This window comes from Arachis stenosperma, chromosome 6, assembly GCF_014773155.1.
Source record: "Arachis stenosperma cultivar V10309 chromosome 6, arast.V10309.gnm1.PFL2, whole genome shotgun sequence".
Lineage (NCBI taxonomy): Eukaryota > Viridiplantae > Streptophyta > Magnoliopsida > Fabales > Fabaceae > Arachis > Arachis stenosperma.
Window position 1 is genome coordinate 74,775,437 of NC_080382.1, and position 72,089 is coordinate 74,847,525.

A 72,089-nucleotide genomic window follows, 5' to 3' on the forward strand; every position below is an offset into this window, starting at 1 on the left:
TCATTTTCATTTCCTTTACTTGCTTTCTTTTAATTCCTTGCATGCCTATTTACATCCCTTGCATTTTAATCTCTTGTTTCTCTCTTGCATTCACAATTCCCCATGCTCTCTCTCATAGCCAATAATTGTACACTTAATTGCAACTCCTAGGGAAGACGACCTACCGAGGTTTAAGTACTCTCGGTTAAGTTGAAATTGTAAACATTTGATGTAGGAATTAATTGTGGGTCTAGACTATACTTTCAACGATGGAATTCTATTTTGTGAAAATCTAGATCGACAATAAATTTCACACATCAAATTTGGCGTCGTTGCTGGAGAGTTACAATGGTGTATATTTTTGGCTATTGTAAATATGTTAATATGTAAATAGCTTATTTTTGGTTGATTGTACATATGTTGCCTGCTTGTTTTTAACTATTGTGAATATGTTAGTATGTGAGTATCCTTTTTTTTTGTTTGATATTGTGAATATGTTTTTCTTGTTTGCTTTTTGTTCTTCTTGTTGGAAGCTCATGGCTTGTGGGACACTCCATCAAAGCTTGGGACAATCAACGGAGAGTTTGGAAACCCAAGCATTGTTAGAGCTTCTCAATAAAGTCCAATTTAAGGACTCTAAATAAAAGTGTTAGGTGGGAGACACCCCACCATGGTAACACCTTTCTAACCCTATCTTTGTACATAGTTTCAATTTATTGCATTTTATTTCTTGTAGATAGCTAAGGTTTAGTTTAATTTCAAGCTTAATTTGATTAGATTTTAGTTTAGATCATGTGTTTTTGATGAATAATATGTTTTGGAGTTGAAAAGCTATTTTGGATTTCAAGTTTGGTGTCTTAGAGCACTAAAAATTTTTATGGGAAAAACAGAGCATGTGCGTGTGCACACACCTGTGCGTACACACACAACCCCATTTTTCACGTTTTGTGCGCGCGCACCCATCTGTGCGCGTGAACACCAGCTTGCACCCCTTCTGGTGGAAGCATTCGCACGCCTTGTGCGTCCGCATCCCCTTTTTTTTGCCTCTTGTGCGTGCGTACGGACCTGTTTGCGTACGCATAGACGGCGATATAGCTGGAAATTTTGACGCTTCATTTATCAAAAAAAAAGTATTCTGTGTGTGCGCACATGCTTGTGTGCACGCACACTTCTTGATCCCCTCTTTGTTCAGAGCACCCGCACACACTTGTGCGTCCGCTCACCCTCCATTTCTTTACCCTCTGTGCGTGCGCACACTTCTTGATTCCTCTTCTGCCCGGAGCGCTCGCACATAGTGTGCGCTCGTACACCTTTCGCTTTTCCACCTAGTGTGCGTATGCACACATACTTGTGTGTACGCACGCCCCTGTTTTCTCACCTTTACACCTCCTTTCTTCTCTTCTCTCTACTTCTTCTCTTCTCCTTTCTTTCACCTCTCTTTTCTCTTGCTTTTGCCCTCTTTTCTACTTGTTTTACTCTGTTTTGTTTGCATTTCATTTTTATTTTGGTAATTATATTAGTTTTAGTTTAGTTGTTTGTTAATTAAATAAATTGCAAGTGTTTACTTGATGATTGTTGGGTTGCTTCTTACTTGAATTTTGATTTGATGAATATATGCACTATGTATCAAGTTTTTGTTGATTGCCTAGATGAATTGCAAGTTTAATGCATGTGTTGTAGCTACCATATGTATTAAACTATATCCTTGTTTGGCATCTTAATCGTGAATTGTGCACCTTTACCTTAGTGAATTGAGTTGAACAATTTAGTCATCATGGGTTTTAAGTGATTATAATCACATAACAAGGTATTTGTTCCTTGTTAATGCTTTGCATTTTTTTAGTCGACTTGACTTGCTTCTTATCAAGACTTGTCACTTTTTGTAACAAGCACCTTATACATGTGATTATTTCATTACACCTAAGGATGAATAAGTAGTTTATTTTTCATCATTGCATTGGTTACTGTTAATTGTGCCATTTTCTCTTAATTTTGCGCTTTCACTTGCACAATTTTAATATCCAATATCTCAAACACTCAATTCACTTTTAAGAATTCCTAGGGTTGCTTATGCCTAAAGTTTTGCTTATTCTTTACTTGCACCCTAGGCTTTTTAATTGAGGAACATGCTATCTCTTTTGATTATGTGGTTGTCATTTTCACCCGGCCAATGCGCACACTTAGGATACACACATTGTCATCTATCATACCACAATGCTTTGACTTCTTCCTCAATTATTATTTCTGTGTTTATACAACAACCCGGAGCCCCGATGCCAACCAGCTGAAGGTGGAGCCTCTTAGAGCATCTCTTCACCCCCGGCTTGAGTGCATGCACAGAGGACCGTACAACGTTTAAGTTTGGGGGAGGATCCGTAATTTTGGGGCGTAAATCTCTCTTTCTCAACACTTTGCATTATTCTTTAGTTTTTAGTAGCTATGTTTTTGTGAATATTTGCTTTTATTTCATTACATTATGCTTTGCTTAGTTTGTTTGTATATATCTTTGCTTGATTATAGTTTTGTGATAGTATATTTGCGTGTTGCTTAGTATAGTGAATAAGTTTGGTAAAACAACAAAGAATTTTCAAGAAATTCCTTTTTGGGCATTCCATTGATTGGATTTGAAAAATTATTTTTGAACTTGCTTGAAGTATCTTTTATATGGAACATAGAAAAGAGCTTGAACAAATACCAAGTGAGATTTGAGCTTTGATTGTGTGGTTGCACATTTTCAACCACAAAATTTTGTTCTTGTGTGTTATACTCTTTTTATGAGTGCGATCTTTGATTTGCTTTAGTCTATATGTCCTATGTTTGATGTTTTGAATTGCATTTAGTATGATTGAGGCTGTTTTTGAATTGAACTCACTTAACCCTTATGGCCAGCCCTTACATTTACCATTGTAAACTACTTTTTGAGCCTTTAATTCCCCTTTGTTCTAATTTTAAGCACATCATTCCCCTAAGTGAAAAACCATTATGTCCATGATTTGTATCTTTGATTAGCTTGGGTTTGAGTGTGTGTGTGTGTTAATCAAGTGTGGGAGAATTTGTGGAAAAACTTTGGTAGTTAGTACCTTGGGTTCCATTGAGAAGATTTTGGAAAAATGGGTAAACACTCATGCATTCATTACTTGGAACATATGCATCTCTCTTGTATGATAAAAAAAGAAAAAGAAAAAAAAAAGAAAAAGAAAAAAAAGCAAAAGAAAAAAATTAATAATGATAATGTAAATAAGGGATGCGTATGAAGTTAAATTGAAAAGAAGCATGCAAGAGTGAATGTGAGAAAGGGATAAATGGGTAGTCAGGTTGCTTTGTTATGTATATAGGATGATATAGTATTAGGTGGGATACTTGAGCTAATCAAAGATCCAATCTATTAGCCCACTTAACCATATTAATCCTACCCTTACCTAAGTCCCATTACAACCCCCAAAAGTCCACATGATATTTGCATTCATGCATCAAATACTAGTTGATTGTTAAATGACTTGCAAATCTTTGAGAAACATGATTAAAGGAGAATTGAGTGATTAAGCCCTACACACTGAGTAATTAGAGTGTAAACACATCCGGTGAGGGGTTCAATTGCTCAATTCTATGCTTTCATCCCTTATCTTGTATTTTCTTGCAAGTTGTTGAAATGAATTTGAAAATTTCAAATCGAATCTTTGGACATTGATCATATTGCTATATTTCCTTCGTCCTGGCCCTAAGTTTCTACTTTGCATTGATTGAGATTCTTTTGTTTGTTTTTGCCAAACTCAATAGGAATCATATTGTAAATATAGGTAAATAGCATTTGATATAGTTGCATGCATATAAGTAATTGCATTAAATAAATTATTTTCCCTTCATTCATCTCCTTTGGTTGTGTTTAGCATGAGGACAAGCTATTGTTTAAGTGTGGGGAAATTGATGAATCCATATTTTACGATATATTTTGGTTTGATTTGAGTGGATTCCATCACATAAACCCACATTTATTCACCTAAATAGCATGCTTTTGAGATTTCTTCCTAAATTGTGCTTAAAAGTGAAAACATGCTCTTTTGAGCTTAATTTAGTCAATTTTATTCACTTTAATCCCATTTGGTGCTTTGATGTATTTGTTAAGTGATTTTTAGGTTTTCAAGGCAAGTATGGGTTGAAGAAGTGAGGAAAAGAGCATGCAAAAGGGAAGAATTCAAGAAATGAAGGAATTGGAAAGCTACCAGCCCTGACCTCTCTATACTAAATTGGTCATAACTTGAGCTACAAAAGTCCAAATGAGGCGGTTCTAGTGGCATTGGAAAGCTAACGTCCGGGGCTTCAAAATGATATGCAATTTACTATAGTGGACATAAGTCTAAGTGTGCGTACGCACAGGTCAACTTTCAGTCAAGTATCCGGACGCACACATCTGTGTGTCCGCACAGGTCCCTAAACGTGACCTCATTAATTGCAACTCGCTGGCAGCGATTTTTGGGCCCCCAAAACTCAATCCAAATCATTTTTGAAGCTATTTAAGGCCAAATTGAAGAAGGATGAAAGGGGGGCAATTATGTTTAGCTTTTATCATGTTTTAGTGTAGCTTTCTACATAGAGAAGCTCCCCCCTCTCTCTAGAATTAGGGTTCTTTAGTTTAATTTCTTGTAATTTCTACTTTTAATTCTTGCTTTCTTTACTTTTCCTTGTCATTTATTGTTATTGCATCTTTCTTCTTCTTCATTTCTCTTGTTATTTCCTTTATTTTGCCATTTTTATGTTATGAACACTCTTTGTTAATTTTACTTTCAATTAATGCAATTTATGTTTTATGTTCATTTATTACTTTCTTTAGTTGTTATTATGATTTTCATGCTTTTGGTGGTTAGAATTTATTTTTATTGTAATTTAATATTATTTTATTCTCATGCACACGAAGTGTTTGATAAAATGCTTGGCTTAGTTTTCACTTAGGTTTTTCTCCACTCTTGGCTTGAAATTGATGACTTTGGTGATCCTTGAGCCTTTGATGTCCATTCTTGTTTGATATATTAGGGTAGTTAGTTGATTTGGTCTCCCTTGACTGTATGTGACCCCTTAGTGTTGACATAGGACTTAGGGTTTGAAATCAACTATGCCTATTTGACTTATCTTCGATGTAAGGTTGACTAAGAAGGATTAACTCTTCATAATCATCATATATTTGTGGTTAATGTCTAGGATAGGTAACCTTAGCTCTCAATTACTTGCCAAGAGGTTTTCTTGCTTTGAAGTTTCCTTTCGTTGCATTTTATTGCTTTCGACTTTTATTGCTTTGATGTCTAAATTCTTGCATGTTTAGTTTCCACACTCTTGGTTGAGAAATTGGGTGTTTGGTTGGAATTGAGTTGTGGATGTCCATTCCGCAAGGTGTGAGAATGGCTAATTAGTTTGGTTTCCATTGACGCTAGTCTTTCACTAAGTAATTAGTGAGTTGATTAGGACTTATGGATTGAGATCAATTATGCCCTTTTGACTAATTCTCAAGGAGGATTGACTAATTTGGATTGATTCCACACAATTGCCATGTTTGTGGTCCAAAACTAGGATAGGAATCCTAAATTCCCCAATTTTCACCAAGAGCCCCTTTTAGCACTTAATTTTCATTTTCATTTCCTTTACTTGCTTTCTTTTAATTCCTTGCATGCTTATTTACATCCCTTGCATTTTAATCTCTTGCTTCTCTCTTGCATTCACAATTCCTCATGCTCTCTCTCATAGCCAATAATTGTACACTTAATTGTAACTCCTAGGGAAGACGACCAGAGGTTTAAGTACTCTCGGTTAAGTAGAAAATGTAAACATATGATGTAGGAATTAATTGTGGGTCTTGACTATACTTTCAACGATAGAATTCTATTTTGTAAAAATCTAGATTGACGATAAATTCAATACATCAGCGCTACCGTACAACATGATGGCGAAGATAGCTCCGTCGTTCGATGACCTAACCTTGAAGATTGCGTTGGTGGTGTGCCGATCGTGGTGGGAGGTGTTGTGTGTAACACCATAATACTTTTAAACTGGGTTAAGCTTTATTTGAATTATATTTAGTAGCTGATATTCAAAACCTTGCAAAATTTTTCTTTTAAAAAAATTCAAAATATTTATATAAAATAATTTATAGATAAAAATATTGAATAATTAGTTTTTATTAGAATATTTACTAGTTGAAAAATATAAGTGAATTTGAAAATACTAACACGAAAAATGGGCGTGCTAAACTATGAAGGCACAACAATGACAAGCTTTACTCATACCAAATAATCATAAAAAGAAATATCATAGTTACAATTGCAATCAGTCAATAAGGATAAAACAAGACACATAGAAAATCCTAATTCTCTTAATTTATTTAAATATGACTGAAACAATCGCCTATTCTTCCTTCTTAAGATAAACGCTTAATATTTTGTATCTAGGTTCTTGATAGCTCGCTCCTAATAGTGCACTCGTCTTTTCACCTCAACTGAGCAGTGTATTGCTTTGTGCCGCATCCTTCCTGAAGATGGTATGGAGAGAGGGGTGATAAACAAAAGTTTCTCAGTAGTTTATCTATATGGTGTCATCGTATCCATCTCCAGCCACTCCGAGTTTTAAAATAAAAACAGTGATAATGCAATGTTGTTCAATTATTATTTTCAAAAGTCTTTGTTAGTCGGAGTGGTGTGACTTTTAGATGCTTCTCATTTACTTATGTTATGACATGTGTGATGCATACAAAATGCCTATAGCGTTAAAACATATAAAGGTAAACTCATAAACCTTGGTATGATGTTCTCATAGGCCATAAAGCAAGGCAAAATAAATAATAAATAAGAGAAAAATAGTAACATTGCCATAGATAATTCAAACAGAATAGATCTGAATAAAATAAAGATCTTAAACAATATCATACATCATAAAAAAGGAACTTTGGATAAAGGAAGGATCTTTAAATGCAATAATAAACATAATTAAAAAAAGATAAAAGAAGAACAATCATGATCACACTTTTCATTGTACTTTTCATTACTTTTTCTCATAGCTTTTATGGAACGTATTAAGCTCAAACCGGTATAAAAGGTGGGAGTCCCCTTCCCTTACAGAAGGTTCTTATCCCATACGTTTTGGCGATCACCTTCCCTTACCGAAGGATCATCTCGATCGATCATCTTCCCTTACCGAATGATCATATCGATACCTTGTATTTGGGGGTCACCTTCTCTTACCGAAGGATCATTCCCTCAGTTCAATTTACAATCAAGGTTATTTAGACATACACAATAAGGGAGTCATATAAACAAAGATATGTTATTATATAAAATTGATGTGATAGTCCCCTTCCCTTACCGAAGGTTCTTATCCCAAAGGTTTGTCGATCACTTTCCCTTACCGAAGGATCATCTCGATTATCTTGTCTTTTGGGGTCACCTTCCCTTACCGAATGATCATTCCCTCAGTTCTTTAATGCACATAAGATTGTTATTATAATGCATAATGCTTATGAAGAAAAGAGACATTATATCATGATATATAATGCTAACATCTGTATCCAAAAATATTTAACATATGACATATAAAAATTAGCATAAAATCTCCTACCTCGAGTAAAGTTTCGATAGGTATTCCGATGCAAATAGATGTGGTTTGTTAGTGAAGAGAGACTTGTTCCATACCTAGACTTTGTATATACTAGAATGTTTTGTATAGAAAAAGGGAATAGAATAAGAAAGGAAGGATCAAATAGCTCTCAGGTATGTGCAGATTATGTTATGAGGCATTTAGGTGAAATCTTCAAATCTGAATTGTCACTTTGTGATCCCTATAATATTTTCTACGTTTGGAATTTAGAAATAGTTATTAGATACAAATTTATAGAGAATTGAATTAGCTTTAAAACGAATCTTAAACCAAGTCAATCGGATAACCACAGCTTGAGATAATTTTGAAATACTGTTAGTTTATCAGACTAGCTGATAAGAGCGTGATTTTCTACTATGAACTTGTAACTGATTTGTCTACCTAATTTAATTTGAATTTGAATTTATATTGAACTTAAGAAATAGAGCTAGCATTCTTATCTTATTATATAATTAAATATCATTCAAATCTAATAAATGTAGAATTAATTTTGACTATATTTTCAAAGGTTTTTTATTGTCGGTTAGAGATTTACTACCACTAGTATTTTCATATGTTTAAATTTTAAATTCAAATCTTAAATCATTACCATTTTAATTAATTAATTAGTTACTATGAAATGACTTGATTCAAAAGTTGGGATGTTACATTGTGGGCGCTGAGGGAGGCAATGATGCTTCTCCGATGGGGGAAAAAGTTCAAGCACGGAAGCCCATGGGTGAAGTAGAATGTAGAAAAGGCACGGAGTCGTTCCAGAAGGCGGCGGCGCGTGGGTCTGCACTCACCATGGTGGACGCTGGGCTCATCTATTGGGAGAGAAGGGAGAAGCAAAGAGCCCTCGATTTGTTCCTGAAATCTGCGTTCTCTCTCTTGAGTTTGAAAGATTAGATTTTTGAATTTTTTGTCTTGAATTTGAATATGGTGTTGTTGTTGATGAATTTTTTAATCTGAATTATTATTGTTGTTGATTTTGTGTTAGCTTTATTTGATTTTTTTTAAACTAAAAAAAATAGTTGGTGTTGTTGTTGTTGAAGATTTGGGTGGAGAGAGTGGAGCAGGAAGACTGAGGAAAAGTAGAGTGAGGAAGGTGAAGCGTAGAGATGATGATGAAGGGTATTTTTGTCTAAAAATAAAAAAAGGATAATTTTAAAACATGTTTAAACGTTAAGGATGATTTTAATAAAAAAAGAAACTTGGAGACGATTTTGATTTTCACCTCATACTTTAAGGATGAAAAGAGTACTTAACCCTAATTATTATTACTCAGTTTAAACAACACATAATATACTGTTCAGTAACCGAGTTTAAAAAAAAAAAGTAACCATCCTTTATGAGTCATTTCTCAAGTGTTAATTTGAGTTATAATAGATAGATCAAGTGTCATTAGTGAGTAAATGCAAAGTGCTCCAGAAGAATGACTAAATTAAAATACGACAATTTTATAATTAAAAGACATAAAAGACACGGTGTCAAAAAAATATTTAAGTTTAATTATTCTATTGGTTTTTATAGTTTCGTAAAATTTTTAATTAGGTCTTTGTATATTTTTTGTTTTAATTGAGTCCTTGCACTAAATTCTTTTTTAATTGGGTTCCTAAACTGTTTTTTTCTTTTATTTGGGTCTCTGTACCAATTTTTTTTTAGTTAGGTCCTTATAAAATTAAGCTAATTATTGTTAAGAGGGACTTAATTAAAAAAAAAATTAGTGCAAATACCCAATTAAAAAGAAAAAAAGTATAAGAACCTAACTAAAAATTTTGCGAAACTATAGAGACCAACAGAATAATTAAACAAAATATTTATATTGTAATTAGACATTTTAGGAATAATAACTTGTAAAGAAAGAAAATAAAATTATTTTGTAAATTATAAGATTAAAAAAGATAACAATTAAAATGGTCCATCAGGTTTATAACTAATCAAAATGGTTCCTCGATTTTAAACCGTAAATCGATATGCAAGAAAGCCAAACACTTCATTTCTAGGATTTGGAAATAAAACTCTTACCATGATTCTAGATGAAAATAGAGCTCATAAACCTTAAATAAATAAATAATAATTCATAAAACGTAATCCAACATATATATATATATATATATATATATATATATATATATATATATATTAATAAAGTATAAATTAAGCAAAAGCAATATTAACAACAGAGTAATATCTATTGAACCAATGATGATAAATATTATCTAATAATATTCATAATCTGAACAAAATACAGATTTGTATTATAATACAGAAAGTTAAAGAAAATATAAAGATGATTGTTGAAAATATAAAGACTACAACAAAAGCTTTAGATATTACAAAATATAAAAAAATGTGTGTGTAAAAACGGATGTCTTAATACCCTGTCCCCCTTCCTTATTTATAGGAGACTATCAGCTTGATTATAATAGCAATATTAAAATTTTATTCCTGGTTTTTGCAAATCTGCTTACTCTTTTCGTGGGTTGATTTAGGGATTGTGGATTGTTGTGGGCTGATTCAGGGATTCTGTCCTAATTTTGATAGCTTTTATTTTTAAATTCTGTTATAGTTTTGGAAATTTGGTAGTTGATCCTATAATTTCGTAAATAGAGATTGTTGTCTTCTGCATGTGATGTCTCCTTGATTTTGGAGCTTCTTTGACACCTCTTCTCTTTATAATTGAACATGTGTCTTATATTCTGATTTGATACTCTTCTTTTTTTTTTTAACGTTCAAATGGGTCTTGGATATTTAACATGTATAGTCGTAGAATGGTGGTGCACGAAATTGTGATATCAATGGCGCCAACAACTTGGTACGCACAATTGTAATCTCAACTCTTTGTCGACTTGAAGCAAGTTATTGTCATCTTGTAAATCTCAGTCAAGCGGATTCAAATGGTTATAAAGTTTTGATAATTAAAAGATAAATAAAATATAAAATAAAGATAGAGATACTTATGTAATTCATTGGTGGGAATTTCAGATAAGCGTATGGAGATGTGTTGTTCCTTCTGCATCTCTGCTTTCCTACTGGCTTCATCCAATCCTTCACACTCCTTTCTATGGCAAGATGTATGTTGGGTGTCACTGTTGTCAATGGCTACTTCCCGTCCTCTCAGTGAAAATGGTCCTCTACGGTTTCGGTACGGTAATCAACTGTCGGATTTCTCGTCTCGGATGAAAAATACCATGCACAGATATCGTATGGCTAATCAGCTGTTGGTTCTCGATCGTCCCTCATCCCTTCCCAGATCCTACTCAGAATACCATAGACAAGGTTTAGACTTTCCGGATCTCAAGAATGCTGCCAATTGATTCTAGCTTATACCATGAAGACTCTAATCTCGAATTCAGATGCCCTATTGTCAGAGGGGAGTTGATGTGAATCGTTGATTAGAAACCCAAGAGATATACATTCAAGCTTGTTTTCATGTAGAACAGAAGTGGCTGTCAATCACGCGTTCATAAGTGAGAATGGTGATGAGTGTCACATAATCATCACATTCATCATGTTCTTGTGTGCGAATGAATATCTTAGAATAAGAATAAGCATGAATTGAATAGAAGAACAATAGTACTTTGCATTAATACTCGAGGAACAACAGAGCTCCACACCTCAATCTATAGTGTGCAGAAATTCCACCGTTGAAAATACATAAGTGATGATGGTCCAGGCATGGCCGAATGGCCAGCCCCCAAAACATGATCAAGAGATCAAAAGATGATCAAAGGATATTCCAAAAGATCCCTAGTACAATAGTAAAAAGTTTTATTTATACTAAACTAGTTACTAGGGTTTACAGAAATAAGTAAATAATGCAGAAATCCACTTCCGAGCCCACTTGGTGTGTGCTTGGGCTGAGCATTGAAGCTTTCATGTGTAGAGGCCTTCTTTGGAGTTAAACGCCAGTTTGTAACTTGTTTCTGGTGTTTGACTCTAGCTTGCAACTTGTTTCTGGCATTTAACGCCAGAATAGGGCAGAAAGCTGGCGTTGAATGCCAGTTTGCATCGTCTAAACTCGGACAAAGTATGGACTATTAAATATTACTGGAAAGCCCTGGATGTCTACTTCCAACAAAATTGAGAGCGCGCCATTTAGGTTTCTGTAGCTCCAAAAATTTCATTTCGAGTGCAGGGATGTCAGAATCCAACAGCATCAGCAGTCCTTTTTCAGCCTTTGAATTAGGTTTTTGCTCAGGTCCCTCAATTTCAGCCAGAAAATACTTGATATCACAAAAAAACACACAAACTCATAGTAAAGTCCAGAAATGTGAATTTTGCTTAAAAAATAATAAAAATATACTAAAAAGTGAATAAAACATACTAAAAACTATATAAAAATAATGCCAAAAAGCGTATAAATTATCTGCTCATCACAACACCAAACTTAAACTGTTGCTTGTCCCCAAGCAACTAAAAACAAAATAGGATAAAAAGAAGAGAATATACAATGAATCTCACAATATCAATAAAACTTATTCCCAATTAAATGAGCGGGGCTAGTAGCTTTTTGCTTCTGAATAGTTTTGGCATCTCATTTTATCCTTTGAAATTCAGAATGATTGGCATCTATAGGAACTGAGAATTTTGGATAGTGTTACTGATTCTCCAAGTTCAGTATGTTGATTCTTGAACACAGCTACTTTATGAGTCTTGGCCGTGGCCCTAAGCACTTTGTTTTCCAGTATTACCACCGGATACATAAATGCCACAGACATATAACTGGGTGAACCTTTTCAGATTGTGACTCAGCTTTGCTAGAGTCCCCAATTAGAGGTGTCCAGAGTTCCTAAGCACACTCTTTTGCTTTGGATCACGACTTTAACCACTCAGTCTCAAGCTTTTCACTTGGACCTTCATGCCACAAGCACATGGTTAGGGACAGCTTGATTTAGCCGCTTAGGCCTGGATTTTATTTTCTTGGGCCTTCTTATCCATTAATGCTCAAAGCCTTGGATCCTTTTTACCCTTGCCTTTTAGTTTAAAGGGCTATTGGCTTTTTCTGCTTGCTTTTTCTTTTTATTTCTTTTAATTTTCGCCATTTTTTTTCGTAATCTCTCTTATTCACTGCTTTTTCTTGCTTCAAGAATCAATTTCATGATTTTTCATATTATCAATAACATTTCTCTTTGTTCATCATTCTTTCAAGAGCCAACAATTTTAACATTCATAAACTTCTCTATAAAAAATATGCATTGTTCAAGCATTCATTCAGAGAACAAAAAGTATTGCCACCACATCAAAATAATTAAACTAATTTCAAGATAAAATTTGAAATCCAAGTACTTCTTGTTCTTTTGTAATTAAGCACATTTTTCATTTAAGAGAGGTGAAGGATTCATGGAATTATTCATAGCTTTAAGACATAGACACTAGACACTAATGATCATGTAGTAAAGACACAAATATAGATGCACATAAAGCATCAAATTCAAAAAACAGAAAAAATAAGAACAAGGAAATCAAAGAACGGGTCCACCTTAGTGATGGCAGCTAGTTCTTCCTCTTGAAGATCCTATGGAGTGCTTGAGCTCCTCAATGTCTCTTCCTTGCCTTTGTTGCTCCATCCTTAGTGCTTTTGGTGCTCCTATCCTTAGTTGCTCCCAATAATTGTGTGGAGGAAAATATATCTCTTGAGGCATCTCAGGGATTTCTTGATGAGGGAATTCCTCATGCTCTTGTTGAGGTCCATGAGTGGGCTCTCTTATTTGCTCCATTCTTTTCTTAGTGATGGGCTTGTCCTCCTCAATGAGGATGTCTTCCTCTATGACAATTCCAGCTGAATTGCATAGGGATCACCTTTTACTTGGCCACAACTTCATAGAAGTGGTCTTAATGGACCTTTGAGATGAATCTTTCCATCTTCCATGACTCGGAGGTGGAAGCTTTTGCCTTCTATTTCCTCTTTCTAGAGGTTTCTCCGGCCTTAGGTGCCATAAATGGTTATGGAAAAATAAAAAGTAATGCTTTTACCACACCAAACTTAAAAGGTTTGCTCGTCCTTGAGCAAAAGAAGAAAGAAAGAAGGGGAAGAAGAAGAAAATAGAGGAGATGGAGGGAGATAGAGAGAGAGGTGGGATAGGTGGGGATTCTGTGGGGTCCACAGATCCTGAGGGGTCAAGGATTTCTCATCCCTACTCCTTTTAGGCGTGCAAAACGCCCATATTGTGCATTCCTGGCGTTTAACGCCAGACTACTGCTTGTTTCTGGCGTTAAACGCTAGCTTTTATTCCTTTCCTGGCGTTAAACGCCAAGCTGCAACCTGTTTCTGGCGTTTAACGCCAGCTTGATGCTTCTTTCCGGCGTTCAACGCTAGTTTTGTGCTTCTTTCTGGCGTTTAACACCCAGAATGATGCCAGACTGGGCGTTAAACGCCCATTCTGCTACCCTTACTGGCGTTTAAATTCCAGTAAGTTTCTCCTCAAGGGTGTGCTGTTTTTAATGCTATTTTTTATTTTTCTTTAATTTTTTGCAGTTGTTTTTGTGACTCCACATGATCATCAACCTAAAAAAAGAAAATAACATAGATAAATAAAATTGGGTTGCCTCCCAATAAGCACTTTTTTAATGTCAAGAGCCTGACAGTGAGCTCTCATGGAGCTTCACAGATGTTCAGAGCATTGTTCGGGCCTCCCAACACCAATCTTAGAGTTTGGATGTGGGGGTTCAATACCAAACTTAGAGTTTGGTTGTGGCCTCCCAACACCAAACTTAGAGTTTGACTGTGCGGGCTTTGTTTGACTCTGCATTGAGAGAAGCTTTTCTTGCTTCCTCTCCATGGTTACAGAGGGAGATCCTTGAGTTTCAAACACAAGGTAGTCCACTTTCAATTGAAGGATCAACTCTCCTCTATCCACATCAATCACAGCTTTTGCTGTGGCTAGGAAGGGTCTTCCAAGGATGATGGATACATCCTCATCCTTCCCAGTGTCTAAGATTATGAAATCAACAAGGATGTAAAGGCCTTTGACCTTTACTAGCACGTCCTCTACCTGTCCATAAGCCTTTTTCATGGATTTGTTTGGCATCTCTAATGAGAATTTGGCAGCATGCACCTCAAAGATTTCCAATTTCTCCATTACAGAGAGTGGCATTAAGTTTATGCCTGACCCCAGGTCATACAGAGCCTTCTCAAAGGTCATGGTGCCTATGGTATAGGGAATTAAGAATTTACCAGGATCCTGTTTCTTTTGAGGTAATGTCTGCCTAACCAAGTCATTCAGTTCACTGGTGAGCAAGGGGGGTTCATCCACCCAAGTCTCATCACCAAATAACTTGGCTTTCAGCTTCATGATTGTTCCAAGGTACTTAGCAACTTGCTCTTCAGTAATATCTTCATCCTCTTCAGAGGAGGAATAGTCATCAGAGCTTATAAATGGCAGAAGTAGGTTCAATGGAATCTCTATGGTCTCTAGATGAGCCTCAGATTCCTTAGGTTCCTCAAATGGGAACTCCTTTTTGTCCAGAGGACGTCCCATGAGGTCTTCCTCGTTGGGATTCACGTCCTCCTCCTCCTCTCTAGGTTTGGCCATACCAAGTAAGGTTATGGCCTTGCACTCTCTTTTTGGATTCTCTTCTGTATTGCTTGGGAGAGTACTAGGAGGAGCTTCAGTGACTTTTTTACTCAGCTGGCCCACTTGTGCCTCCAAATTTCTAATGGAGGACTATGTTTCATTCATGAAACTTAAAGTGGCCTTAGATAGATCAGAGACTCTGTTTGCTAAGCTAGAGGGGCTCTGCTCATAATTCTTTGTCTATTACTGAGAGGATGATGGAAAAGGCTTGCTATTGCTAAACCTGTTTCTTCCACCAGTATTAAAGCCTTGTTGAGGCTTTTGTTGATCCTTCCATGAGAAATTTGGATGATTTCTCCATTATGGATTATAGGTGTTTCCATAGGCTTCACCTATGTACTTCCCTCTGCCATTGCAGGGTTCTCAGGATCATAAGCTTCTTCTTCAGAAGATGCTTCTTTAGTACTGTTGGATGCATTTTGCAAACCATTCAGACTCTGAGAAATCATATTGACTTGCTGAGTCAACATTTTGTTCTGAGCCAATATGGCATTCAGAGCATCAATTTTAAGAACTCCTTTCCTCTGAGGCATCCCATTACTCACAGGATTTCTTTCAGAGGTGTACATGAACTGGTTATTTGTAACTAGGTCAATGAGTTCCTGAGCTTCTGCAGGCATTTTCTTCAGGTGAATAGATCCACCTGCAGAATGGTCCAATGACATCTTAGACAATTCAGACAGACCATCATAAAATATATCCAGGATGGTCCATTCTGAAAGCATGTCAGAAGGAAACTTTTTGGTCAGTTGCTTGTATCTTTCCCAAGCTTCATAGAGGGATTCACCTTCTTTCTGCCTGAAGGTTTGAACATCCACTCTAAGCTTGCTCAGCTTTTGAGGAGGAAAGAACTTGGCTAAGAAAGCCGTGACCAACTTATCCCAAGAGTTCAGGCTATCTTTAGGTTGAGAGTCTAACCATATTCTAGCTCTGTCTCTTACAGCAAAAGGGAAAAGCATAAGCTTATAGACCTCAGGATCAACTCCATTGGTCTTAACAGTATCATAGATCTGCAAGAATTTGGTTAAGAACTGAAAAGGATCTTCTGATGGAAGTCCATGAAATTTGCAATTCTGTTGCATTAGAGAAACTAATTGAGGCTTTAGCTCAAAATTATTTGCTCCAATGGCAGGGATTGAGATGCTTCTTCCATGGAAGTTAGAATTTGGTATAGTGAAGTCCCCAAGCATCTTCCTTGCATTGTTGTTGGGTTCGGCCATGTCTCCTTCATTTTCGAGATTCTCTGTAAGGTTTTCTCTGGATTGTTGTGCATTAGCTTCTCTTAGCTTCTTCTTCAGAGTCCTTTCAGGTTCAGGATCTACTTCAACAAGAATGTCCTTGTCCTTGCTCCTGCTCATATAAAAATGAAGAGAACAGAAAAGGAAGAGGAATCCTCTATGTCACAGTATAGGGATTTCTTTATGTTAGTAGAAGAAGAAAAGAAGGATAGAAGAAGGAGAAGAGAAAAATTCGAACACAGAGGGGAAGAGAGGGTTCAAATTTTAAGATGAAGAGAAGTGTAAAATAAATAAAATAGAAAAAAAATGTGAGGGAGAGAATTTCGAAAATTAAGAGAAAAAATAGAATAAAATTAAAATTTAAAACAATTAGTTAATTAAGAAGAATTTTGAAAAAGAAATTAATAATTTTCAAAAATTAGAGAGAGAAAAGTAGTTAGGTGGTTTTGAAAAAAGATAAGAAATAGTAAAACAAACAAAAAGTCAATTAGTTAGTTGAAAAAGATTTGAAAATCAATTTTGAAAAGATAAGAAGTTAGAAAAGATTTTGAAATTGATTTTGAAAAAGATATGATCTGAAAAAGATATGTTTGAAAAGATATGATTAGAATTTATTTTTGAAAAAGATTTGATTTTTAAAATCAGAATTAATGACTTGACTCACAAGAAATCAAAAGATATGATTTTAAAATTTAAAGTTTGAATCTTTCTTAACAAGAAAGTAGCAAACTTGAAATTTTTGAATCAAAACATTAATTGCTAGTATGAATTTCGAAAATAAATAATAAAATTAAGAAAAAGATTTTTGAAAATTTATTTTAAAGAATTTTCGACAATAATAAAAAGAAAAAGAAAAGATTTGATTTTGAAAAAGATCTTGAACAGATAAATTTTAGAAATTGAAATCTTGACTTGACTAACAAGAAACAACTTATTTTAAAATTTTTTGACTAAGTCAACCCAAAGATTCGAAAATTATGAGTAAAATAAGAAAAAGATATTTTTTGATTTTTTTTAATTTTTAATGAGGAAAGAGAAAAAGAAAAGATATCATTTTTGTGTTTTTCTCTTTTTTTTTCCAATAAACAGCAAGATTGACATAAGACATAAAAAATTAAGATCAAAACACATAATGCATGCAAGAACACTTTGAATGTCAAGATGAACACCAAGAACACTTTGAAGATCATGATAAACACCAATAACTTATTTTTGAATAATTTTCAAGAAAAGAAAACATGCAAGACACCAAACTTAGAAATTTTTCATGTTTGGACACTAAGAATTCAAGAATGCATATGAAAAAAGAGAAAAGACTCAAAACATGAAAATGCAAAGATCAAACAAAGAAAATTATCAAGAACAACTTGAAGATCATGAAGAATGCATGCATGAATTTTTCAAAAATTTTTGAGAAAATAAAAATATGCAATTGACATCAAACTTAAAAATTGACTCAAGACTCAAACAAGAAACACAAAATTTTTTTTGTTTTTATGATTTTATTAATTTTTTTGGATTTTTTGAAATATATTTTTTTGAAAAAAGAAAAAGAAGAAAAATTTTGAAAGATTTTTAAAAACTTTTTGAAAAGAAAATAAAGGTTGAAACAAGAAGAAAATTACCTAATCTGAGCAACAAGATGAACCGTCAGTTGTTCAAACTCGAACAATCCCCGGCAACGGCGCCAAAAACTTGGTGCACGAAATTGTGATCTCAATGGTGCCAACAACTTGGTACGCACAATTGTAATCTTAACTCTTTGTCACAACTTCGCACAACTAACCAGCAAGTGCACTGGGTCGTCCAAGTAATAAACCTTACGTGAGTAAGGGTCGATCCCACGGAGATTGTCAGCTTGAAGCAAGCTATGGTCATCTTATAAATCTCAATCAGGCAGATTCAAATGGTTTTAGAGTTTTGATAATTAAAATATAAATAAAACATAAAATAAAGATAAAGATACTTATGTAATTCATTGGTGGGAATTTCAGATAAGCATATGGAGATGCGTTGTTCCTTCTGCATCTCTGCTTTCCTACTGCCTTCATCCAATCCTTCATACTCCTTTCTATGGCAAGCTGTATGTTGGGTGTCACCGTTGTCAATGGCTACTTCCCGTCCTCTCAGTGAAAATGGTCCTCTACGGTTTTGGTACGGTAATCAACTGTCGGATTTCTCGTCTCGGATGAAAAATACCATGCACAGATATCGTATGGCTAATCAGTTGTTGGTTCTCGATCGTGTTGGAATAGGATTTACTATCCTTTTGCGTCTGTCACCACGCCCTCATCCCTTCCCAGATCCTACTCGGAATACCACAGACAAGGTTTAGACTTTCCAGATCTCAAGAATGCTGCCAATTGATTCTAGCTTATACAACGAAGACTCTAATCTCGAATTCAGATGCCCCATTGTCAGATGGGAGTTGATGTGAATCATTGATTAGAAACCCAAGAGATATACATTCAAGCTTGTTTTCATGTAGAACGGAAGTGGTTGTCAATCACGCGTTCATAAGTGAGAATGGTGATGAGTGTCACATAATCGTCACATTCATCATGTTCATGTGTGCAAATGAATATCTTAGAATAAGAATAAGCATGAATTGAATAGAAGAACAATAGTACTTTTTATTAATACTCAAGGAACAGCAGAGCTCCACACCTCAATCTATGGTGTGTAGAAACTCCACCGTTGAAAATACATAAGTGATGATGGTCCAGGCATGGCCGAATGGCCAGCCCCAAAAACGTGATCAAGAGATCAAAATATGATCAAAAGATATTCCAAAAGATCCCTAGTACAATAGTAAAAAGTTCTATTTATACTAAACTAGTTACTAGGGTTTACAGAAATAAGTAAATGATGCAGAAATCCACTTCCAGGACCACTTGGTGTGTGCTTGGGCTGAGCATTGAAGCTTTCACCTGTAGAGGCCTTCTTTGGAGTTAAACGCCAATTTGTAACTTGTTTCTGGTGTTTGATTCTAGCTTGCAACTTGTTTCTGGCGTTTAACGCCAGAATAGGGTAGAAAGCTAGCGTTGAACGCCAGTTTGCGTCATCTAAACTCAGACAAAGTATGAACTTTTATATATTGCAGGAAATTCCTGGATGTCTACTTTCCAACGCTATTGAGAGCGCTCCATTTAGGTTTCTGTAGCTCCAAAAATTCTATTTCGAGTGCAGGGAGGTCAGAATCCAACAGCATCAGCAGTACTTTTTTAGCTTCTAAATCAGGTTTTTGCTCAGGTCCCTCAATTTCAGCCAGAAAATACCTGAAATCACAAAGAAATACACAAACTCATAGTAAAGTCCAGAAATGTGAATTTTGCTTAAAAACTAATAAAAATATACTAAAAAGTGAATAACATATACTAAGAACTATATAAAAATAATGCCAAAAAGCGTATAAATTATCCGCTCATCAACTGGATTGAACTTCTTTATCTTTTTTTGATGGGACTGATTTTATTTCTTTTAAAGAATTTTAAATTTCTCTTCCGAGGTGGCCGCTGCAAGAGCAGCCATCATCTATTTTTTATATGCTAGGAAATGAGTCTCTTTTTCGTATGATATTTTATCAAACCCTGAACTATGGCTCGGGGGGTTTGATGTAACAAACCAACTTCTAGCACGTCATAATCGTACTAAAAGTAAGGTGTTAGTGACTTGTTTTACTTTAATATGTATTTAATATTGAGCCTTTACAACGTTAACACGCTTTCGATTTTAGGTAAAAGCTAGTAAATTTTTGTTTTTATTTATTAAAAATCGAAGACTTCCAGTCAATAATAATCACATAATTATTAGTAATACATTATAGTTAATCAATGAACATCAAATACAAGCCTATCCCTGTGAATAAAACTTTAGCTAACAAGGCGAGGGGAAAGAAATAAATTCTAACAATAACTTAACTCGAAAACAAACTCTTTTATGCTTCATAGCTTTACAATAAGCCTTTATACCTATAGCTGAAAGGGTTGAAAATGTTGGTGTGAGAAAAAATCTACATGTTCTCGGTAGAGGAAAAGAATACCGTAAAAGTAACGAATAGCATGCACATAATTAACTTATAACCAAGAAATAAGTACCTTTATTAAACCCTTAAAAATTCCTTAGGTATTACTTTAAACTATTTAGTCATGTTTACATTAGTTTTGGGAGGATCTAAAGAGTTTGGTCCAAGACATACCTTCGGGAGATAAGTTTTTCTTAGGATGAGATCTAAATGGCCATGTTGGAAGAGAAGTGACTGGGTATGGAAGTATTCACAGAGGCCATGGTTACAGGATGATCAATGCCGAGGGTAAAACTATTTTGGACTTCTCCTCAACCTTTGACCTTCTCATCGCAAATACATGTTTTAAAAAGAGAGACGAACATCTTATAACCTATAAAAGTGGCATGACAAGCTCTCAAATTAACTTCTTCTTGTTGAGGAGAGTCGACCAGAAATTTTGTATTAATTGTAAAATTATCCCGAGAGAGAGTTTGACAATACAACATAGGATGCTCGTCATGGATTTTTGCGTTGAGCAAAAGTTGAGGAAAAGACATCATACAAAGAACCCAAGGACGAGGTGGTAGTGAATGAAAGAGGGGGAATAAGGAAGCTTCTTAAGATGGGTAGGAGAAGAGGCAAAGTGGGATGGGAATGGAAGCGTGGAAGAGATGTGGAGGGAGATGGCAGAAGTTATTAGAAGAACATCAAAAGAAAGCTTTGGTGAATCTAAAGGAATAGGACTAAAAGACAAGGAGTCTTGGTGGTGGAATGCGAGTGTACAAGAAAAGATAAAAATAAAAAGGGAGTGCTTTAAAGAGTGGTCTTTATGCCGCAATGCAGATAATTGGGAAAAATATAAGGCGGCTAAGAAAGAGACCAAAGTGGCTATAAGTGAAGTAAGAACAAGAGCATATGAGGGCTTCTACCAGTCTTTGGGCACGAAAGAAGGGGAAAAAGGTATATATAGAATCACAAAGAGCCGTGAAAGAAGAACGAGAGATTTGGATTAGGTTAAGTGCATAAGGGATAAGGATGGAGAGGTGTTGGCTCAAGAGGAGAAAATTAATGAAAGGTGGAAGAGCTACTTCTACGAGTTATTTAATGAAGGACAGAAGATTCTTCCGAGCTTTGGTCAGTTATGCATAAGAAAATAAGATAAAAACTTTGACTACTATCGAATGATTCGAGACTTCGAGGTAAAAGAGGCTCTAAAGCAGATGAAAAATGGCAGGGAAGTAGGACCTGATAATATCCCGATTGAGGTTTGGAAGGGCCTTAGAGGAAAATACATCAACTCATTAACCAAGCTTTTTAATGAAATTTTAAGGTCAAAGAAGATGCATGATGAGTGGAGAAAGAGCACCTTGGTGCTTATCTACAAGAATAAGGGGGATATACAAAGTTGCGGAAACTATAGAGGAATCAAGCTCATGAGCCATACCATGAAGTTATGGGAAAGGGTGATAGAACGGAGGTTTAGAAAAGAGATACAAGTAACAGAGAACCAATTTGGATTTATGCCATGCATATTAACTATCGAAGCGATATACCTGTTAAGAAGGATGATGGAGAGGTATCGTAGTAATAAAATGGATCTACATATGGTTGATGAATCCATATTTGATGAGATATTTTGACTTGATTTGAGTGGATTTCATATACATAAACCTACACTTAATCACCAAAATAGCATACTTTTGTGATTTCTCCCTATATTGAACCTAAATGTGAAAATATGCATTTTTGTGCTTAAATTAATAATTTTAATTCCACTTTTATGCCATTCGATGCCATGACATGTTTGTTGAGTGATTTCAGGCCCTAGAGGCAATATTGGCTAGGCAAAAGTGGAAGAAAGCATGCAAGAAGGGAGAAAACATGAAGAAAACAAGGAAAAGCACACACAGTCAAGTGTGCATGCGCACAAGTAAGGGTGCGTACGCACAAGAAGGAAATTGGCTGGTGTGCGTGTGCACAACCCTCTATGCGTAAGCACAAGTGAAAATTCCGCAAAGTGTGCGTACGCACACATCTGTGCATACGCACAGGTCCTTGCACGTGGATTCATTAATAAAACACATGATCCGTGATTTTTGGGGAGCTTTTGGCCCAATTTTGGAAGGCTTGATGCTGAATGGAGGTGATATACAAAAGGGGAATGAAGATATATGAAGACATTAGCTTACATTAGGTTTTTCATTAAGTTTTCATTAGGTAGGAAGCTTCCATAGGAGTACGACTAGTGTAGAGTAGAAAATGCTCTCTTAGGGTTTTACTCAATTTCCATTGTAGCATTTTATAGCAAGCTTTAATTTTGGATTTTCACTCATCTCTATTATAAGTACTCTCAATTTCCTCTTTAATTACATCACTTTTACTTTCATTTTCTCTTGGTTCAAGTTACTTGTCAATATTTGCAATTTTGAGTTTCGTGAAGTTTTGATTGGTGAATTTACTGTTTTATGGTTTATATTTGCTTGTTTAAATGTTTATAGTTGATTTTTTGAATATTTGGTTATAGTTTTCTATTTTTTTTGCAATTTCTCATGTTTTGGTTATATGCCCACCAAGTGTTGGTGAAAATGCCACTTGGTAATTTTGAGTAGATTTTCACACCTAGGCTTGGGGTTTGAGTTCCTAGGATACTAGAGTCATGATGTCCGACATTTATTGGTAATTCTTAGATAGTTAGTTGACTCTTGTTTCCGTTGACGCTAGCTTCTTACTAAGAAATTAGTAAGTTAGTTAGGACTTATGGATTAAGGTCAATTATGCTTGCTTGACCTACTCCTCGATGTTAGGGGTTAACTAGGCGAGATTGACTCATTATAATTATCATAGTTGTGGTTATGACAATGATAGGATTCCTTGGATTCTCATTCCCTAGTCAAGGCTCTTTCATGCATTTATAGCATTTTCACTAGTTTTGACCTTGTTTCATTATTTATTGCATTAATTACCTTTTTTTTACCATTTCTTAATTCTTTGATTTCTTAAGTTCTTTTAATCTTAGTTCTTTGATTTCAAAACCCCTTTTTCTCACAACCGAAAGCGTGACATTTCAATTGCATTTCGAGGGAGAACAACCCGAGGTTTCATTACTCTCGGTTATATATTTGGATTTTGAAAATTAAACTTTGATTGATGGTCGATTGTTGGGTTTGGACTATACTTGCAACTCCAATTCTATTTTGAGAAAAATTTCTAACCCACTTTAGGCCATCATCAAGTTTTTGGCGCCATTTCCAGTGATGCAATTGGTGTTATATCTTTGGTTGTTGTGAATATGTTAATAATGTAAATAGCTTACTTTTTGGTTGTTTGGTTGTTTTTACTTAGGTATTTGTTTTTCTTGTTTATTGATGTCTTTTGATTTTATTTTCTACTTCCTTTATCAGTTATCACCCTTTTTGCTTGGAGCTAGGTTGTGAGTATTTTGTAGGGTATGATGAATTCAAGTTGGGATTGCATCATGGAGTAGGAGAATCAATTGAGGAAGGAGTAACCTCCTCCATACTAACGAGCCAAACCCTCCCCTATGTGAATATCAAACCCAAAGATATGAAAGATATCCCATACACAACCTTCAACCACCAAACGTTCAAGCACCACTAATAAACCACTATTTTATGGTTTATCTTGTGCTCATTTGAGTGGATTTTATCAATTCTTCACACACTTATTCATGTAAATTGCATGTTTTTCACTTCCTTCCTAATTTTTATGTTATGATTGAAAACTTGCTTCCTGAGCCTTAAAATTGTGAATTTGTAATTCTCCTTTGTTACCATTCGATGCCGTGACGTGTTTGTGAAGTGTTTTCAGGTTTACAGGGCATGAACGGCTTAAAGGATAAAGAGGAAGCATGTCAAAGTGGAAGGAACACAAGAAACTAAAGAGATTGCAAGCGAGCAGTGACGCGCACGCATTGCTGACGCGTGCACGCACATTGGTGCATTTCACAACGATGCGTATACGTGACTGGCGCGTACGCGTGACCTGTGCAAAAGTCCATCGATGTGTACGCGTGACTGAGCGTCACGTGCTACATTTATCAGACTCGCTGGGGGCGATTTCTGGGCCAATTTGGATCCAGTTTCAAGCCCAAAAACATAGACTAGAGGCAGGGGTGTAGTTGAGACAAGACACATTCATTCTCATTTAGTTTTTTAGTTTTAGTTTTGAATTCTAGAGAGAAAATACTACTTCTCCTAGGGTTCCAGCATTTTTCTTATCTTGCTTTTGGATTGGATTTGGAGAGAGTTGCTACTACCTTTGATTGAAGTCATCATCTCTTTAGTTTGCTTTTCTATCACTCTACTCCTTTGTTTCCGTTTAGTTGTTCAGTTCATGTGCGGATTTTGTTAAGTTTAATTTATTAAAACAGTAAACTATTTTATATTTAATTTTATTGCTTGTTAATTTCTTTTAATTCATTATCAATCCCAATTTTGCTTTTGTTAATTTAATTTTAATTACCATGTTTCCTATCTACTCCCTTTACATGTTTGTGAAAATGGCATTTATGTTAATGGGGTAGAGCTCCCAACTTGGCTTTGGAGTTGATTAATTGGAAACCCTTGAGTTGGAGAACTCAAGTATTAATCTGTAATTGGAAATTGCTGGCTAACTCACTTTTCACTAACTCTAACCCTTCCCTGTGAAGTGATTAGGACTTGTGAATCAGAGTTAGTACTATTCACTTAACCTTCCTTTGCAATGGTAAGAGGATAACTAAGTGGAAGCAACAACCTTTACTATTATACTTGGGAAAACCAACAAGGATAGAAATTTCAATTGATCTTTTCCTAGCCAAGGCCTTTTATTTCAAAATACACAATATCTCTTGTTAATTGTTCATTGCATTAATTTCCAGTTATTTATTTTTTCCATTTTCAAACTTTAAAAATTTCTCAAAAATTCCTGACCAATAAATTACACCCTTTTTTCAACTCTTTGGAAAACGACCTAGGAATTCTACTCCCAGTTATTTGATTATAAATTGTGACATCTTTTTAAATTGACAGTGGAATTTTTGTCGGTTGAGAACTGTACTTGCAACGCTATTTTTTATTAAAATTTATTAACCAGCATTTTTTCACTCGTCAATTTTTGGCACCATTGCCGGGGAGTTACAACAGTGTGCTAAATTATTGGTTGGTGTAAATATATTTTTTATTTACATAATTGTATTTTTCTTGATATATTTTATTACCATGAGCTATATGTTTCTTTCATTGAATGACACGATCATTATCGGATCCTAGCTTAGCCGCATTTGATCCTGAGATCGAAAGAACTATTTCACGTATTAGTCGAGCTCGGCGTCGGTTAGCCTCTGAGGGTGGTGAAGGGGTTTTTACCAATTCACCAGTCTTATCTGTGGTTGAGTCTGAAGTGTCTTTTGAGGAAGAAACTAATTCCTCTCCTGTTAATTCTATTGACGACTCTTCTATTTCTTTGAGCACAGATACTATGGCAGCTCCTTGGAGAATTACTCTTAAGGAAGCAGGAGCTCCATATTTTACACTGCAGCCATATGAAGCGCGTTATCTAAATCTGACTGCAGATTTTGAACTGAAGACTGCTCTGATCAATCTACTACCTAAGTTTCATGGCTTACCTGCTCATTACCTGCTCAAAAGCCTATCAAACACCTTAGGAATTTTTAGACAGCTTACTCAACTACTAGGCGGCACGGAGCTAATGAGACTGTTGTCTGGCTATATGCCTTCCCATTTTTTCTGGAGGAAAAGGCCAAGGAGTGGTTCTACACTCAACTAGAAGCTATTGTTACTAATTAGGACTCGCTTAGAAGGGAGTTCCTGGACAAGTTCTTTCCAGCAGAAGTTACAAATAGATTGAGGAAGGAGATTTTCTGTGTCATTCAAGGTGAATCAGAGACCCTCTACGAGTATTAGGAACGCTTCAGGAATCTCCTAGACTTATGTCCTCACTACAAAATTGACCAGTTGGCGTTGATTATCTATTTCTGCCAATGATGACCCTAACAAAGTATAAGACGGTGACAGAAGCGTGGCAACTGATCACCGATGTAGCTGAGTCTACCCGCAATACAGGGCAAAGGACTAATCATCCCAAGGCTGTTGCAGAAGTTTCTGCTAGTAGTGAGACCGCTACTCTTACCAAGACTCTGAGAGAGATGACTAGTATACTAAGGCAACTCTAGCTGAATCAACAACAACCTCTGCCTTCTCCACAGCAGTAGTGTCAATAATTAGTCCCTCAGAGAGTGTGGGGAATATGCGCTTGCTACTCCCACTACACTGATGAATGTCCACAACTTTAGGAGGACAACACCTTGGCAGCTACTAATGCTTACTACAATCATCCGAATCAAGGATACTATCAACAAGGCAGTAATTATAACCAAGGTGGTAACTACAATCAAGGTTGGCAAGATAATTTCAACCAAGGTTGGAGAGACAATTCCAACCAAGGATGGAGGGACAACTACAACTAGAGAGGTAGAGACAACGGTAGAAATCAAAAGTGGAATAACAACAACTATCAACAGAACCAGAATCAACAGAATCCTCAATACCGAGCACCTCACCAAAGGCAAGCCCAAGCACCTCAATTCAACCAACCATAAGCCCCTCAAATCACCTACCCTCCCTTCTTCCAACCAAGATGAAACACTCCGTTCAATCTTTCAAGGACAAAAAGAGCTTCAAAATTTACTTACCTCTAGCCTTACCGGTCTTAGCTCCACTCTACAAGCTCACATATCCCGAATGGAATCACTATCTAACTCCAACAATTAACCTTCAAGCTCTAGCATACTCCCCTCTCAACCTTTACCTAACCCCATGGGTGGAATCAATGCCATCACTTTGAGGTCTAGAACTACATTGCAAGAAAGGAGTCCCGAGGAGCCAAGCTCAAGAGAAGATATTCAAGTTGAAGATGTTGTTGAGGTAGAAGATGTAGAAGAAGAGGATGAGGTACAAGATGCAGTTGAAGAAGAAGTTGCTCAACCAAGAAATGGAGTGCCTAATGGAGATGATGCTGTGAGAGAAGTGATGTGTGGAAAACGATCCAACACAAAACTCACCGGCAAGTGTACCGGGTCGCATCAAGTAATAATAACTCACATGAGTGAGGTCGATCCCACAGGGATTGAAGGATTGAGCAATTTTAGTTTAGTGGTTGATTTAGTCAAGCGAATCAAGTATTGGTTGAGTGATTTTGTATCCAACAGTAAGTAAATAACAGAAAATGTAAAGGGGAAGGGAAGAATTGCAGAAATTAAAGAAAACTGAAAGTAAAAGAGCTGAATCTTAAAGAGCAAGAAATTAAATGACTGAAGCTTAAAGTGCAAGAAATGTAAATTGCAGTAACTTAAAGTGCAAGAAATATAAATTGCAGTAATGAAAAGGGATTTGAGGATTGGGATTTCAGAATTCAAGCAAGGGAAATTAAATTGCAACAATTAATAAAGCAGAAGTTGAATTAGAAGTAACTAGAATTCAAGCAGAAAATGGAATTGAATTGCAGCAGGGGTTCACAGAAGAACCAAAAAGGAAAATGTGATCTCAGGACTCCAGAGACTAGATAGCAAAGTCTAGATCTCAATTGCCTTCCCAGATCCAAATTCTCAAAGCAATTAACAAGAAATTAAAGAAGAAGCAGTAAAGAGAATGTAATTGAACTCAATTATGCAGAAGAGGAATTCAAGAGATCTTGAATGGAGATTGAGACAGAAATTCCTCAATTCTTCACACCCAAGACTCAAACAAGAAAAGTAAAAATGCTCCAGCAAGAACGAGGAAGAAGAGAGATCAATTCTCCTCCCCAATTCCCTGAAATCTCAGTTCCTAGCTCTCAAAATTCAAAATCAAAAGAAGCTCTCAATTCTCAAGTGAAAAGAAAGCTCAAAGTAAAGGTCCAAAGTAAAAGTTTTTAATTACATCAAACTAACTCCTATTTATACACTTTCTATTCTTGGATTTTGGAATTTGGATGGGCTTTTGATTTGGTGAAGAAATGAATTTAATTGGATTTTTAATCCAATTTCAGCCCATGAAGAAAGTAGCTCCCAGGAGGCTGCCCTGCCCTTGTGGAGGGCAGGGCAGGAAATGATGCGTGCGGCCTTGTGCGTGCGTACGTGGTGCGTTGATGCTTGCAGGATGCTGCCCTGCCCTTGTGGAGGGCAGGGCAGAGTTTTTTTGGTGCGCCAGATTCTGCCCGTGCGTGCGTGCTGTTGCTGCCGAGACTCCCTTGGTGCTCCAACTCTTGTGCGCTGGCCGTGCATTACACAATGCTGCCCTGCCCTTGCGGAGGGCAAGGCAATGTTTCCAAAATTGAAGCTCCGCATTTGAAACTCGGTTGACGCGCACGCTACTTTTTTTCTTGATTTTCATGGCACCAAAGTAGGGCCTAGTTCCTTGCTTCCTCATGGTGCCGTGTTCGATCCTTGTGACAAGCATTGGTGAGCTTCTTTCTTGAATTTATTTCCTTGATGAGCCCGATATTGCTCTTGAGGAGGGTAGGGCAGAGTTTTTGTTCTTCTTGATCCTTAGCATCAAATTGTGCTCCGCCCTTGAGGAGGGCAGGGCAGTGTTGCTTCTCAAGCTTGTTTCATTATGTTGCCCTCCTGGAGGGCAGTGTGCCCTTGTGGAGGGCAATGTTTGCTTCCTCCCTTCCATGCGGCACACTTCTCCTTCCCTTGGGCCACGCTTTCTTTAAGCCACGCTTTCCTCTTTTCTTCCTTTCTTCATCTACAAGAAACCAAAACAACCACTCAAAGTATCTCTAAACTCATAAGGTTTATAATTCATTAAAAATCACTTAATTCTTGCTTAAACCTCATGATTTAGCATCAATTTAATGGTGGTTGCTTGATTTAAAGAAGCTATGCATTTTCATTCCAAATCACTTACTTAGGATGCAAGAAAGTGCATAAAGACTAGTAAAACAAGTGAAATTAGCTTGAAAAATGGGTATATGATGACCCGTCATCACAACACCAAACTTAATTCTTGCTTGTCCCCAAGCAAGCATCAAAACTAAGAGAAAATGAAATGAACAAGAAAAGAAACATATCCTTATTAGGCATATAGCAGAACTTGACTTATGGAGTTTTTATGCAGACAATGATAACTCAATTATTGTTGCTGTTGCATGATATACATTTTTCCTCAAAGGCTTACTAAACTTGCTGTTATAAGGATTATTCTTTCTTTGCTCCCTTGCTAACTTTTCTTTTCTCATGTTGCTTATCAAGCTTATTATTCTTTGAAGGCTTGGTGTCTAATGTTGTAGTAGTAGCCTTTGGCTTTTTATTTTTTTTTCAACATCTTTCCACCACAGACACATGGCTCACTATTTCTTCCTAGGATCATTGATGCCCAGCATCTCTTTGGATAACTAAATGTTCTGTATCTAGGTTGCTCTTTATTGTGGACTTTCAATTGGTCATCCCTAATCAGTTGATCTAAGTGACCGGGTTTTGAAATACCCCTCAGAATTTACTTATCCAAGCATATCCTAGTACAAGAACACCACAAGCATGTGTCCTAGGGCCCAAGCTATTGGTGTCCAGCCTTTATTCTTTTGTTTTTCTTGCCACATTGGCTTTTTCTTCTTCCTTTTCTTTCTTTTTTAATTTTTTTGTTCTCAAGGGCTTTTTCTTTACTGATAAGAACCTTTATAACAGCAAGCTAGATCACACTTCAATGAAAATGACATCATGCAGCAATTATTTTATGAGTTATACATTTAATCAAACACATACACCACCATTAACTTCCATTCTAACTTATGCAACATTGGATATTTACTTTCTAATTCAAACAATTCTCTTTTATTCAAGCATATGGGAAACAAAACAAAATTCAAGCTAAGTGATGAATGACAAGCATTATGCAGATTATCATACTTAATCAAACAACTTCACTTGCAGCTAGATAAACACTTTAGCAGGATATATAATGGTTCTCATGTTCAAAAAATTCACAGCAGCAAGGATTGAGTTCAGATACAACCTTTGAAGTTGCAGCCTTGTGATTCTTCCTTCTATTGTGTTTTCTTTGAGTTAAGATGCACAATATCTTCAATTGTTGACTCATGTCCTGCATAATTCTCAAAGTTGCTTGCTTCTCAAGCCCTTAAGTGCATGGTTAGTATGCATAAATTGAGTGTGGCTCTTGGATTTATCTTGGTGTGTGATGAGCGGATATTTTATACGCTTTTTGGGGGTAATTTCATGTAGATTTTAGCATGTTTTAATTAGTTTTTAGTTAAATATTATTAGTTTTTAGGCAAAAATCATATTTCTGGACTTTACTATGAGTTTGTGTATTTTTCTGTGATTTCAGGTATTTTCTGGCTGAAATTGAGGGAGCTGAGCAAAAATCTGAGTTAGGCTGAAAAAGGACTGCTGATGCTGTTGGATTCTGACCTCCCTGCACTCGAAATGGATTTTCTGGAGCTACAAGAGTCCAATTGGCGCGCTCTCAACGGTGTTGGAAAGTAGACATCCAGCGCTTTCTAGTAATATATAATAGTCCATACTTTGCACGAAGAAAGATGACGTAACTTGGCGTTGAACGCCAAGTACATGCTGCTGTCTGGAGTTAAACGCCAGAAACACGTCATGATCCGGAGTTGAACGCCCAAAACACGTTATAACTTGGAGTTCAACTCCAAGAAAAGCCTCAGTTCGTGGATAGCTTTAGTCTCAGCCCCAGCACACACCAAGTGGGCCCCAGAAGTGGATTTCTGCACCAATTATCTTAGTTTACTCATTTTCTGTAAACCTAGGTTACTAGTTTACTATTTAAACAACTTTTAGAGACTTATTTTGTACCTCATGACATTTTCAGATCTGAATTACATAATTTTTGACGGCATGAGTCTCTAAAATCCATTGTTGGGGGTGAGGAGCTCTGCAGCGTCTCGATGAATTAATACAATTACTTTGTTTTCCATTCAAACACGCTTGTTCTTATCTAAGATGTTCATTCACGCTTAATTATGGAGAAGGTGATGATCCGTGACACTCATCACCTTCCTCAATCCATGAATGTGTGCCTGACAACCACCTCCGTTCTACATCAGATTGAATGAGTATCTCTTAGATTCCTTAATCAGAATCTTCGTGGTATAAGCTGGATTGATGGCGGCATTCATGAGAATCCGGAAAGTCTAAACCTTGTCTGTGGTATTCCGAGTAGGATTCTGGGATTGAATGACTGTGACGAGCTTCAAACTCCTGAAGGCTGGGCGTTAGTGACAGACGCAAAAGAATCAATGGATTCTATTCCAACCTGATTGAGAACCGACAGATGATTAGCCGTGCTGTGACAGAGCATAGGAACGTTTTCACTGAGAGGATGGGAAGTAGCCATTGACAACGGTGACACCCTACATAGAGCTTGCCATGGAAGGGACTTTGCGTGTGGAAAAGGATTTCAAGGAAGAGTTGAAGTTCAGAGGACAAAGCATCTCCAAACTCCAACATATTTCTCATTACTGCACAACAAGTAACGCTTTTATTCTCCTTTATTTTTCCAATCTAATAATTCCAACTGATAATTTTAATTAATATCCTGACTAAGAATAATAAGATAAACATAGCTTGCTTCAAACCAATAATCTCCGTGGGATCGACCTTTACTCACGTAAGGTATTACTTGGACGACCCAGTGCACTTGCTGGTTAGTTGTGCGGATCACAAATTCGTGCACCAAGTTTTTGGCGCCGTTGCCGGGGATTATTCGAGTTTGAACAACTAAAGGTTTATTTTATTTCTTAGATTAGGAATAATTTATTTTTATTGTTATAGAGTCATTAAATCTTGGTAGGATAGTTTCTTTTCAAAAAATTTTTCTTCAAAAATATTATTTTTCTTTATTAATTGTTAATTTTTCGTGAGTCTAGTGTCTTGTTCTAAGTTTGGTGTCAATTGCATCTTCTATATTTTTCTTTAAATTTTTGAACTTGTGTTCTTTATTCTTCATTGATCTTCAAGTTGTTCTTGTTTATTTTTCTTGTTTGATCTTGAGTTTTTCTTGTTTTGTGTCTTTTCTTGTTTTTCTTGTGCTTTTTCAAAACATCAACTTTCAAAAATTATACTTTTATCCATAAAAATAATACATCTTTAAAACACGTTATATTTTTAGCTCAGTTAGTTATAGCGTGGGTTTATGTTCTTAGCAATTGGGCACTTTCTTTTTTAAAATCCTTTTCAAAAATAATTTTTCTTGATTTAATCTTGTGCCAAACTTTAAGTTTGGTGTTTTCTTGTTAATCTTTTCATAATTTTCGAAAATTTTATTAAAGTTCTCTAAAAATTTTAAGTTTGGTGTTCCTTGGTGTTCTTGTGAAATCTTCAAAGTGTTCTTGAGTTTTTCTTGTGTCTTGATCTTAAAATTTTTAAGTTTGGTGTTCCTTGGTGTTTTTCCTCCAAAAATTTTCGAAAATAAGGAGCATTAGATCTAAAAATTTTAAGTCTTGTGTCTTTTGTGTGTTTTTCTCTTTCATCATAAAATTCAAAATTCAAAAAAAAATATATTTTCTAACTAATTTTGAACTACATTTTTCGAAAATTTTATATAAAAATTCAAATTTCAATTTCAAAATATTTCCAATTTCTTTTATTTATTTCGTTTTTTTATTTTATTTAAAAAAAATTTAAAAATAATAATAAATAATATCAACATACATATCATCTCTTTTATTCCATCATGGAATCAAGTGGGAATGAACAGTCCAGGAGGACTCTGGGGTCATATGCTAACCCCACTACTGCTACATATGGGAGTAGTATCTGTATACCCTCCATTGGAGTCAGTAGCTTTGAGTTGAATCCTCAGCTCATTATCATGGTGCAGCAAAACTGCCAGTATTCTGGTCTTCCACAAGAAGAACCTACAGAGTTTCTGAAACAATTTTTACAAATTGCTGACACAGTACATGATAAGGAAGTAGATCAGGATGTCTACAGATTATTACTGTTTCCTTTTGCTGTAAAAGATCAAGCTAAGAGATGGTTAAATAACCAGCCTAAGAACAGCATAAAAACATGGAAACAGCTGTCAGAAAAATTCCTGAATCACTATTTCCCTCCAAAACGGATGACACAGCTAAGGCTAAGCATCCAAGGCTTCAAACAAGGAGATAATGAATCCCTTTATGATGCCTGGGAGAGATACAGAGAGATGCTAAGAAAATGTCCCTCTGAAATGTTTTCAGAGTGGGTGCAATTAGACATCTTCTACTATGGGCTTACAGAAAAAGCTCAGATTTCTCTAGACCACTCAGCTGGTGGATCTATACATATGAGAAAAACAATTGAAGAAGCTCAAGAGCTTATTGATACAGTTGCCAGAAATCAGCATCTGTACCTAAGCAGTGAACCTTCCATGAAAGAAGAAGCTAAAACAGTAACTGCTGAACTCAGTCCTGTAGATCAGGCTAATGAATTCAATCAGCAATTAGACTTTCTAACTCAGCAGCTAGCCGAATTCAAGGAAATACTACAGGAAACAAGAATGGCTAACAGGAATATGGAAGTACAGCTAAAGCAAACAGAAAAGCAACTGTCAAAACAAATAGCAGAAGAATGCCAAGCAGTTCAATTAAGAAGTGGGAAAACATTAAATACCTCACTTCAAAGCAGCAGGAAGCCAAGAAATGAACAAATGGCTACTAAAAATCCCTCTGAGGACAATCAGAGCCCAGAGAGGAATAAAGCTGGTGCTGAACGCCCAGCTCATGCTCATTCCTGGCGTTCAACGCCAGAAACAAGCATGAATTCGGCGTTGAACGCCCAAAGGGAGCATAGTTCTGGCGTTCAGACGCCAGTAACAAATAAAGAGGTGGCGTCTAACGCCACTCCAGCTTCCACCCCTGGCATTCAATTGCCAGTGGGGGATCAGTCACATACAAGTGCTGATAACAACCCTTCTAAAAAGGCTTCCCAACCCACTTCTGTAGGTAATAAACCTGCAGCAACTAAGGTTGAGGAATACAAGGCCAAAATGCCTTATCCTCAAAAACTTCGCCAAGCGGAACAGGATAAGCAATTTGCCCGCTTTGCAGACTATCTAAGGACTCTTGAAATAAAGATTCCGTTTGCAGAAGCACTTGAGCAAATACCCTCTTATGCTAAGTTCATGAAAGAGATCTTAAGTCATAAGAAGGATTGGAGGGAGACTGAAAAAGTTTACCTCACTGAAGAATGCAGTGCAGTCATTCTGAAAAGCTTACCTGAGAAGCTTAAAGATCCTGGGAGCTTTATGATACCATGCACATTAGAGGGTACTTGCACCAAGCAAGCTTTATGTGATCTTGGGGCAAGTATCAATCTAATACCTGCATCTACTATCAGAAAGCTTGGTTTAACTGAAGAAATCAAACCAACCAGGATATGTCTTCAACTTGCTGATGGCTCCATTAAATACCCATCAGGCGTGATTGAGGACATGATTGTCAACGTTGGGCCATTTGCCTTTCCTACTGACTTTGTGGTGCTGGAAATGGAGGAGCACAAGAGTGCAACTCTCATTCTAGGAAGACCTTTCCTAGCAACTGGCCAAACCTTCATAGACGTCCAAAAAGGGGAAGTAACATTGAGAGTCAATGAGGAGGAGTTCAAGTTGAATGTTGTCAAAGCCATGCAACATCCAGACACCCAAAATGACTGCATGAGTGTTGATATTATTGACTCTCTGGTAAGAGAGGTCAATATGGCTGAGAGTCTCGAATCAGAGCTAGAGGACATCTTTAAAGATGTTCAGCCTGATCTGAAGGAATCAGAGAGAATAGTAGAACCTTTGAAAATCCCTCAGGAAGAGGAGAAACCTCCTAAACCCGAGCTCAAACCATTACCACCATCCCTAAAATATGCATTCTTGGGAGAAGGTGATACTTTTCCTGTGATCATAAGCTCTACCTTAGAGCCACAGGAAGAGAAAGCACTAATTCAAGTGCTAAGGACACACAAGACAACTCTTGGGTGGTCCATCAGTGATCTCAAGGGCATTAGCCCAGCCAGATGCATGCACAAGATCCTACTGGAGGGTGACGCCAAGCCAGTGGTCCAACCACAAAGGCAGCTGAATCCAGCCATGAAGGAGGTGGTGCAGAAAGAGGTCACTAAGTTACTAGAGGCTGGGATAATTTATCCTATTTCTGATAGCCCCTGGGTAAGCCCTGTCCAAGTCGTCCCTAAGAAAGGTGGCATGACAGTGGTTCTTAATGAAAAAAATGAACTGGTTCCTACAAGAACAGTTACTGGGTGGCGTATGTGTATTGATTACAGAAGGCTCAATACAGCTACTAGAAAGGATCATTTTCCTTTACCATTCATAGACCAGATGCTGGAAAGACTGGCAGGTCATGAATACTACTGCTTCCTGGATGGATATTCAGGTTATAATCAAATTGCAATAGATCCAAAAGATCAAGAGAAAACGGCATTCACATGTCCATCTGGAGTATTTGCATACAGAAGGATGCCATTTGGCCTGTGCAATGCACCTGCAACCTTTCAGAGGTGCATGCTCTCAATTTTCTCTGATATGGTGGAAAAATTTCTGGAAGTCTTCATGGATGACTTTTCAGTATTTGGAGACTCATTCAGCTCCTGTCTTGACCATCTAGCACTTGTTCTAAAGAGATGCCAAGAGACTAACCTGGTTTTAAACTGGGAAAAATGCCACTTTATGGTGACTGAAGGAATTGTCCTTGGGCACAAAATCTCAAACAAGGGAATAGAGGTGGATCAAGCTAAGGTAAAGGTAATTGAAAAATTACCACCACCTGCCAATGTTAAGGCAATCAGAAGCTTTCTGGGGCATGCAGGATTTTATAGGAGGTTTATAAAGGATTTTTCAAAAATTGCCAAACCTCTGAGCAACCTGCTAGCTGTTGACACGCCATTTATCTTTGATAAAGAGTGTCTGCAGGCATTTGAGACTCTAAAAGCTAAATTGGTCACTGATGACAAGTCATCATATACCCATTTTCTATGCTTTTTCATACAAGAAATTGATGATTTGTGCTTAAATATTGAATGCTTTTGTACTTAAAAGATATATTTTCTTGATATTTTAATTTTATAAATCTTGTAGGAAATAAGAAGAAAAAGAAGCAAAGAAGCACAAAAAAAAGAGAAAAAAAGAGCTTTGGGATACACTTTGAAGTTGGGGTACACTTTGGAGCCTTAGGCCACGCTTTTAAAAGCGTGGCCCATGACCAAATCAAGGAAGGAAGCAGCCAGCACGATTCTGCCCTGCCCTTGCCAAGGGCAGGATCGTGATGCACATTAAGGATTGGAAGCAAAATTTTCGCTAAGTTAAAATCTGGGCGCTTACAGCATGACCATGCCTCCTTCAAATGGCTATAACTTGAGCTACAGACGTCCAATTGATGTGCTTCTAGTTGCGTTGGAAAGCTGACATTCAGAGCTTTCCAACGATATATAGAAATTCATATTTGGCGTCCAATTAAGGCAGGAACGAAAGGCATCTTTAAGGGCCAAAAACAAGCAAAAATAAACCAAAATGCTTCCACCAAGGCTCGAAGAGGGAGACACAAGGAAACCAAGAAAAAAATGTAGCGTGTTTGCCTCCTCCGTGATTCGAACTTGGGACGTGAAGGAAGGAACATTGCCCTGCCCTTGGCGCGGGCAGGGCAGCATTTGGATGGCACAAATGTGGCGCACCAAGAAGCATCGCGCGCACCAAGCTTCGTCCCTGGCAGCACCAACCGCGCGCACCAACACAAATCTGGCGCATCATACTTTTCTGCCCTGCCCTTGGCGCGGGCAGGGCAGCGTTTCACGCATCAGGCTGCACCATGGCCGCACCAAGCTCGCACATCGCCGCACCAAATCCACGCACCAAGCTTCAATTTTCTGCCCTGCCCTCTACAAGGGCAGGGCAGCCTCCTGGGAGCAACATGGGCCAAATTCAACCAAATTTTCATTTAAATTCAATTTCTCTCCAAATTGAATCAAGGCCAACCAAACCCATTTCTCCTCAAATCCAAAGCAAGCAAAGCCCAAATCATCACTCAAAGGCACATGGATCAAGTAATTTAGGATTTTCATTTTTGTAATTTGTTTTAATTTCATTTTCATTTTATTTTATAAAGCCTATATAAGGCATCATGTCCATCTTTGAAGGGGGGCGGCTCCAGGAGGAATAGATAGCTCTCTCCTTTAGTTTTCTTATCTGTTTTGAATCTTGAGTGAGATTGGAGGAATTCTGTTTCATTCTCATCTTAAGATCTCTTGTTTACTTTTTCTGCATAATTGAAATTCACATACTGCTTCATCTTCTTTTTTTTTAATTCTGCAATTCATTTCTCTTCTTTCCTTCTGCAATTGTTCTTGGTTGGATCAAGGAAGGAATTGAGATCTAGACTTGTTCTCTAGTCTCTTTGATTTCCTGAGATCCTCACTTGTCTTTTTAGATTTGAATTGAGCTTTCTTGCTGATTTACTTTTCTGCTGTTATTTCATCTGCATTTTTACCTTTCTGTTCCTATTGTTTCCAATTTAATTTTAAGCAATTTAATCTCCCTGCAATTGTTCTACGCTTTGCTTTACTGCTCTCTTTAATTTCCAGCACCCAACCCCCCTTTACTTTTCATGCAATTTACTTTTCTTGCAATTTAAGATTAAGCTATTTTACTTTCTTGTTCTTTAAGTTACTTGCAATTTTACTTTCTGCACTTTAATTTTCCTTGCTATTTACTTTCTGTTAGCTACACTTCATCCAAATTCACTTCAATGTTAGCTTGACTAAACTAATCACCCACTAAAATTGCTTGATCCATCAATCCCTGTGGGATCGACCTCACTCTAAGTGAGTTATTACTACTTGATGCGACCCGGTGCACTTGCCGGTTGGATATGTGTGTTGGAAATTCGTTTTTCCACAAAAACACCATCAAGTTTTTGGCGCCGTTGCCGGGGATTGATTAGATCAACAATGATTAAGTGGGTGAGAAGTCTAGATCAAGCATTTTTTTGTTTTTGTTCTCTGTTTCAAATTGATAGCAAGGTGTTTGAGTTATTGCCTCACTAAGAAATTCTTTCTCTGTGACATGAATTTCAAATTTCATTGATGTTTACAAAATACAAATGGAGTTCAACTCATCTTATGGTCAAACAAAATTTTATGGGATATCACCCAACATCACCGATCTCTAATGGTGTTTGGGAATATCACCAAGAAAATACAAATTCTAAGAACTCCAATTCATGGAGCTATGCTTCAGAACCACAAGATGAGAAAGAAAATCATATGGGATATTTCCCTCCACCACAAAATGATGCAAGTCATGATTCTAACAGTGGCTGGGAAGGGAATTCTAGTGCTCCATGTGATATTCATCCAAACACATCATCACTTGACCATACTTCAACAGAAAGCCCCTTTCAAAACTCACCACCCACACAAACTTCCATGAACCACTCAAGGCTCTCAAAGCTTGAGTCCATGTTCAAAAAATATGAGGAGGAGACAAAGAAATTCTGGAAAAGAAAAGAAAACTTCTTCACAAACATGGAAGTGCACGTAGCTCAAGTGGTGAGTGCAACGAAAAAGGAGGAAAAACAAGAGGAAGAGGCTACTGCATCAAGTGAAATTGCAAAGAAGGAAGAGGTGGTGGAAACATTTGAACCTAAAACTGCACTTGAGATGACAAGAGAACATGACAACTCACAAATCTCACAAACTTCCCTGGACCAAAATGCCTCAACACTTGAATCCATGATTGAAAGGTATGAAGAGGAGATGAAGAAAGCTTGGGAAGATCAACAAACCTCCTCCATGAAAGAGCTATTAAAGCAAATGTTGAGTGCAAGGGAGGAAGTGGAGGAGCAAGAAAGTGAGGAAGTCATTCCAAACTCAAGGGAAACAGAGAGGCTCATGAAGGACAAGCTCATTGAACCACCAATTCAAAAGGCTCTGGATGAAGATCAAACTCCAAAAATCATACAGCAACCATGTCTTGACATCCAAAAAGTGAAGGCAACTAACAAGAGCACCAATTCTGTCCCTAAGCCAGCAAGCAAGATCAATCAAGCCATTTGCAAAAGGAAGCTTGCTGAGGAAAAGCCAAGACAAGGGACAAAAGCTGAAACTTCTCCTCCCTTGAGGTCATTCCTCTTAACAAACTGGAAAAAGAGGAAGAAAGTGAAGAACAACATGTCAAGCTAATGACACTAAAAGAGCACTTGTTGGGAGGTAACCCAACCGTAGGTACATTTCTTTCTATGCTTTGTTTAAATTCAATAAATTGGCATATGGTTACATTCTAAGTTTGGTGTTGCCTTGCAACAAATTGTTTTCAATCTTTTTGGATGATTGCATCAAATCAAAAATGAAAGTGACACACCAAGATTCTAAGTTTGGTGTGCCACTTATTTTCTATGCAATTCATTCAAGCAACACTACTTGTTTGCATAATCATAATGCTTCTGCAATTTCATTTTTCTCTTTCGGTTTAACATTTCAGTTTCCTTTTTGTTTTATTCATTTACTTGTTTTTAATACTTTCTTTTGTTAACTGTGTTTGTTAATACATCACCAAAAGACCTTTATTCATGACAAGATTCTTGGCTTGGTGATTATATTTAACATACAACGGTTTTATTTAGTCTTATTTCAAATAAAATGGACATAGGATTGCATTCTAAGTTTGGTGTTGCTATGCAACACAAATTTGTTTCCACTCTTTACTGGATACGTGCATTAATTCCAAGTGAAAGTGTCACACTAAGTTTGGTGTGCCACTTATCTTTTATGCAATGTATCATGCACACCATCTTATGTTTGCAATCACAATGTTCTTATTTCTCTGTGCCTTGATGGTTACTCTTAATCTTGCTTGCCTAAACACATATGCTACTGACATCCTTTTGTGTGAGACATTCATGATCCATTTTAGACCCCACCACCATTGTTCTAATTGTTGCTTGAGGAAGAGCAAGCATTCTAATTTGGTATGGGAAGGAGAAGAATGGGAGGAAAATGACAACAATAGAGAAGATGGATTACAAGGTTGTAAAGTTCCTTTTCCTCTCATTTGTTTCTAGCACTTTAAATTGCATGATTGTCATATTATCTTCTTTGTATGCATGTGTGGTATGAATAAGCATAGCCTAAATTTTGATTTGTAACATGTTGCTGTGACATTATGACTACCAACTTGAGTTTTGTGAATTCAAAAGCAAAAAAAAGTATCATGATCATAAACAAACAAGGCATTAAAGAAGATTTTAGCATGTGCATACAAGTATTGGAAAGCTAGTATGATCGATTGTTGCTCAATTGCATTGGATTTTATTTAATTGAAGTTTTTCATCTAGTACATTTTGTGAAATCTTTTGAAATCATGAAAACCTTGAAGAAGCAAATACAATTAAAGCAAGAAAAGAAAAAGGGAAAGAATGAGAAAGCTGAAGGCTCTGAGTACCAATGGCAATTTATTTGCTAAGTGCTTGTGGTGTTTATGTATCAAGCCAAATGCTTGAAAACAAAACACTTAAAAGTCAAGGCTAGGCTCAAGTGCAAAAGCACTCCCTCAAAGCTCAAGGCTCTGAGCATCAATGATTAGAGAGTCAAGAAAAGAAAAGAAAAATGAGCTTAATGAAGTCCTCTAATTAAATGCTTGTGGTGCTTATGTATCAAGTGGTAATACTTGAAAACAAAGCATTTAGAAGTCGTAGCTTTGTTATTAACTCATGGGGCAAAGCACCCAAAAGGAGAAAAAAAAAATCAAAAGCTTGTTTCAAGGAAGAATTATAAGAAAATGATTTCATAAAATAAGCTAGATAGAAGCATCAATCATTTACATCTCTTTTGTAATTGTAGCATGCATAGAAAACTAGCTTGCCATGAACATTGAGTTGCTATTCTTCTTACCTTGGATTGTCAATCTTTATTGCATGATTCTTTCCTTGCTTGGGGACAAGCAAGATTTAAGTTTGGTGTTGTGATGACAAGTCATCATATACCCATTTTCTATGCTTTTTCATACAAGAAATTGATGATTTGTGCTTAAATATTGAATGCTTTTGTACTTAAAAGATATATTTTCTTGATATTTTAATTTTATAAATCTTGTAGGAAATAAGAAGAAAAAGAAGCAAAGAAGCACAAAAAAAAGAGAAAAAAAGAGCTTTGGGATACACTTTGAAGTTGGGGTACACTTTGGAGCCTTAGGCCACGCTTTTAAAAGCGTGGCCCATGACCAAATCAAGGAAGGAAGCAGCCAGCACGATTCTGCCCTGCCCTTGCCAAGGGCAGGATCGTGATGCACATTAAGGATTGGAAGCAAAATTTTCGCTAAGTTAAAATCTGGGCGCTCACAGCATGACCATGCCTCCTTCAAATGGCTATAACTTGAGCTACAGACGTCCAATTGATGTGCTTCCAGTTGCGTTGGAAAGCTGACATTCAGAGCTTTCCAACGATATATAGAAATCCATATTTGGCGTCCAATTGAGGCAGGAACGAAAGGCATCTTTAAGGGCCAAAAACAAGCGAAAATAAACCAAAATGCTTCCACCAAGGCTCGAAGAGGGAGACACAAGGAAACCAAGAAAAAAATGTAGCGTGTTTGCCTCCTCCGTGATTCGAACTTGGGACGTGAAGGAAGGAACATTGCCCTGCCCTTGGCGCGGGCAGGGCAGCATTTGGATGGCACAAATGTGGCGCACCAAGAAGCATCGCGCGCACCAAGCTTCGTCCCTGGCAGCACCAACCGCGCGCACCAACACAAATCTGGCGCATCATACTTTTCTGCCCTGCCCTTGGCGCGGGCAGGGCAGCGTTTCACGCATCAGGCTGCACCATGGCCGCACCAAGCTCGCACATCGCCGCACCAAATCCACGCACCAAGCTTCAATTTTCTGCCCTGCCCTCTACAAGGGCAGGGCAGCCTCCTGGGAGCAACATGGGCCAAAATTCAACCAAATTTTCATTTAAATTCAATTTCTCTCCAAATTGAATCAAGGCCAACCAAACCCATTTCTCCTCAAATCCAAAGCAAGCAAAGCCCAAATCATCACTCAAAGGCACATGGATCAAGTAATTTAGGATTTTCATTTTTGTAATTTGTTTTAATTTCATTTTCATTTTATTTTATAAAGCCTATATAAGGCATCATGTCCATCTTTGAAGGGGGGCGGCTCCAGGAGGAATAGATAGCTCTCTCCTTTAGTTTTCTTATCTGTTTTGAATCTTGAGTGAGATTGGAGGAATTCTGTTTCATTCTCATCTTAAGATCTCTTGTTTACTTTTTCTGCATAATTGAAATTCACATACTGCTTCATCTTCTTTTTTTTTAATTCTGCAATTCATTTCTCTTCTTTCCTTCTGCAATTGTTCTTGGTTGGATCAAGGAAGGAATTGAGATCTAGACTTGTTCTCTAGTCTCTTTGATTTCCTGAGATCCTCACTTGTCTTTTAGATTTGAATTGAGCTTTCTTGCTGATTTACTTTTCTGCTGTTATTTCATCTGCATTTTTACCTTTCTGTTCCTATTGTTTCCAATTTAATTTTAAGCAATTTAATCTCCCTGCAATTGTTCTACGCTTTGCTTTACTGCTCTCTTTAATTTCCAGCACCCAACCCCCCTTTACTTTTCATGCAATTTACTTTTCTTGCAATTTAAGATTAAGCTATTTTACTTTCTTGTTCTTTAAGTTACTTGCAATTTTACTTTCTGCACTTTAATTTTCCTTGCTATTTACTTTCTGTTAGCTACACTTCATCCAAATTCACTTCAATGTTAGCTTGACTAAACTAATCACCCACTAAAATTGCTTGATCCATCAATCCCTGTGGGATCGACCTCACTCTAAGTGAGTTATTACTACTTGATGCGACCCGGTGCACTTGCCGGTTGGATATGTGTGTTAGAAATTCGTTTTTCCACAAAAACACCATCAGTCACTGCACCAATAATCTCTGCACCAAACTGGACATTGCCATTTGAACTAATGTGTGATGCCAGTGACCATGACATTGGTGCAGTATTGGGACAAAGGCATGACAAGCTTCTGCATGTCATTTACTATGCCAGCCGTGTTCTAAATGACGTACAGAGGAATTACACAACCACAGAAAAAGAGCTACTTGCAGTGGTTTACGCCATTGATAAATTCAGATCCTACTTAGTAGGATCAAAAGTGATTATGTACACTGATCATGCTGCTCTTAAATATCTACTCACAAAGCAGGATTCAAAACCCAGACTTATAAGATGGGTGTTGCTTCTGCAAGAGTTTGATATAGAAATAAGAGACAGAAAAGGGACAGAAAACCATGTAGCAGATCACCTGTCCCGAATAGAACCAGTAGAAGGGGCGTCCCTCCCTCTCACTGAGATCTCTGAAACTTTTCCGGATGAGCAGCTCTTTGCCGTCCAAGAAGTGCCATGGTTTGCAGACATTGCAAACTACAAGGCAGTGAGGTTCATACCCAAAGAATACAGTAGGCAGCAATCAACGAAATTAATCACAGATGCAAAGTACTATCTTTGGGATGAACCATATCTCTTCAAGAGATGTGCAGACGGAGTAATCCGTAGATGTGTGCCTAAGGAAGAAGCACAGAAGATCCTATGGCACAGCCATGGATCACAGTATGGAGGACATTTTGGAAGTGAGCGAACAGCCACAAGAGTCCTCCAATGTGGCTTCTACTGGCCTACTATCTATAAAGACTCCCGAGTGTTTGTACTTAATTGTGACAGTTGTCAAAGATCTGGCAATCTACCTCACAGTTATGCCATGCCTCAACAAGGGATCTTGGAGATTGAGTTGTTTGATGTATGGGGCATTGACTTCATGGGACCTTTCCCACCATCATACTCAAACACTTATATTCTGGTTGCAGTGGATTATGTATCCAAATGGGTGGAGGCTATTGCAACACCCACTAATGACACTAAAACAGTGTTAAAATTCCTCCAGAAACACATCTTCAGCAGATTTGGTATCCATAGAGTATTAATCAGTGATGGGGGCACTCATTTCTGCAATAAACAGCTTTACTCTGCTCTGGTTCGTTATGGAGTTAGCCACAGGGTAGCTACTCCATATCACCCACAGACTAATGGGCAAGCTGAAGTCTCAAATAAAGAACTCAAAAGAATCCTGGAACGGACTGTAATTAACCGTAGAAGGGATTGGGCAAGGAGCTTGGATGATGCTTTGTGGGCATACAGAACAGCATTCAAGACCCCTATAGGGACCTCTCCATACCAGCTTGTGTATGGAAAGGCATGTCACTTGCCAGTGGAACTGGAACACAAGGCCTACTGGGCAACCAGATTCCTAAACCTTGATGCCAAGTTAGCTGGAGAAAAACGATTGCTCCAGTTAAATGAGCTAGAGGAATTTAGACTCAATGCTTTCGAGAATGCAAAAATTTACAAAGAGAAAGCAAAAAGATGGCATGATAAGAAATTGTCATCCAGAGTCTTTGAACCGGGGCAGAAAGTTCTGCTATTTAATTCTAGGCTCAAATTATTCCCCGGGAAATTAAAATCCCGGTGGAGAGGTCCATATGTAATTACAAGCGTATCACCATATGGATACATAGAGCTTCAAGATAATGACTCTAACAAAAAGTTCATTGTTAATGGACAAAGAGTTAAACATTATCTTGAAGGCAATTTTGAGCAAGAATGCTCAAAACTGAGACTTAATTAAAAGCTCAATAATAGTCCAGCTAACGACATTAAAGAAGCGCTTGCTGGGAGGCAACCCAGCCAATCACAAAATTTAATTTTATTTGTTTCTGTTAATTTATACAGGTATAGGTCAAAATATCTTCAAGGTAAAACAACAATTGATTGAATTCACAGAGTTACAGGGGAATTTGGAAGTTCACTGGCGAAAAAAAGCCAGTAAGAAACATTTTTGGGCGTTGAACGCCCAAAAGAAGCACCCACTGGGCGTTCAACGCCAGTAAGGGTAGCCATCTGGGCGTTAAACGCCAGAAAGGAGCATCTTCTGGGCGTTAAACGCCAGAAAGAAGCACCTTTTGGGCGTTTAACGCCAGATTGACAGCATCCTGGGCGTTTAGAAAAACGCCCAGTGACAAAGGACTTCTTGGCGTTCAACGCCAGAAAGATGCATCAGCTGGGCGTTGAATGCCCAGGAGAAGCAACATTTGGGCGTTAAACGCCCAAAACATGCAGCGTTTGGGCGTTTAACGCCAGGATGGTGGGGAGGAGGTAAAATTCATTTTTCTTTACAAATTTTCTAAATTTTTATGTTTCAATTCATAATTTCTTGCATCAACATGTTTCAAAATGTCATCCTTCAAAACAAATTAGTTTTCTAAGAACCCTAATTTCTAAAATCCCTTTTTCAAAAATTTCAAATATATCTTAATCCATAAAAACAAATTGTTTTTCAATCCAATCCAACTCTTTTAAGTTTATTTTCAAAACTCAATTATCTTTTTAAAATCTTTTTCAAAACTATAAAAATTCAGATTTATCTTTTTAATTATTATTCATATCTTTCTCTTTCTAAACTATATCTTTTTCTTATCATATCTATCTTTTATAAATCATATCTTCTATCTTATCTTTTTCTTATTTTCGAAAATTTCCACCCCCTCCCTATATATTGAATTCGGCGCCCCTCTCATCATCACCATGCCACACTTGCTCTCCTCCTATCCCTCTTCTTTCTTCTCTTTTGCTTGAGGACAAGCAAAGCTCTAAGTTTGGTGTGTTTATCCGTGATCACAAAAACATACTCATTAAGATCATGGCTCCTAAAGGAAAACAACCCACCCCAAGAGGCAAGAAAGAGAATACTCCAAAGCCACTTTGGAATCAAGGGAAGTTCTTAACTAAAGAACATTCAGACCATTACTACAAAATAATGAGTCACAGATCAATGATCCCGGAAGTCAAATTTGATCTGAAAGAAGATGAATATCCGGAGATCCAAGAGCAAATTCGAAACAGGAACTGGGAAATTCTGGCCAATCCTGAAACGAAAGTGGGAAGGAACATGGTTCAGGAGTTCTATGCTAATCTATGGCAGACAGACAGGCAAAGAATAATTGGAGCTGCTCTCTATGACCATCGGACCTTAGTCAGAGGAAAGATTGTTCATACCCATCCTGACAAGATCAGGGAGATATTTAAGCTTCCTCAACTGAAAGATGAACCAGACTCCTTTAATAGGAGAATGATGAGGGTAAATAAAGGTCTAGACAAGATCCTAGAGGATATATGCATCCCTGAAGTCAGGTGGACCACCAGCACGACTGGCACCCCAATTCAACTCAAAAGAGAAGATCTCAAACCAGTGGCCAGAGGCTGGCTGGATTTCATTGGGCGTTCCATACTGCCTACCAGCAACCGTTCTGAAGTTACCATTAAAAGAGCAGTAATGATTCACTACATCATGTTGGGAAAAGAAGTAGAAGTCCATCAACTGATCTCATGTGAGCTATACAAAATAGCAAACAGGAATTCCAAGGACGCCAGATTGGCCTATCCAAGCTTAATTTCTATGCTCTGCAAAGATGCCGGAGTGAAGATGGGAATAACAGAGTATATCCCAGTTGAGAGGCCAATCACTAGAATATTAATGGACAGACAACAGCAACAGGATGATTCAGTCAAGAGGAGAGCACAGGAAGCCCTCCCAGAACTGCCTCAATTCGAATATTGGGGACATCTTGAGGCTTCTATTTCCAAATTGCAAGAAGCTATGGACCAAATAAAGGAAGAACAGAACAATCAAAGTAGCATGCTTTGCAAACTGCTTAAGGAACAGGAAGAGCAAGGGCGTGATCTAAGGGAGCTGAAGCGCCAAAAATTAATCCTTGAAAAGCATCCCACAGATTAGAGGAACATCTACTCCTCAAAACAACAGGTTGTTGAGTTCCAATTTTTCTGCTTTAACTTAGTGATAGTGTTATTATAGAAATTTACCTTAGGAGATATATAGTAGTAGTAGTAGTAATTAGTATATCTATTTTGATTTTATTTCCAATTAAGTTATAATTTATTTTTCTCATCATCATCAGGCATGAATAAAGTAGTAGATTTTTAGAATAAAGAAGTAATCTATATTTTTCGAGTTCTTAATAATAAAAATTATAATTAATTACATGTGGTGGAAATACTTTTTGTTTTCTGAATGAATGCTTGAACAATGCATAATTTTTATCTTGAATTTTATGAATATTGGCTCCTGAAAGAATGAGGAACACGAAAAATATTATTGATGATCTGAAAAATCATGAAATTGATTCTTGAAGCAAGAAAAAGCAGTCAATATATATATATATATATATATATATATATATATATATATATATTTGATCAAAAGGAATAAAAGCCAAACAGCCCTTAAAACCAAAAGGCAAGGGTGAAAAGGATCCAAGGCTTTGAGCATCAGTGGATAGGAGGGCCTAAGGAAATAGTTCCAGGCCTAAGCGGCTAAACCAAGCTGTCCCTAACCATGTGCTTGTGGCATGCAGGTCCAAGTTACAAACTTGAGACTGAGTGGTTAAAGTCGTGATCCAAGGCAAAAAGAGTGTGCTCAAGAGCTCTGGACACCTCTGACTGGGGACTCTAGCAAAGCTGAGTCACAATCTGAAAGGGTTCACCTAGTCATGTGTCTGTGGCATTTATGTATCTGGTGGTAATACTGGAAAACAAAGTGCTTAGGGCCACGGCCAAGACTCATAAAATAACTGTGTTCAAGAATCAACATACTACACTAGGAGAATCAATAATACTATCTGAATTCTGAGTTCCTATGGATGCCAATCATTCTGAATATCAAAGGATAAAGGGAGATGCCAAAACTATTCAGAAACAAAAAGCTACAAGCCCTGCTCATCTAAATAAGAATCTGAGCTCCATTTAAAACTCTTAGATATTATTACTTCTTAATTTCTTTCATCCTATTTTATTTATCTAGTTGCTTGGGGACAAGCAACAGTTTAAGTTTGGTGTTGTGATGAGCGGATATTTTATACGCTTTTTGGGGGTAATTTCATGTAGATTTTAGCATGTTTTAATTAGTTTTTAGTTAAATATTATTAGTTTTTAGGCAAAAATCATATTTCTGGACTTTAATATGAGTTTGTGTGTTTTTCTGTGATTTCAGGTATTTTCTGGCTGAAATTGAGGGAGCTGAGCAAAAATCTGAGTTAGGCTGAAAAAGGACTGCTGATGCTGTTGGATTCTGACCTCCCTTTAAGGTGGTTGATGCTGGTGATGTCTCAACTTATCCCCTCTCACTGTAAGCTTTCTCTGTGTGCCTTGATGCTCAATTTCAATGTGCTCAAGAGAGAGTACTTGGTTGACTGTGTAATGATCTTCTGTTCCCAGCTGTTGATATACTAATTGTACTTTGTCACCTTTGGAAAATCCTTCAGTTGGAAATTTTTTATTCTTCCACCCTTTGTAAGCCTTCTTCCTATTTTTCTTCTTTTTCTTCTTTGTTGATCTGTCTCCTTTGATAGTGACTTGAGTTGTGATTCCTCCTTTTTTATTTATCATCCCGGCCTCTTTTTAAATTTCTTCCCCTCCTTGTACCTGCTCACTCTTCTGTTCTATTGTGTTGTTGGTTGCTTGCCTTGGAAGATATTCACTTGTCTTGCTTGTTTCTTCATTGCTTTGTGATTCTGGAAACACTTTTAAAGTGATGCTCTCTTCGTGCATCCTGAGGGTTAGCTTTCCCTGCTCTATGTCTACAATGGCTCTAGCAGTGGCCAAAAATGGTCTTTCCAAGATGATTGAATTGTTTCCTTCCTCATCGGTGTCTAGGATTACAAAATCCGCAGGGAAGATAAACTCTCCAACCTTCACTAACAGATTTTCCATAATTCCATTGGGTGTCTTGATTGATCTGTCGGCCATGACTAGTGACATCCTGGTGGGTTTGAGTTCTTCTATAGCAAGCTTCTTCATCATGGACAGGGGCATTAGATTGATACTAGATCCAAGATCACAGAGAGCTTTGTCCAAGGCTAGTTTGCCTATGGTGCATGATACTACAAAACTCCCTGGATCTTTAAGCTTTGGTGGAATTCCTTTTTGGAGCACAGCGCTACATTCCTCACTGAGCATTACCGTCTCCTTCTCGTTCCAGTCTCTTTTCTTATTGATGAGCTCCTTTAGGAACTTGGCATATAGAGGCATTTGCTCCAATGCCTCAGCCAAAGGTATGTTGATTTCCAGCTTCTTGAAAGTCTCAAGAAATTTGTGAAAATGTTGATCCTTTGCTTCTTTTTGGAATCTCTGTGGATAGGGTAGTGGAGATGTAAGACTCTTTTCCACTTGCTTCTATTTTGGATTTGGTTCTTCCATGTTCTGCTTTCCCTTCTTTAAGTTCTTTGGTTGGTTGTTTTCTTCTGTGAGCTTTTCTGGGACATTCTTGCTTGTTATGTCCTTGTTGTCAGCTTCATCTTTTTCTGTTGGCTCTTTGTCATTCTCCATAAGTTTCTTGGTTGCTCCTTGGTTGCCATCCACCAATGTTTTTCCACTCCTTAATTGCACGACTTTGCATTCTTCTTTTGGATTAGGAATGGTATAACTTGGTAGTGAGCTTGAAGGTCTCTCAATAGAAATCTGCTTGGAGATTTATCCAATCTGCCTTTCTAGGTTTTTCATGGAAGCTTCTTGGTTCTTTGTTGTCAATTCTTGGTTCTTCATCATTTTCTCCATGAGAAGCTCTAGATTAGTAATCCTCTGAGACTCTTGTGAAATTTGTTGGTTTTGGGGTATTGTTGGATGATGGTAGGTGTTTTGGTTAGTTGATTGGTTATTGGGTGGGTAATGGTTTGAGTTGGGGTAAGTGTTTTGTGGTTTTCTGTATGTGTTTTGGTTAATGTTTGGCTGGTTGTTGTGGTTTATGTTTTTCCAATTGTTTTGATTTGAGTTTCTTTGCCATGGTTGCTGAGTTTGATTATGGTTGTCTCCCCATCTGAGGTTGGGATGGTTCTTCCAAGATGAATTGTAGGTATCACCATAGACTTCATTTGTTCCGGGATTTTGGTTGTGCATGTATTGGACTTGCTCTTGCTGTTGCTCCTCTTGGGTTTCTTCATTTTGCACCCATGTGGTTGATGGTTGGCTTGTGGCACTCACTGATGCTACTTGCAGGCCATCAATTCTTTTGGCCATTTGCTCAAATTGTTGCTGAATTTGCTGCTGCATCATTTTGTTTTGAGCTAAGATTGAATCCACTCCTTCCAACTCCATTACTCCTCTCCTTTGTGATGGTTGACGTTGCCTTTGGTGAGCAAAGAAATATTGGTTGTTAGCTACCATATCAATGAGGTTTTGAGCTTCCTCTGTAGTTTTCATGAGTTGTAATGAGCCTCCAGCTGAGTGATGAAGTGCTTCTTGAGATTTCAGAGTAAGTCCTTCATAGAAGTTTTGCAACTTATCCCACTCAGTAAACATTTCTGGTGGACATTTCCTTAACAGAGCCTTATATCTTTCCAATGCCTCATATAAATTTTCAGCCTCCATTTGAGTGAATGTCTGTACCTCAGTCTTCAATCTTATGATCCTTTGAGGGGGATAAAATTTGGCAAGGAACTTGCTCACCAAATCATCCCAAGTATTGATGCTTTCTTTTGGAAATGTTTCTAGCCATTGAGTGGCTTTGTCCCTGAGAGAGAATGGAAAGAGCAGCAACTTGTAACTGTCAGGAGGTACACCATTGGTTTTGACAGTGTCACAAATCCTCAAGAAGGTAGATAAATGTTGATTCGGGTCCTCCAATGGCCCTCCTCCAAAAGAGCAGTTGTTTTGGACCAATGTGATGAGTTGTGGCTTTAGTTTAAAGTTGTTTGCATTGACATTAGGAGTAAGAATGCTACTTCCACAATGTCTAGCGTTTGCAAATGTGTAGGAAGCCAGTACTCTTCTTTGTTGTTGGTTATTGTTAGCCCCTCCTTCTGGTTGATTGGGATTTGATGGATTTCCTTCCATTTCTTGGAATTCCTCCTCAGATTCTTCCTCTCCAATGACGTTCTTCCCTCTTTCAGCTCTTCTTATTCTTCGAAGAGTTCTTTGGTCAAGTTCAGAGAGAATAGGGGAAGCTCTTCCTGTACCTGATATACAAACACACAATGAGAGACACACAGATCCAGAAAACTAGTGAAACTTCAATCTATTGCTAGAATGAAGTTTTAGTTAGTTTAAGCAAAAGTTCAAACAGTTAGTGTGTTAGAAAAACAAATAAAGAAAAAGTGCTTGATCTAGATCTCCACTTCACTTAATCATTGTCAATCTATTTCAATCCCCGGCAACGGCGCCAAAAACTTGATGTGTGGAAAATGATCCAACACAAAACTCACCGGCAAGTGTACCGGGTCGCATCAAGTAATAATAACTCACATGAGTGAGGTCGATCCCACAGGGATTGAAGGATTGAGCAATTTTAGTTTAGTGGTTGATTTAGTCAAGCGAATCAAGTATTGGTTGAGTGATTTTGTATCCAACAGTAAGTAAATAATAGAAAATGTAAAGGGGAAGGGAAGAATTGAAGAAATTAAAGAAAATTGAAAGTAAAAGAGCTGAATCTTAAAGAGCAAGAAATTAAATGACTGAAGCTTAAAGTGCAAGAAATGTAAATTGCAGTAACTTAAAGTGTAAGAAATATAAATTGCAGTAATGAAAAGGGATTTGAGGATTGGGATTTCAGAATTCAAGCAAGGGAAATTAAATTGCAACAATTAATAAAGCAGAAGTTGAATTAGAAGTAACTAGAATTCAAGCAGAAAATGGAATTGAATTGCAGTAGGGGTTCACAGAAGAACCAAAAAGGAAAATGTGATCTCAGGAATCCAGAGACTAGATAGCAAAGTCTAGATCTCAATTGCCTTCCCAGATCCAAATTCTCAAAGCAATTAACAAAAAATTAAAGAAGAAGCAGTAAAGAGAATGTAATTGAACTCAATTATGCAGAAGAGGAATTCAAGAGATCTTGAATGGAGATTGAGACAGAAATTCCTCAATTCTTCACACCCAAGACTCAAACAAGAAAAGTAAAAATGCTCCAGCAAGAACGAGGAAGAAGAGAGATCAATTCTCCTCCCCAATTCCCTGAAATCTCAGTTCCTAGCTCTCAAAATTCAAAATCAAAAGAAGCTCTCAATTCTCAAGTGAAAAGAAAGCTCAAAGTAAAGGTCCAAAGTAAAAGTTTTTAATTACATCAAACTAACTCCTATTTATACACTTTCTATTCTTGGATTTTGGAATTTGGATGGGCTTTTGATTTGGTGAAGAAATGAATTTAATTGGATTTTTAATCCAATTTCAGCCCATGAAGAAAGTAGCTCCCAGGAGGCTGCCCTGCCCTTGTGGAGGGCAGGGCAGGAAATGATGCGTGCGGCCTTGTGCGTGCGTGCGTGGTGCGTTGATGCTTGCAGGATGCTGCCCTGCCCTTGTGGAGGGCAGGGCAGAGTTTTTTTGGTGCGCCAGATTCTGCCCGTGCGTGCGTGCTGTTGCTGCCGAGACTCCCTTGGTGCGCCAACTCTTGTGCGCTGGCCGTGCATTACACAATGCTGCCCTGCCCTTGCGGAGGGCAAGGCAATGTTTCCAAAATTGAAGCTCCGCGTTCGAAACTCGGTTGACGCGCACACTACTTTTTTTCTTGATTTTCATGGCACCAAAGTAGGGCCTAGTTCCTTGCTTCCTCATGGTGCCGTGTTCGATCCTTGTGGCAAGCATTGGTGAGCTTCTTTCTTGAATTTATTTCCTTGATGAGCCCGATATTGCTCTTGAGGAGGGCAGGGCAGAGTTTTTTTTCTTCTTGATCCTTAGCATCAAATTGTGCTCCGCCCTTGAGGAGGGCAGGGCAGTGTTGCTTCTCAAGCTTGTTTCATTATGTTGCCCTCCTGGAGGGCAGTGTGCCCTTATGGAGGGCAATGTTTGCTTCCTCCCTTCCATGCGGCACACTTCTCCTTCCCTTGGGCCATGCTTTCTTTAAGCCACGCTTTCCTCTTTTCTTCCTTTCTTCATCTACAAGAAACCAAAACAACCACTCGAAGTATCTCTAAACTCATAAAGTTTATAATTCATTAAAAATCACTTAATTCTTGCTTAAACCTCATGATTTAGCATCAATTTAATGGTGGTTGCTTGATTTAAAGAAGCTATGCATTTTCATTCCAAATCACTTACTTAGGATGCAAGAAAGTGCATAAAGACTAGTAAAACAAGTGAAATTAGCTTGAAAAATGAGTATATGATGACCCGTCATCAAGAAGCCATTCCCATTCCTTTCCGACACCTTGCTAGGAGCACTAAGAAGCAAGTTGAGTTAGATCCCAAGATGGTAGAGATTTTCAAAAGGGTTGAGGTAACTATTCCCCTCTTTGATGCTATTTACCAAGTACCTAAATATGCTAAGTTTCTAAAAGATTTGTGCATGCATAAAGATAAGATACATGATGTAGAAACTACTCCTTTGGGTAGCTCTATTTCTGCTTTAATGGGTGCTATACCGGAAAAATGTGGGGATCCCGGTCCATGTATGGTTACTTGCATTATAGGGAGTGTACAATTTATTGACTGCATGTGTGATTTAGGTGCATGTGTTAGTATTATGCCATTATCTGTATATGATGCCTTGAGGCTCCCACCCTTGAAAAGGTCGGCAGCACGTTCTGTTTTGGCAGATAAGAGCGTAATTTCAGTGGTTGGCATTGTGGAAGACGTCCTGGTGACCATCAAGGGGCTGAAGTTTCCTATCGACTTCTACATCCTAGAGATGCCCCCTAGTGACTTCGAAATTCTTTCGTCCATCTTGCTTGGGAGGCCATTTCTGAAGACTTCACGGTTCAAATTGGATGCCTTCTCGGGTACCTATTCTTTCGAGATAGATCGCAGAGCAGTGAGCTTCAACCTTGATACACGAAAACTTGTATCAAGGTGCAAGTGTGGGGAAGTCCTCTGAGTATACTGAAGACGCCTTGCTGATACACGAAAACTTGTCTCTCAACAATTTTCCCTCGGCAAGTATACCGAATTATCGTCAAGTAAAAACTCACAATAGAGTGAGGTCGAATCCCACAGGGATTGATTGGTTGGTCAACTTTAATTGGAGGGGTATTCTAGTTGAACTAAGCAGATTTGAAATTGGCAATGCGGAAAATTAAATGGCGGGAAAAGTAAATTTCATGGAATGTAAATAACTGAAAGTAAACAACAAAAATTAAAGTGCAGAAGCTTAAAGTGCAGGAAAATAAATGGGAATGGGGTGATTAAGCATGAAAGTAAATAACACAAAATAAAGTGAATGGGTAGATCAGAAATGGGGAATTCATTGGGTTTAGGAGATGTTGCATTCTCCGGATCAAGTTCATTCTCATCTCTTCCTCAATCAATTCATTCATTGATCTCCTTGGCAATCTTAAGTGATTGGATCCCAATTCCTTGGTAATCTAATCTCTCTAGGCTTGAACAATTGTCCAATTCCTTGATTTAATTGCTCATGGGAAGAGATGAAGTGTGGTCACTGATTATACCACATGTATTTCCAGATCAAAGTGTTGGTAGGATTAAATGTCACAATATCCATCCAAACCCCATTTCGGTCCAACATGAGAAAGCAATTCTAGCATGATCTCCTCATTCCTCTCCCAAGGTTCCGAGGAGATCCAATTGTGGGTAACTTCTTTCCCAAGATAATTACCCAATTCGATGAAGACCGAATGCTTTCTAGCAAAATCAAGAGAAAAGAAAGAAGAAGAAAATGAAAACTAATTTTGATCCATTGAATTACAACAGAGCTCTCTAATCCAATGAAAGGGGTTTAGTTGTTCATAGCTTTGGAAATGGAAAGTGAATTTGAAAAGTACATTGCTATAGAATTTAAAATGAAGAGAAAGTAAATTTGCAGAGTTACAGTACTCAATCATATTTATACACTTTCTTTATTCAGTCTTCAAGTACTTGGACTGGGCCCTTTGGCCTCTGTTGAAGCTAGTTGGGAGTGGCCGTTGATGAGGACGTTTAGAAGTCAATGTTCATGCTTTGTATTGGTGCCTTTCTGTATTAGAGTGAGATTGACGTTGGAGTTCAACGTTTGGGCTCAAATGTTAGGTTAAACGTTGCTAAACAAGGCTGGGGCATTGGCCCTCACGTTTAACCCAACGTTGGGCTTAACGTTGGACCTATAGTTGGAGTTCAACGTCACTCATCCACACGTACGCGTGCCTTATGCGTGCGCGTCGATTGTCAAAGTTCCTCATCCACATGTACGCATGCTACACGCGTACGCGTCGTTTCACAATTTTTCTTCGAACTTTGTCGCGTATGTTGGACTCAAATGTTGGACCCAATGTTGAACCACCAACGTTAGCCTGCCCACACGTATGTGGTGCGGTATTTTACAACCCACACTACTTACCGGCAAGTGCACCGGGTCGTACCATGTAATACCTTACGCGAGTAAGGGTCGATCCCACGAGGATTGATGGATCAAGCAACAATGATTGATTGATTGGATTAGTTAGGCAAGCAGAAAAGAGTGTTGGAAGTTCAAAAACATTAAAGAGCAATATTAGAATTTCAGAAAGCAAGCAGCAATGAGTTGGGAATAAAATGTTGAGAAAGCAGTTAAGGTTTCAGAGTTATCTATTTTCCAGATTTATTTTTATCACTAACTAATTTAATCATGCAAGATATAATTTCATGGCAAACTATATGTGACTAGGCCCTAATTCCTTAGACCTTCCTAGTCTCCTTTAAAATTTATTAATTGCCAATTCCTTGGTCAATTAATTCCAATTAGAGGGTGATGATCCATCTCTAGTTTATATGCCAAAAGAATTATAATTATCCAAAAATAGAGGGATTATATGTCACGTATCCTGTTAAATACAAACAATTAGAAATTCAGTATAATATGTTTTCAAGCTGCTGTTCAAGTAAAGAGCTTTTCCAAGTTTTACAAGAACTCAATTAAAACATGGGTCATACTTCTGTTCCACCCAATATTCATTAAATTAAGAGCAAAAACAATTATTGAAATATAAATCAAAACATGAATTAAATTAGAAAGATCAAACGAATAAATCCATACAAATAGACAGAGCTCCTAACCTTAACAATGAAGGATTAGTTACTCATGGTTCAGAGAAAAAAAATAATGGTTCTGGTAATAAATTGGTACCTGCCTAAATGTACAGAGTTTCCCTTTATTACTAATCCTAATAGGTTTAAAATAAAAAATTAAAAATAATATCTTTTCCTAAAAGATAAGATTTGAATTTAAATTCGAATTAATTAATAGATCTTCAGTTGATGGTTGGGGACCACTTGATTTGTCCATTCTGCAGCTTCTAATCTGTGTTTTCTGGGCTAGAAAGTGGGTCAAAACAGCCCAAAGTTCGTAACCAGCGTTATTTGTATTTTTGCAGATCGCGCATGTTACGCGTCCGCGTCATCCACGCGTTCGCGTCATTTGTGCAGATTCCAATCCACGCGTTCGCGTCAGGCACGCGATCGCGTCATTACAATTTCTCCATTCCGCGCAGTCGCGTGAGCCATGCGTCCGCGTCGGTTTTCGCTGGTCATCTCTTTGGTTTCTTTTTTTTCTCTGCAGAAACTTCATCAAATCCCTCCGAATGCTACCTAAAATAAATAAAATTGCACAAAACTTAAAATAGCATCCATAGTGGCTAAAATATAATTAATTCTTAATTAAACTCAACAAATTAGATGCAAATTCACTAGGAAAAGATAGACAAGATGCTCACGCATCACAACACCAAACTTAAACTGTTGCTTGTCCTCAAGCAACCAAAACTAATATAAGCTTATGATGTGAATTTGCATGAGAATGAGAGTTCGATTAAGCTCATGTCTCTTTTTATAGTGGGGTTTATAGCTGTAATCCTGAATAGGTTTGGCATCTCACTCTCCTTTGAATCAAGAATGTTATTGTCATTCAGAATTAGAATCCGGATGATATTATGAATTCTCTGATCTTTATATTTCAGTTTAATCCTTGAACACATCAAAATTTACTTTAATTTATTTTTCTTTGGTGCTTTGTACCTTGAGCCTAGCCGTGACTTTAAATGTTTTGTCTCAAGAGTTACTTGACACAGAAACACTACAAGCACTTAACTGGGGAACTCTCTTTGAGTTCTGATTTTTCTTTCAGTTACTCCCAGACAGTGGTGCTCAAAGCCTTTGGCATACTCTGTTAAACGCACTTGGTCTTGACTCTAAGTGTTCTGTCTCAAGGATTACTTGACACAGTCACACTACAAGCATATGACTAGGGAAACAACTCTTTGAGCTTTTAATCATGTCCGACCTCCCTAGTCATTGATGCTCAGAGCCTTGGACCTTGCTTTTATTTTATTTATTTATTTATTATTATTTTTTTTATTTTTTTTGTTTCTTTTGCTTCAAGGATTAAATTTTTGTTTATTTCAGAGAAGTCATAATAATTCTCTAAATTCCTGTTCCTTATACATCAACATCCCTTGATTCAAATTCAAATATGCACTGTTCATATCATGCATTCAAAAATCACAGAAAATACCACCACATTTAAGTAAATAAGACTATTCTTAGAATTAACTTAATTTCTCATGCAATACATCACTTCTTTTTCTTTTCTTTTTAGATTCAAGTTCAGTGAGTGGTACATGAAACATCTTTTCAGCATTAAAGAAATTTAAAAAAAAACTAGTCCTAGAATTCTAACTAATAAAATATCATGCAACAAACAAAGCAAAATAGCAGAAAGCCAGAACATAACATAGAAAAAAGAGGGGAGGAATAAAAATGAAAGGAACTCAACCACCTTAGTTATCCTAGCGGTCGCTTTATTCTTCAGGTTGTGCTCCTCCGTGAAGATGATTTGCCTCCCTTTTGTGCCAGAAAACCAATAAGCGCAGCGTCCAACAACACCAAACTTAAAGGTTTGCTTGTCCTCAAGCAAATAAGAGCTGAAAATAGAAGAGATAAATAGTATGATGAGAGAAAAATAAAAGGATAAAAGAATAAGAGAGAATTAGGATTGGGAGAGAGAGAGAGAAAGAAAACTGGGCGGCGAACTAGTGTGGCGCAAGCGACGCGAACGCGTGGGGCACGCGTTCGCGTGATTGCGTTTTAGTTAGTTGACGCAGTCACATCGGTCACGCGGTCGCGTGACCCATGTTATGCTTCGGGCGCGAGTGTAGCCGCCTGCACAACTCTCTGTTCAAATTTAAATATTTGCCAATTCAAGGGTGACGCGATCGCGTGGGGCATGCGATCGCGTGAGTGGCTTCAGAAGGTAATGTCGCGGACGCGTCGGCGACGCGTTCGCGTGATGGGGATTATGTGTCTAGCACCAAGCCAGCACCACTCCAGCATAATATTTGGTTGTGCACCCTTTTTACGTCGAAAAATCAGGGCATGCGGCCGCGTGGGTCACGCGGTCGCGTGGGTCACGCGGTCGCGTTGGTCACGCGGTCGCGTGGGAGGCTAATATTCCCACATGACGCGGACGCGTCGGTGATGCGTCACGTGGGGCGATTTGTGCCACTGGCACGCCTCCAGCCACGCTCTAGCGTGACTCTCTGTTCGTTTTTTTATTTTTTTTATTTTTTTTCTCTCCTTGTGACGCGGATGCGTCGCTGATGCGGTCGCGTCGCATGGCATTTTTTTTCTCTTTTTTTTTTTGAGATGTTCGGTTCCTGGGAGAATATAGCTGCATGATCAGAAAATTAGTAAGAATTCAATAAAATAACTAAGAAAAACTACTACGAAAAATAGTGAAGGATACGAAATTATCGGGTTGCCTCCCGACAAGCGCTTCTTTAATGTCACTAGCTTGATGGTCAGTTCTGCTAGTTCAGCAGATGAGTGGACCTCTGGCGGTCAATCTCGCCTCCAAGATAGTGCTTCAACCTCTGGCCATTCATGGTAAATTTTCTGTCAGAATTTTCTTCTTGTAGTTCCACATGACCATATGGTGAGGTTCTGGTAACCACAAACGGTCCTGACCACCGGGATTTCAGCTTTCCGGGAAAGAATTTGAGCCTTGAATTATACAGAAGCACTCTTTGTCCTGGCTCAAAGACTCTGATGGCAATCTTCTTATCATGCAGTAGCTTGGTTCTCTCCTTATAGAGCTTGGCATTCTCATAGGCTGAATATCTGAATTCATCAAGCTCATTCAACTGAAGCATCCGCTTAATTCCTACTGCTTCTGAATCAAGGTTCAGATACCTAATTGCCTAATAAGCCTTGTCTCCAGCTCAACTGGCAAGTGACAGGCTTTGCCATAGACTAACTGATATGGGGACATGCCAATTGGAGTCTTGTATGCTGTCCGGTATGCCCAGAGAGCATCATCAAGCTTCCTAGACCAGTCCTTTCTTGAAACACCAACGGTCTTCTCTAGAATCCTCTTAAGTTCCCTGTTGGAAACTTCAACCTGTCCACTTGTCTGAGGGTGATAGGGGGTTGCCACTTTATGACGGACTTCATATCTCTGTAGAAGAGAGTCCAACTGTCTGTTGCAGAAATGGCTTCCTCCATCACTAATGAGTGTCCTTGGGACACCAAACCGGCTAAAGATATATCTCTGAAGAAAGCTCATTACCACTTTGGCATCATTGGTGGGCAAAGCTACGGCTTCCACCCACTTAGATACATAGTCAACTGCCACTAGAATATAGTTGTTTGAATGTGAGGGTGGGAAAGGTCCCATGAAATCTATGCCCCATACATCAAACAACTCAACCTCAAGAATCCCCTGCTGTGGCATTTCATGGTTTGAAGGGAGATTTGCAGCTTTTTCACATCTGCCACAGTGCTTCACAAATGCTCTTGAGTCTTTAAAGAGAGTCGGCCAGTAAAACCCGCTCTGAAGGACTTTTGTAGCTGTCCTTTCACCACCAAAGTGGCCTCCATAATCAGACCCATGACAGTGCCAAAGAATCTGCTGCTTTTCCTCATCTGGGACACATCTCCGGATTATTCCATCCGAGCACCTTTTAAAAAGGTATGGTTCTTCCCAAATGTGGTACTTTACATCAGTCAATAGCTTCTTTACTTGTTGCCTACTGTATTCCATTGGGATAAAATTCATGGCTTTATAGTTTGCAATTTCTGCAAACCATGGTGCCTGCTGAATGAGGAACAACTGCTCATCTGGAAACGTCTCAGTCACAGCTGTGGGTTGTTGTACTCCTGCTTCAGGCTCAATTCTGGAAAGATGGTCAGCTACTTGATTCTCTGACCATTTCCTGTCTTTTATCTCAATATCAAATTCCTGAAGGAGCAACACCCATCTGATTAATCTTGGTTTAGAATCCTGTTTGGTTAGAAGGTACTTCAAAGCAGCATGATCAGTATAAATAATAACCTTAGAACCAAGTAAATAGGACCTAAACTTATCAACAGCATACACAACAGCTAATAATTCCTTTTCTGTAGTTGTGTAATTCTTTTGGGCATCATTCAACACACGAATGGCATAGTAAATGACATGTACAAGCTTACCATGCCTCTGTCCTAAAATAGCTCCTATAGCAAAGTCACTAGCATCACACATTAATTCAAATGGTAGATTCCAGTCAGGGGGAGCTATAATGGGAGCAGAGGTAAGGTTTGCTTTCAGAGTTTCAAAAGCATGCAAACAATCAGAATCAAAGACAAAAGGAACATTAGCAACTAAGAGGTTGCTTAGAGGTTTAGTAATTTTAGAAAAATCCTTTATAAATCTTCTATAAAATCCTGCATGACCCAAGAAACTCCTGATTGCTTTAACATTAGTAGGTGGTGGTAATTTTTCAATTACCTCCACCTTTGCTCTATCAACCTCAATTCCCTTACTTGAAATCCGGTGTCCAAGAACAATACCTTTTGTAACCATAAAATGACATTTTTCCCAGTTTAAAACAAGGTTTGATTCTTGTCATCATTTCAAGACAAGAGGTAAATGCTTAAGGCAAGATTCAAAAGAATTACCAAAAACAAAAAAGTCATCCATAAATACCTCAATAAACTTTTCAACCATATCAAAAAAAATTGAAAGCATACACCTTTGAAAAGTTGCTGGAGCATTGCAAAGTCCAAAAGGCATTCTTCTGTAGGCAAATACTCCAAAGGGACATGTGAATGCTGTCTTCTCCTGATCTTGAGGGTCCACTGCAATTTGATTATATCCAGAATATCCATCTAGAAAATAATAAAATGCATGACCAGCTAACCTCTCAAGCATCTGATTAATGAAAGGTAAGGGGAAATGATCCTTCCTTGTAGCAGTGTTGAGCCTCCTGTAGTCTATACACAGTCTCCATCCTATGACGGTTCTTGTGGGAATGAGCTCATTCTTTTCATTCTTAATCACTGTCATCCCTCCTTTCTTGGGGACTAACTGCACAGGACTTACCCAAGGACTGTCAGAAATAGGATAAATAATTCCTGCTTCCCATAGTTTTATTACCTCTTTTGGACCACCTCTTTCATGGTTGGATTGAGTCTCCTTTGTGGTTGCACAACTGGTTTAGCATCATCTTCAAGGAGAATCTTGTGCAAACACTTGGTTGGACTAATCCCTTTCAAGTCACTAATGGTCCACCCAAGAGCTGTTTTATGACTCTTGAGTACTGAAATAAGCGCCTCTTCCTCTTCAGGCTTCAGGGAAGAGCTAATAATCACTGGATATGAGTCATTCTCACCTAAGAACACATATTTCAGAGAAGGGGATAAGGATTTGAGCTCAAGCTTGGGGACTTCCTCCTCTGCTTTAGGCGTGTAGACCATAGCCTTCTGGGGTGGTGAATTATCAATTTTAACTAATTCATATTCAGAGATAGGATCCAGAATGTCATCCAGCACCTCAGCTTTTAGTACCTCTTGAACAAGTGGTTCAATAATATCTATTTTCATACACCCTTTAGAATCATTAGGGTGCTTGAGAGCTTAAAAAACATGAAGGACCACCTGTTCTTCATTGACTCTCAGAGTCAATTCACCGTTTTGTACATCAATCAAAGCTCTACGTGTAGCTAAAAAGGGTCTACCAAGTATAATAGAGGATTTTACCTCCTCTTCCATGTCTAATATAACAAAGTCAACAGGAAAGATGAATGGTCCTACTTTAACAAGTAAATCCTCAACAACACCCACAGGTAATTTAATAGAAAGGTCAGCAAGTTGAAGAGAAATACGAGTGGGTTTTACCTCCTCAATTTAAAGATTTTTCATGACTGAAAGTGGCATGAGATTGATGCTAGCTCCAAGATCACATAAAGCTCTCTGAATGGTGACATCTCCAATGGTGCAAGGAATGACAAAGCTCCCTGGGTCTGGCATCTTCTCAGGAAGGTTGTGTTGAATAATGGCACTGCATTCCTTAGTTAACACCACTGTCTCTTGTTCCTTCCAGTTCCTCTTGTGGGTCAATAATTCTTTCATAAATTTAGCATAGAGAGGCATTTGCTCCAGAGCCTCTGCAAAAGGAATGTTGATCTGTAGCTTCTTGAAGATATCTAGAAATTTAGAGAACTGCTTTTCCTTTTAAGCCTTCTCAACTAGCTCCTCATTAGCCCTTGTCTCAGAGCCAGCTGGTTTACCACTCCTCAATTGAATAACCTTGCAGTCTTCTCTTGGGTTCACCACTATATCACTTGGAAATGTACTTGCAGACCTTTCAGGTATTTGCTTGCTTAGCTGGCCCATTTGCACTTCCAGGTTTCTGATGGAGGCTCTTGTTTCCTGCATAAAACTCCTCATCATCTTCCAATTCGAATCTTCCTTGGATTTAGAGTTGGCATGCTGAGGCTGAGGTTGCCGATTATTGTAATTGTTCTGTTGGAAGCTGTCTTGAGAATTATTGTTGAAATTTTGAGGTCTCTGAGGTTGGTCTCTCCATCCAAAATTTGGGTGATTTCTCCAACCTTGATTGTATGTCTGAGAATAGGGATCATTGTTGGGATTTCTAGTAGCACTCCCCATGTAATTGACTTGTTCAGAAGAGGCTTGAGTATAATCATAGTTATCATTCTTCACAAAACTACCTGTCATGTCATACGAGGCTTCTTGAGGGGAATTTCGGGTGTTGATAGCTGAGACTTGCATGCCACCCATCTGTTGAGTAAGAAGATTTATTTGTTGAGACATAAGCTTGTTCTGAGCAAGAATAGCATTAAGAGTTTCCACTTCCATGACACCCTTCTTCTGAGGAGCCTCAGAGTTCATAGGATTCCTGTTAGAGGAGTATAAATATTGGTTGCTAGCAACTAATTCAATAAGCTCAATAGTCTCCTCCGGTGTCTTCTTCTCGTGCAATGAACCTCCTGCAGAATTATCTAAGCACATTTTGGACATTTCACCCAAGCCTTCATAAAATATGTCTATTTGTGTCCATTTGGAGAACATTGATGCTACGATTTTAGGAAATTTGCACGATCGGCAAAAATTCCTTTCGGCAAGTGCACCGGTTATCGTCAAGTAAAAACTCACAATAGAGTGAGGTCGAATCCCACAAGGATTGGTTGAGTGAGCAATTCGGATTAGAAGTGTGTTCTAGTTGAGCGGAATCAAGATTTAGATGAGAATTTCGGAATGTAAAATTGGCGGGGAACGTAAATGGCAAGAAATTGAAATTGCGGAATCTTAAATTGCATGAATTAAAGAGCGAGAAGCTAAATTGCTGAAATTAAAAAGGGATCGGGGTGATTGCATGAATTTAATTGCAGAATGTAAAGAGAAAGTGGTAGATCAGAAATGGGGAATTCATTGGGTTTCAGGAGATATTGAGATCTCCGAATCAAAACATTTTTATCCCTTCCTCAACCAATGCATTCATTGAATTTTGCTTGGCAATCTTATATGATTGGATCCCAATCCCTTGGCTCACCAATTCTCTCTAAAAACAAACAAATTCCCAATCCCTTGGTTTAAATGTTCATAAGAAGAGATGATGCTCGATCACTGATTATACCACACAGTTTCATGAACCACAATTTGGTAGGATTACATGTCACAATATCCATCCAAACCCCAATCCAATTCACTGTGAGAAAGCTTCTCTAGCATGAATCCTCCATTCCTTTCCCAAGGTTCCGAAGGATTCCAATTATGGATAGTTTCTTTCCCAAGACAACTAACCAATGGAATTAGATCGAGAAGCTTTCTAACAAAATTCAAGAGAAAAGATTGAAGAAGAAGATAAAAACTATTATTGATTCATTGAATTACAATAGAGCTCCCTAACCCAATGAAAGGGGGTTTAGTGAGTCATAGCTCTGAATTCAATTACAAAAAGTATGAAAACTAGAAAAATGATCCAAAAGTTTTTTTTGCTAACTTAAATTCTATCCTATTTATACACTTTCTAAATTGAGCTTCTGTTGTGTTTCTTGGGCTTTGAGGCCTTTCCCTGATTTCCTTTTGCTTTGGGTTTATGATCCATAATCCTGATGAGGCTGCTGATCCAATTCTGTAACATTCATTGAGCCAACTTAGTGATAATCAAGTAATGACACATGACTCAACAAGTTAAAGTTCCAGACTCATCAATTCTTCAGGCCCAATCCCATAAACCATGATATTCAATTGGGTTTCATACCAGAGTACGTTTAAGTTAATGTTTGTGCTCAAATGCTAACTTAAACTGCAATATATTTGGCCCAGAAACCTTTTCAAATAGTGGCATTTAAGTTGTAGTTTAAGCTTAAACTGCAACTTAAACGTTGGACACTCCTGGAGGTGGTATAATTCAAGCACGTTTAAGCTTCAGTTTAAGGTTAAACTGAAGCTTAAACGTGGAAATGGAAGAAAGCAACCATGGAGGGTAAAGTAGTCGAACACGTTTAAGCTTCAGTTTAAGGTTAAACTGAAGCTTAAACGTGGAAATGGAAGAAGGCAACCCTGGAGTGTGGAATTGTCGAACACGTTTAAGCTTCAGTTTAAGGTTAAACTGAAGCTTAAACGTGGAAATGCAGAAAGCAACCCTGGAGGAGAATTTTGGTCGAACACGTTTAAGCTCCAGTTTAAGGTTAAACTGGAGCTTAAACGTGGAAATGGCTCCCTGGTGCATTTCTCATTTCTGGCGTTTAACTTCCAGTTTAAGGTTAAACTGGAGGTTAAACGCCACTTTCAGCTTTCATGATTTTGGCGTTTAAGCTCCAGTTTAAGCTTAAACTAGAGCTTAAACTGGAGCTTAAACTGGAGCTTAAACTCCACATGTGATATTCAAGCTTCCTTTATTGATTTTGTTGCTTCCTTGCCTAACCTCTTCTTCCCTGAAATCATCCAAACAACTGCATCAAAGTCTTGCAAAATTTCATGAGAAATCTTCCATTCATAGCATTCAAGTAATATAACTAAAAACTCATGGAATTTGCATCAAAATCATACTGTTTGGATGGTTCATTGCTTTGTTATTCATTTAACCATTCTTGGTTACTTTCAGCTCAAGAAAATGCATAAAACAACTAAAACTAACAGAAAAATGCTAGTGAAACTAGCCTAAGATGCCTTGGCATCACAACACCAAACTTAATACTTGCTTGTCCCTAAGCAAGTCCTGAGTTATTTGAGAAGAAAGTATGAAACAGAAAGCAATTACATTGGCTATATTAGTAAGCACTTGAAGTTCATCAGAAGGGTTTTATGCAGAAAGTTGCAGCATCACTTTTTCATTCTTATCAGGTAAGATTATCACTTTTTCATTGCATCCATCAAACACTGCTATGGCCTCTTGTTATTCTTATGTCCTTGGCACTTTTCCCTTCTTTGTTTTTCTTTTTCTTAGAGCTCCTTTGCTCCTTGTTTGCTCAGTGTCATGTGTTGCACAAGCCTTTGGCATTTTCTTTTTCTTATTAGTGCACTACACATATCCACTACAGGCATTTTAGTTCACATTTCTTCTTGAGACATTGGTGCCCAGCACCTCTTTGTGTGACTAAATGTTTTGTATTTAGGTTGCTCTTGATAATGGACTTTTGGTTGATAATCCCGGGTTAGTTAACCCAAGTTACCAAGTGTTGAAACACTCCTCAGAACCTATTCATCCAAGCATATCCTTAATACATAAACACCACAGGCATTTGTCTCAGAAGTTCAAACCATTGGTGCCTAGCTTATTTTCTCAATTTTTTTTGCTTTTTGGTTGCCCTTTTTCAGTGGCTCTTTCTTCTTCTTTTTCTTTTTCATGGCCAAAGACATTTATTCATCAAGATCCATAGACAGTATTCAAACTTCTACACAAAAATAATAATTCTACACTCAATTTCCAGTGATCTGACTAAACAATCAAGCATGCATACCACCACTTAATTCTACTTGATTTGTCACTAATTGAGCCAAGTTACTTTTGTTCAAACTTTTCTTTTATTTTTGGAAACAGAACAAGCATGGCAAGCATTTGTTTAAGAAGGTGAAGTTATATCCAAACATCTAGGCATTCACTTTATTCAAAGCAGTAAACCAACACTCATACTAAAAACTTCACATTCCAGAAAGATTCAACAATTATAGTTTAAACCAGAACAAGCATGCTTTTGTTTGCCTTTTAAAGAATGGTCAAGGAACAACACCACCTTGTGAAATTTCTTGTTTTCTCTTTGTTGCCAGGAAACAATTTGATTTCTCCTTCTTCTCCTAGTTGTTGCTTCATGTTCTTTCTAAGATCCTTGTTTCCTTTCCTGCAAAGAGTGATGAAGTTGCTTGCTTCTCAAGCACTTGAGTGGTTAGCTCAACTATGTATGGGCAAGTGTCTAAGTCTTAAGTTGGTGTGTGAACACCAAACTTAGTCTCCTACTTACTCCTCTGCTCTTTGAATCCTTGAATTCTCCTTGGAATGAAGTTGCTGCTAAGGATTTTAAGCATTTCTGTGATTGCTTAGAATGGTTGTTCCTTTCATATAATTCAAAGGTTGTTGTGTTCAGTTGATCTGTATGGTGGAACACCAAACTTAGAGTCACACATTCCCCTTTGAATTATTGATCCACGAATTCATTGTTTGGTGTGAAACACCAAACTTAATTCTTTGCAATGCACAGAAACTACTTCACCTTTTTATTGAAACAAATAAAAGAAACAGCAAAGGAGTATTACCTCAGGTTGGGTTGCCTCCCAACAAGCGCTTCTTTAACGTCATTAGCTTGACGGTCAGCTTCCTCAGTTGAGGTGATATTTAACCTTGTCCTTCTCCTCCATATCTCCCAAGTAATGTTTGAGTCTTTGACCATTCACAGTGAAGGTTCGTTGTGACTTTTCTTCCATGATTTCTACTTGTCCATATTGGGAGACCTTGGTGACAAGGAATGGTCCAGACCACCTTGATTTTAGCTTCCCTGGAAATAGCTTCAGCCTAGAATTGTAGAGCAATACTTTTTGTCCCTTTTCAAATTTCCTTGGGGCTATATTGCTGTCATGCTTCTTCTTTGCTCTTTCTTTGTAAATTTTGGCATTCTCATAAGCTTCAGCTCTGAATTCTTCCAACTCTTGAATTTGCAACATCCTTCTTTCTCCAGCAGCTTTGCTGTCCAAGTTCAAGAGTTTCAAGGCCCAGAATGCCTTGTGCTCCAACTCCAGTGGCAAATGGCAAGCTTTTCCATATACTAGTTGGTAAGGAGACATTCCAATTGGTGTTTTGAAAGCTGTCCTATATGCCCAAAGAGCATCATCTAGCTTAATCGACCAGTCCTTCCTTGAAGTTCCCACAGTCTTTTCCAGGATTCTTTTGAGTTCCCTATTAGATATTTCGGCTTGCCCACTTGTCTGTGGATGGTATGGTGTGGCTACCTTGTGTTTGACTCCATATTTTAGAAGCAATGCCTCTAATGGTTTGTTGCAGAAATGGCTTCCTCCATCACTGATGATTGCTCTTGGAACCCCAAAACGGCAAAAAATGTGTTTTCTGAGGAAGTTCATGACTACCTTATTATCATTGGTTGGAGTTGCTATTGCTTCAACCCATTTGGAGACATAGTCTACTGCCACAAGAATGTAATTATTTGAGTATGAGGTGGGAAAGGGTCCCATGAAATCTATCCCCCATACATCAAACAATTCAAGTTCCAGAATGAACTGTTGTGGCATTTCATTTCTTCTTGGCAGGTTCCCCGCTTTCTGGCATTCATGGCAGTGCTTCACTAGTTCCTTTGCATCTTTGAAGATAGTGGGCCAATAAAAACCACACTGCAAAACCTTAGCTGCTGTTCTTTCTCCTGCAAAATGTCCTCCATAAGTGGAGCCATGGCAGTCCCATAAGACTTCCCTTCCTTCTTCCTCTGATATGCATCTTCTGAGTATGCCATCCGAACATTTTTTGAACAAGTATGGTTTGTCCCAGATGAAGTATTTGGCATCATTTACCAATTTCTTCCTTTGATGCTTGTTAAATTCTAACGGCAAACTCCCAGTGGCCTTGAAGTTTGCTATGTCTGCAAACTAGGGTGCTTTGTGAATTACCATGAGTTGTTCATCAGGAAAGCACTCATTTATATGTGTGCTTTGTGTGCTTCCTTCTTCACATGGTATCCTTGATAAATGGTCTGCCACCTTGTTCTCTACACCCTTCTTGTCTTTGATTTCAATGTCAAATTCCTGCAGCAAAAGAACCCATCTAATAAGTCTTGGTTTGGATTCTTGTTTAGCAAGTAAGTATTTTAAAGCTGAATGATCAGTGAAGACAATGACTTTAGATCCAATGAGATAGGATCTAAATTTGTCAAATGCAAAGACTATTGCCAAGAGTTCTTTTTCAGTGGTTGTGTAATTCCTTTGGTTATCATTCAAGACTTTACTGGCATAATAAATCACATGTACCAGATTGTCTTTCCTTTGTCCTAACACTGCCCCAATAGCAAGGTCTGATACATCACACATCAGTTCAAAAGGTAAGTTCCAATCAGGTGTGGCAATGATAGGTGCAGAGGAAAGTTTTTGCTTCAAAAGTTCATAGCCTAGCATGCAATTTTTATCAAATACAAAGGGTGTATCAGAGACAAGCAAGTTACTCAAAGGTTTGGCTATTTTAGAAAAGTCTCTAATAAACCTTCTGTAAAAGCCAGCGTGTCCCAAAAAACTCCTAACTGCCTTGACATTACTTGGTGGAGGTAGTTTTTCAATGAGTTCCACCTTAGCTCTGTCCCCCTCAATGCCTCTATTAGAGATTTTATGGCCAAGGACTATTCCTTCTGTGACCATGAAATGACACTTTTCCCAGTTTAATACTAGGTTGGTCTCTTGGCATCTCTTAAGCACCAAGGCAAGGTGGTGTAGGCAGCTAGGAAAAGAATCTCCAAACACAGAAAAATCATCCATGAAAACCTCAATAAATTTTTCAATCATGTCCGAAAAGATGGACAGCATGCATCTTTGGAAAGTGGCAGGTGCATTACACAGTCCAAAGGGCATGCGTCTATAAGCAAAAACTCCATATGGACAAACAAATGATGTTTTCTCTTGAACTCTTGGATCAACTACTATCTGATTATAGCCTGAATATCCATCCAAAAAGCAATAGTAAGCATGTCCGGCAAGCCTTTCAAGCATCTGATCCATGAATGGGAGTGGGAAATGATCCTTTCTGGTGGCTTCATTGAGCTTCCTGTAGTCTATGCACATCCTCCACCCAGTGACGGTTCTTGTGGGTATGAGTTCGTTCTTCTCATTTGGCACCACAGTTATGCCACCTTTCTTGGGAACTACATGGATGGGACTAACCCATGGGCTATCAGAAATGGGGTAGATTACCCCTGCCTGCCATAACTTCCTGACTTCCTTTTGTACCACTTCTTTCATGACGGGATTCAATCTTCTCTGAGCTTGAATGGAGGGTCTAGCATCCTCTTCTAACAAGATTTTATGCATGCATATGGATGAACTTATCCCCTTCAAATCGGCTAGGGTCCATCCAATGGCATCTTGATGAGTTTGTAGCACCTTGATCAATTCTTCTTCCTGTTCTTGGCTCAGGGCAGAGCTAATGATAACAGGGTGACTCTCATCACTACCCAAGTATGCATACTTGAGATTAGGGGGCAATGCTTTGAGCTCAGGTTTTGGTGCTTCCTTCTCTTCTTTCACTCTCTCTGGCATGCTTGGCATGGTTGTTTCAGCAGCCTTGATGTTACTAACTTCAATATCCTTGGTGAACTCCTCCTCTGCCACTTCCTTTGTTGTTTCCTCAAAGGTTTCTTGTACTGCAATGTCCACTACATCCACCCTCATGCATTCCTTTAGTGATTCTGATGGATAGCTCATTGCCTTGAATATGTTAAACACCAATTGCTCATCATGTAGTCTAAGAGTGAGTTCACCCTTTTGGACATCTATGATGGCTCCAGCAGTAGCCAGGAAGGGTCTTCCCAGGATTATCGAAGCTTTGGCTTCTTCCTCCATATCTAACACCACAAAATCGGCAGGAAATATAAAATCTCCCACTTTCACCAACAAATCCTCAACTATCCCATGAGGGAATTTAAAAGTTCGATCTGCCAATTGGAGGGCCATTCTTGTTGGTTTGGCTTCCTCAATCTTCATTCTTCTCATCATTGTTAGAGACATCAAATTGATACTGGCCCCTAAGTCACACAAGGCCTTCTCCACCATGACTTCTCCTATGATGCAGGGGATTTGGAAACTGCCTGGATCCTTCAATTTCTAAGGCAATTTGTGTTGAATGATGGCACTGCATTCTTCAGTCAATAACACAGTTTCCTCATTTCTCCAGCTTCTCTTCTTGGTCATTAATTCCTTTAAGAATTTTGCATAGAGTGGCATTTGCTCTATTGCCTCAGCAAACGGAATGTTGATTTGAAGCTTCTTGAATCTCCAAAATCTGGAGAATTGGCCATCCTTTTCACTTTTCATCAAACGTTGAGGATATGGTGCTTTGGGTGTATAAGGCTTCAGGACCTCTTTTTCTTTTTCTTTTGTTGCAGATGGTGTAAAAGATTGTCCCTGTTCCTTGTCTCTCACATTTTCCTTTGCTTCATCCTCTGTGGTTTTCTTTGAGATCTCCTTTAGCTTCTTTCCACTTCTGAGGGTTATGGCCTTACATTCTTCCCTTGCAATAGCCTTGGCAGCATGAGAAACGCTTGGCCCAGGGGTTTGCTTAGACAAATACCCAATTTGATTTTCTAGCTTCTGGATGGCAGCTCCTTGGTTTTGCAAGTTAGAATTTACTTCTTCCTTAACGGCTTTCAATTCGGTTATGTCTTGACCCATGGTTGCAAGCATTCCTTCTATCCTGTTTAATTGATCTTGAAATTGTTGGTTCGGATTAGGTTGGGCAGGTTGATTATTTTGGCCATGATATGGTGGTTGGGAGTAAGTGTTTTGTGTGGCTTGGTATGATCTTTGGTTGGAGTTTTGGTATGTGAAATTGTTATGTTGGTTGGAGTTGTAAGGTTTGTGGTTTTGTGGTTGGGTTTGCTGGTTTCCCCACCCAAAGTTTGGGTGGTTTTTCCAGCCTGGGTTGTAAGTGTTGGAATGTGGATCATATGGTTGCCTTTGTTGATTTCCCACATAGTTGGCCTCTTCCCAATCACCTCCTTCAGTGCTTACTTCCTCTTGATCTTGTGTGTGTATTGCAGCCACTTGATTTGTTTCTAATTTCCTGGTGAGCTCTGCTAGTTGCTTGGCAAACACCTTGTTTTGGGCTAGAATTGTATCAACATGGTTCAGCTCCATGACTCCC